The sequence below is a fragment of the Spermophilus citellus genome (assembly GCF_964194105.1).
Source record: "Spermophilus citellus genome assembly, contig: SCAFFOLD_384, whole genome shotgun sequence".
Taxonomy (NCBI): Eukaryota; Metazoa; Chordata; class Mammalia; order Rodentia; family Sciuridae; genus Spermophilus; species Spermophilus citellus.
This window is the reverse complement of record NW_027672874.1, coordinates 72,916-145,004: the sequence shown is the minus strand read 5'-3', so window position 1 is coordinate 145,004 and position 72,089 is coordinate 72,916. Positions and strand designations below refer to the sequence as shown.

Below are 72,089 nucleotides of genomic sequence, written 5' to 3'. Positions count from 1 at the left end.
ATATTAAAGACTATGTAAGCATTATTCTTTGTATTTATGAAAGTTACACAGTTAGCAACAGTATGCAGCTATTTCCTCAGTTACATTCTATAGTTGGAATGTGCAATGTTAAGAGCACCCTGCAGCTCTCAAGAAAGTCCATCCTTTAAAGTTATTTTAAAGCTTCCTTTAAAACAGTGGAACTGGTGAACCATGTGGTTGACTTAGCAAGGAACTTTGTGCCTGAGAATAAGGTCAAAGCTGAAAAGTCTCCCACAACAGAGTCTCGCCCATGGAGAGCATTACCATAGCAACCAGGCATCCTATACTTTTGCATAGAAACTTTTCCAGTCACCAAGCATGCCACTGCCATTACGTCATTAGAGACCTCCATCTCAGACACTTGTCTCCCAATCACTGTCACTGGTCTCAACAGGGGATTGAACTCATGGTTGCTTTATCACTGAGCTACATCCTCACCAAGGCTCCCCCTCTTTTCTCTTTCTTGAGACAGTGGTGGACTGTGTTGCCCAGGCTGACCTCACACTCATCTAAAAATGGAGCAATGTGGTCTCTGAACCTTTACCCCAATAGCCGTCACATTTGCTGAGAACTCAGCTGAAGTGGTTCAATTAAAGTAATAACTTTGGAATTCTATGGGATGGGACTACTGTTTCCAATCCATTCTACCAGGCCTGGTAGCAATTTGCAAGTCCATTTTTATGTCTCCAGATCATAAGAAAAAAATTTTTTTTCAAATTTTCACAGATGTACCAATGTCACACAGACCCTAAGTACTTGGTAATGAGGGCAGGAGTAATGGGAAACTTGTTGGAATTGTGTGGATCCATCCTGCCTTCTGATTTGTCTTCCTATTTTCTCTCTCACTCATTTTAGTACAAGGGGTTCTTAACCAATAAGCCACATCCCCAGACCCTCTTTGATCCCCATGACAGTAGAATGCACACACACACACACACACACACACACACACACATACATACATACACACACACACACACACTTTGGTATATCATACTTGGATGGGATATCATTTCTCATTTTTCTGAGTGTACATGTTGCAGAATCATATTAGTCATGTAGTCAAATATATATACATCCAGTAATGATGTCTGTTTCAATCTACTACTATCTTTCCTATTCCCACATCCCTCTCCCCTCCCTCCCATCACTTCCCTCAACCTAATGTAAGGTAAAGCGATTCTGCCCCAGTGCCCCCTCCCTCCTGAATTAGCATCAGCATAATAGAGAAAACATTTGTCTTTGATTTTGCGAGACTGGCTTATTTCACTTAGCATGATATTCTCCAACTCCAAGCATTTACTAGAAAATGCCATCATTTTAGCCTACTTTCAACCTGACTAATATTCCATTGGTTATATATACCACATTTTCTTTATCCATTCATCTTTCGAGAACCACCTAGGTTGGTCCATAGTCTAGCTATTGCAAATTGAGCTGCTATAAACATTCATGTGGCTACTGAGGAGGTCATACATGTGAAAATATTTTTAAAACAAGTTGCTGAGCAGGAGAAAATATTTTACATTACATATTTAATTATTTCATAGTATTAAGACTATAAAAGGAACTCTAGTGACTCCATAATAGAATGATCAACAAATTAAAAAATGAATTCCAAATTGTGAACCCTTCAGATATTTCTGCTACTCTTTATGGTGTTTTCTGAGAATGATCTTCAAAATGCTGATTGTTACTTTTTGCCATCATCTGGAAGTTTCAAGAGAAAGTTTCTAGTCATCTGCACTAGGCCTAAGTTCCAGTGGTTTTGCTAACTTCTGTTGCTGGAAGAATTGCTTCTCTCTCAACTCAATTATAGGTACCAAAGGGGAAAATTAAACAAAATACCGATAGACTCAATAATATTTCAGCACTTTCTGAGCCCTGACCTACCCTTGTTCACCCCAGTAATAATTCCAGGCCTTCCAGTTGTTTTCAGAAGTAGTTTCTCCATGTACTGAGCATCTAAAATTAGTGACTTCTGTTCCAGGGAGTATATCCTAAACATCCAATTTCTATAAGCAACAGAGACTGAGCATGTGCAAATATTCATACATTACAAATAGTTGGATTTGCATTGTTTGTAACTACTTCCAAAAACTAAAATTTGCAGCAGTAGTGTTAAAATTGTGTTAGAAATCACAGATTCCTGTTTCACCACAGAAAATACAGTACACTCTTCTTCTAGCTACTTGACAGCCTGGAATATAACACACTTGCCTCAGAAATTTAATGCATCAGTCAAATGAAAACTTTCCTTCACCCTAAGCAGTCTTGTCAGAATGCCTATGATAAAAATCTGAAAGATAGGGGCTGGGGTTCTGGCTCAGTTATAGAGTGCTTCCCTAGCACATGGGAGGCACTGTGTTCAAGCATCAGAACCACATAAAAACACATAAATAAAATAAAAGTTATTTGTCTATATGACTAGTAAATAAATAAGTAAAATATTTCGAAGTAAAAAATAAAAATCTGAAAGATAGTAGGTACTCCAGATCATATGATCATGGATATAAGATTCACTTGTAAAAATGCTGGTGAGAATATAAATTGAATAAAGCTATTTTTGAAAATGGTATTAAGGTTCTTCAATAAGTTAAAATTAAAATGTCATATGATTCAGTAGTAGTAATTCTGGGTATGTATCTAAAAAAATTGGAGTCATTAGATCATAGAAAATACTATATTTTCATTGTAGTATTTTTCACAGAACCTGGTAAAAGAACTGAAGTACCTTTAAGGTAAATGGTAGGTTGGGTATGGTGCCACATACCTGTATTCCCAGCAGCTTGGGAGGGTGAGACAGGAGAATCATGAATTTAGAGCCAGTCTCAGCAACGTATCAGCCAGCCACTAAGCAAATCAATGAGGTCATGTCTCTAAATAAAATATAAAAAAGGAGCTGGTGATGTAGCTCAGTGGTCAACTAGCTCTGATTTCAACACATAGCATAATAAATAAATAAATAGGCCCAACACATTGACCCTATGCTTTATTTTCCAATAAGCAATTTACTTGCATCCTTTCTGGATTAACTGGACAGGATGTGTTACATTCTTTAACAAACTATTGCCTGCAGGAGAAATGCAGTTTCAAAATAATATTTGTAAGAGGAACACAAGTTACACTAATGGGAAGACTTTTGTGATTTTGTTAAAGACCAGATTCTGGAACTCAGGGAAATAAAGATAATTCCTACTAACCATAAAATCTGCAAGAGTTTATGATTAAGAATTCAATTATAAATCATGAACATGAGTCTAATTAACCTAAAGTTTTCATGGCACTGGATCCTTGAGAGTTTGATATTATCCTGCTGTCAGTCCAAAGTCAAAAAGTGTACCTGGGCAGGATTCTTTAGAATCTTTTTTTAGATCTCTAATAAAAATGGAGAGAAAGGGAGCCATGCTCTTCTCTTTACAGAGAGGACACATTCTCTCTCTTTAAAGTGTCACATTTTTCTTCCTTCACATCACTTCTAATAATCTCATTGTGTCTGCTTTTATCTCATGTGAAATGCTCACAAAGAGAAAGCAAAATCTATAAACTGTCATCCAGTTCTTGGAGGAAAAATTAGAAATACTGCATCCATTTGAAATATAGCATAAAAGTAGTTGATAAGGCAAAGAGGGAATGCTGGCATTAAAATTGTAAACAGAGCTGAGTGCAGTGGTGCACTCCTGTAATCCCAGGGTCCTGGAAGGCTGAAGCAGAAGGATCATGAGTTCCATTCCAGCTTCAGCAATGGAGAAGTGCTAAGCACTTCTTTAAATAAAATACAAAATACTGCTGGGGATTTGGCTCAGGGGTCGAGTGAGCCAATAAGTTCTAGAATGACTGTTATCCAGTGACAATTAATTGACCCACCATAGGCTGGAACTCAAGATTCAATCACAAGTTCCACAGAAGTCATATGGAAAATAGCTGGTGTCTTACAGATAATGTGGTTAAGTTGTTCCTGCACCCTCTGTCTGACAGGGTTTCAGCATGGGGGATGCCATGGCAGAGCTACACCATTTGGAAACTGAAACCATAGCGAAGGTTAAATGTATTGTTTATGATACTCATGATATGGATAATAGAGTATACATCAATCAATAATAAAATTACATGTTGATGGAAATGGCAGGAAAATTCCCCAAATGAGACTAAAGATACATTTAAGACATGCCTGGAGATGTGTTTTAATATCTCTCAGGACACAAACAATAGCATTATTCATCAAAAATTTATGAAGAAAATCTTACAAATCTCAAGGTTCTTGAGAAAAACTTAACAATTGGTACTAAGCCCCACATTCTAAATCTACAATCTGTGCAACATACATTTCCCCTCACTAACAGGCCCTCCTTTGCCTTACACAGGAATTCATGATAAAAATGGGAAACACATTGTTAATATTAATGTAAATGGGCTGTATTGAAGAGCCTGCTCTTTTGTTAAAGATTACAAAAACATAAGAGTAGGTGCATTTTGAAAAAATATCAACGAAACTCTTAGAGAAAGCAGTTAAATAGGTCATATGAAAAAGAAAATTACCTTTGGAATTAAAAATAGAATAATATAAAATTAATATACATTCATTTTAGAAGCACTTCAGAAAAGTGCTTTTAAGTAATAGGCTTTAACTACTTTAAGTGTTTTATTGGGACTTTAGAAGTAAGAAATCTTACCAATAATCATAGGTATGCTTTAAAGTTAAAGGTTGATGATATAATTATACATGTGCTTTAAAGTTAAAAGTTAATAGGTCAAGATACATGTAGTCGAGTTGTGTAGTCTAGCACTTATTGATTGAGGTGAAAATATAAAAGCTTAATCGTGATTGGCAAAGGTTACAGGAAAATATTTTAAACAATGCACTCAATATCTTAGGTAATTAATATATATCTGAAAATATTGTAACTCTTAAAAATTATGTAAATCAAAGAAATATTGAGCTTTGAAGCTATCCATTAACTACATGAAAAAAACACTTGTAAAAAATGTTTAAAAATAAAGGCCCCTCTAGGGGCAGCGGGTAATTCTGAAGGCTGCTCATAACTTGCAACTATAGTCCTGTCTCCTCTTCTTTCACCTAAGCCACTCATCCTTCAGGATCCATCTATCTCTAGTAGCTAGGGCTTGACCTAAACAATGGAGATTTTTTTTTTTAATTTAATGTTGAGTTTGTTGATGGGCTGTTTTGAAATATATAAAAAAATCTGTGATTTGTGCTCATATTCTCATTGTACCCCATACCAATGGGGGGGTAGACATCATAATCCTACCACTATGCTCAAGGCAAAATTGCAAATAAGTCTGTTTTTAATTGCTTATATTCCGGAGTCTAGAGATCTGGCACCCTCCATCTCTTTTTCATTTTTATCGTTAATCCTAGAAACTTTAAATTTTATTTGTACTTTTCAAGTACAGCATAAGGTTGTAGAAATGGTGGGTATATTTTGGACTGGTTTCCTAAAATTGACAAAAGGCAGTTATGCAAGGGTAATGCCATGAATCCTGGAGGATTAGTTAGTAGCATCCTTACCTTCAGGGAAGGTGGCATTCAGAAAGATGTTTGGTGCTTAATTGCTGCCTCAGAATTCTTACATTTTACTGACAAAGCTTTACCAGACTTTGTAGGCAAGAATGGTAACAGAAAGGTTCTTGCTACGGCTTATGGGCCTGTGTTCAATCTCCTTTTGTTTTAATTACAGGAAACGTAATAGTTAAAAGGGAAGATGATAGATATCTTGTAACATATAGTAAATGTAATTTAACTAGTTGTACTACCAGAAATAATAGAGAAAAAGGAACGATGATGCTCCATCAGCCCTCCTTTGTCTTATTACCAGGAAATATTTCAGAGCCATGGTAGGCTGATGCTGCTTTTCAAGTCTTACAACAAATACACACCCAGCTAGCGAGACCTAAGTGTGCTCTTGGACTCATAACAGTGAGAGTTGTTCCCTTGTTTTCTTTTATTGATTCCATGGTGACAGCTTTGGTGGCCATATCTCAAATATTCAACATGCAAATTTTCTTAATTATCTGGCTCAGAATACTTCAGAGGCTCTTCACAATCAAATAAATGTTGATGAAAGCATTGAGACCACGCTAAATGCCTTAGAGACTGCTGTCATGAATATAGTTAATGAACTTTCCACTTTGAAATTCAAGGAAAGACCTAAATGTCATGCTAGCTATAAGTATGTGTGTGTTACTGCTGCCAAATGCAATGCTTCTTAATGGTATTGGAAGAAGCTTCAAAACCATTTGTTGGATATTTGGCAGAATAATGCTTGGATCTTTTGGAGCTGCATCATCAGATTCAAGATACAAAAATGTAAGATTCATTTTTCACATCCTACTTCTTTAGCTGATCAAATGCTTAAAGAATTGAACAGCTTTAACCCTGGAAACATTCTTAATCACTCTGCATGGTATATCCTTGTATTATTCTCATTGCTACTTATTCTCTCTTGTGTTGTAATTGTAGGATGTTGTGCCCCTAGAAGAAGAATTCAGAAACTCAAAATAATGACCCATCACCTGCTTTTTCAAAGAAAGGACAGATATGTGGAAAGCCCTTCTGAATGACCCATGCCTTCCAGTCCTGAAGCAGGAGGCTCTGACCAGTCACTACATTTGTGGTGACTTGGGTTTTTTCCCAGCTTAGATAGAGAGATGGGTCTTCAGATGTAAGCATTATTCATGAGGATTGACTTACCCTCATATATCCCTTGTAACTCTGCCCCCTCTGGCCTTTTTTGAATATAACTTTTTAAGAACAAGAGTACCCCAATAAAAGCTCTCTTCTGAATTTGGTCACTTTCTCACAAGCCTCTCATGATTTTCTCTTGCCCTCCCTTTTGGGGAGCCTGAGGCCAAGAGCAGGGAAGAAGTCCTGAAGCTTGTGTAAAGATAAAGTGTGTCTATGTTTTATTTGGTGTCCCTGGAAATTCACAGGAGTGCCCTTAAGTTCAGCTGACTTTGCAGGTCAGGGGCAGCAATTTGTAACTGTGTGGGCAGCAATTTTCCTGACCTGCATGGGCAGCAATTTGTAACTGGTGTTCAGAGGGATTACATACACACACACACACATACACACACACACACACACACACACACACACACAAACATAGTGCTTATATTTTTCAAGAGTGAAAGCTAAAGCAAAAATGCCCCTGAGATGACTAGATATCCACAAGAAGAAAAAATGTATTTGGATATGTACATCACATCATGTACAAAAATAAAATTTAAAAAGGATCAAAGTCCTTTGTGTAATAGCTAGAAGCATAAAAGTCATAAAAAACAGTTGAGGAAATTTTCATTACTTTGGATGTGGTTATGACTATATAATATTTGTATTTATTTTAATCACACGACTCAGATAGAATAATCCCTGTTTAAAAGTGGTATGATTTCATGTCAAAATAAACCTTAATGTTACGTGTAACTAAAATTCACTAATAAAAAAATAAGATGTAAAAATGAACAAAGGCACTGGAGATGTAGCTCAGGGGTAAAGCACCCCAGAGTTCAGTTTTCTGTACCAACAAATAATTATTAAAGGAACAAAGACATTTCTGAATGTAATAGGCTTAATCTTGACTCTGTTGATACTTCTGTGGGTTCAGTGAAAATGAGAACCATTTTCATGATAATTCATAACTTGCTAAAAATATGCCCACAAAATTATTATATTTCTCTTTTTTGTGACTCAACAATGCATTCATGACTACATGAAGAAGCGACAAGTATACAGATGTTATTTGGAGTCAGAAGTTAATTAGTTAATATTATTTCTTTTACAGCCCTTCAGCTAATATGATTCCACACAATGCTATGGATCATTTGGCTCCAGAGGAATAATCTTTACTCTTGAGAAATTTCAATTTTATTTAAGTCTATAGATTAAGAAAAATGGATGTGCAGGTTTGACTTATACAAGGTAAACGTGGTTGGAGTTTTTCAGATAGAAGTCCCCATTGGGGACAGTGAAATTTCAAATAGTATATACGGAAGCCTAGATGAAGTCTATAGTTTAAAAAAAACATATTGGCTAAATTATAAATATATTTTTCTTTACCCTTCACAAAATTTATTATGCCACATCATAAACATCATATCTAAAATCCTGTAGATACTTTCTAAATATGTGGCACTATAAGCAGTATCTTTTGGCACATGCGTATAATCCTAGCAGTTTGGGAGGCTGAGGCAGGAGGATCACAGGATCAAAGCCAGACTTAGCAATTGGTCTCTAAGTAAAATTTTTAAAAGGGCTGGGAATGTTGCTCAGTAATTAAGCTCCCCTGTGTTCAAAGAAAATTTGTCTTTTCTAAGAATCTATTGTTCAATGCAGGGTTATGAGAATTTTACATGTTTTCTGCCAAGAATCTTGTAGTCCCAATTCTCATATTTACACTTTTCTTCCATTTAAAATTAATTGTGTAACGTGTGAGATAGTGTTTGAGATCATGTTCCAAGTTTTATGTGGATTTGAGACACAAGGATCAAAATTTCAAGGCCAACCAAGGTAAAAAATGTAAAGTGGGAGTTCTCTTTCCAGTACTAATAAATGCATCTCAGAAAATAAGAAAAATAAAACATCCAAAACAGCTCTAAGTTGTAAAGACTCAAAGCATGTTTTAATCCAAGTTTTAAAACTTACAGAGAATATTCAGAGCATCGAAGAGAAAAAGTTGGGTCACCTAGAAATGTGTAACTACATAATTGTAAAATCCTTAGTCAAAACTTCACAACACAGAATGGAATTCAGGGCTATTTTCAAGGGATGGAAGGATAAAATTATCAACCAAAACATTATATTCACAGCTACTATCTTTCAAAAGAGAAGGAAAATAAAGACTTTAGAGATATAAATGCACACACTATTCATCAACACTAGATCTGTTCTCCAAAAAGTATGAAATGTAATCCTTCATACTGAAATGTAAGTGTGCACAGCAACACAAGTCATATGAAATTCTAAACATTTCTTGGCTCAAACAATTGATTTTATTGTAATAATGGGACACAAAAAAATTGAAATAGAATTTGAAAGAAAAGAAAAGCAAAACTGTTAATAGACATATATACCTGTAACAATAATATAGTTTTGAAAAGACACAAATATATTGAATTTTTTTTAAAAAGTGAAATCAAGTTGATCCTCATACAAAGTATGAGTAGGAGATTCTTCATTTTTAGATATTTTTATTAGCAAATTCAAGATTACAAAATTTTGATGAAAACAAACCTTGGCTATCTGAATTACCTCTAAAAATTACAACTCTAGGTAGTCCACAGTATACTCTAAATCTAAGGACACACACATACTGAAAGCAAAGGGATACAAGCATGACACATACAAAAGTGACCAAGAAAACCTGTGCATTCTAAATTATAGTACACAAAACATAGTTTAAGACAGTATTAAAACATAGAAATCATTTTAAATTTTAAAACGACTTTGAAAAGAAGCAAAGTAAAGAAAAGGAACATTTCCCTAGGTTCCAAATTAAGAGTAAATACATTTGCAACATATATCCTACTCCCCAAACACACATTGAGAGAGTTGAATGAAAACAAAGAATCACTGTCATCCTAGCAGACATCAATCCCCACTTACTGAAAAGGGAAATACAGTGAAGCAAAATGGTAATTGCAGAGTATAAGACTTTGAAAATATTTGAAACTATTGTAGACTTATAGAATCCCTATTCTTAATCACAAGTGGTATATTATGCTGGATAGACCAATTTTATGTATTAAAACAAAGGTTAATAAATATTTAAGTGATAGTTATTTTGTAAGCAACATGGAATAAAAATTTGAAGTCAAAAGTGATAGGAATATTCAAAAATCCCTAAATATGTGTCAGTTGATTAAACACCCTTGGGCATGCTGTTGTTCAAGAATTGAAAGATTAAATTCAAAGATGTTTATACTACTTAAAGTTAACTAGAGACTCCAGGTAATATGCATCAGACTCCCGTTGTTAAAAATATTTTTTTTTTGCAGAGAAATCTAACCTTTAAATTGTATGAATATCCCTCAAAGTACAAATAAGACTATTTTCCTGCTTCAAAATATAGTAAAATTTACAACATTCAATTGTAAATGCAGACATGGAGTTAGATAGACAGACTTCTTAGCGAGTGTGGCAATAACCTTCACATCAGTAGCAAATTAATAACATTGCACACCAGTGTTTTGACATTGTTATTCAACAGAGCCATCATGGGGGACATGAACCAAATATCCCTTGAAAAGATTGATGAGCCATATTGGAATATAGAAACTATAGAACTTTGAAGTCAAAGAATTTATTCTAATTATATATTTTATGAAATGTACATACACTAGGTTAACTGAAATTTCACAGAAAGAATACTGCAGAATTCTACAAGCATGACATCTCTAAACTAAAGTAGCAGCTTTCTGAAGAAAAGAGAATGGTATTGTGATGGGGAGACAGAAATGAGCCCTTGCTTCCTAGGCATAGTTTTTTTTTTGAGATCTAAACTTTTTAGAGATATATTGCATAACAATTTGAATTAATGTTACTGAACTGTATATTTAAATTCTTGGAGACAGTAAGTTTTATTTTGTAGTTTTGATCATAATGAAAATTATAAACAATACATAAAAGAGATTTGCAACATTTCTCAAAGCTTCATTTAAAATAATATGGTCTTTATCCTATAAATAAGAACAAACTCATCAATATACAAATGATGGGCATGCTTCTAATCCCGGCTACTAGGAAGTCTGAGGCAGTAGAATTGCAAATTCAAGACATCCTCAATAACTTAGTGAGAACCTCTCTCTAACTATGAATGAAAAGGAGCTTGGGGTGTAGTTCAGCATTAGAGTATCACTGCCATCAATCCACATTACATTTACATATAGAAAATTTCAATTTCTATGTACATGGGCAGATTAAAAGACAATCAAGATACAATATAAAAGTCATAGACAAAAAAGGCTTAATATTTATACAAACAAAAGCACATATAACATTATTGGAAATACAAACAAGAGTCATGCATATCTTAATTTGTGAAGCAATGAACTGATATGGGGAAACCCAGTCTGCAACATGGAATCTACTATACACAATAAAAAATAAGGAAAAATATTAACCAATCAAATTATAAATATACACAGATGTGTTATTTTACAAATCCTCTTATTCAAATACAACTTAAACCATCTCTCAAAAGAACAGTCTTTGTCCATCTTGACTTTCATTCCATAGCAGATAATTTCACAAAAACTCCATTACACATATCAGAAAGAACTGTGATAAGGAAATTTTAGTGAAAAAAATGTACAAATAAGTTTAGAGTAACTGACTTGTGATATTAATGTATTACAATGGGTTGACCTAGTGGTCTCCAGAAATGTACAAAAAATTCCTGCAAATAATGGAAGAGGGGCTGGAGTTATAGACTAGTGGTAGAGGGCTTGCTTACCATGTATGAGGCCCTCTGTTTGATCCTCAGCACCACATATGAATAAATGGGAATTTCATTAACAACTAAAAAATATCTTTAAAAATTATGGAAGAGTTGTCAGATAATATCGACACTCACAAGGCAAGGGGAGTGTTTTGTTGTTAATTTACATGTATGCAGACATTACTGGAGGAAAATCAGGAGACTAGATTATTTGAAATCACAAAACACAGGACAGATTCTTCTATGATCACAAGAGAAAGAAATTCAAGCTTCTCAAAAATCTTCTCCGCTGGATAACTTCTCAATCAAATTTTTGAATTTAGGTATCCTCCTCTACCTCAACTATGTCCTCTGCTATATGTGGGCCACAGTATTTGACATGACTGCATTTCTCTAAGTCAACCATATGTCAAGTGAAGGATGTACATCATGCCAACAAAGGAAAACATTAAGGATGAAAAGAAACTTAATATTTTCTTGTCAGCATCAAGAACTACCCCATCTTTTTTATTGAAAACACAAATCTGAATCATCCAATTTTTATGGTGAAGTTCCCAAAAGTTATACTTCAAGGGAAGAAAATTAAATAATAATAATTAGGAATTTTGAAGGAAAGTTATGCTCACCCACAAAGACCAGGTTGTTGTAGGTCTCCAACATCACTTCTCTATATAAATTCTGCTGAGTAGGATCCAGGCATTCCCATTCCTCCTCAGAGAAATCAATAGCTACAGCCCTGAATGTCAATGGCTCCTAAAATAAAAATTGGTAGATCAATAGCACACGGACAAAACCATTATTCAGTGTTTAGTTTGGATTAAGAGTTAGTAGAACTGACTGTCATGTACGAGAGTTACTTTAAGTATGTAATAAGATACGTATTTTCCTCTGAATTAGATAATGGAAAGTAAATCCTAAAACAGTATATATATTCCATATCAGAGTGAAGTCAAAGATATATACCACAATCCAAGAACTGAATAAAAGCCGAACTCCTAACTTTTCTTCCACCAGTGAATGAAATTTGGGGTACATTCCAGATGCAAATCAGACTTGTCAAAGATATACTCATAAGGTGATTGTGTCCAAGGGAGACAAAAAGTGGTAAAAAAGCTTTTGAAAAGAGTCCGGGAGTTATTCTTTTTGATTTGTATCCATGAGATAGATTGAGCTCCCCAAAACAATTAGTTTCAAGTATCATCCATGACACATTCACAATGTGTAAAATATTCATAAAGTATTAATGTTTGGAGACAAAAGACAGACTTGAAATATTAAGTTCTATAAGCAGTTCAACGAGTGAATAAATTTGGTAAAATAGAGGCCCAGACAGCAGCATGTATGTGTTCAAAAACTGAGACAAAGAAATGAATAATAAAAGAAAAAAGACCTTTTAATATAATTGTAATGGAAAAATAATGGTAACAATAAGTTACTTAAAACTCATACAACCAAGGATATATAACCAAGGAAAATGATGGCTTTGAGAAATACATACAAGCAAAAGCACATATAACATTATTGGCAATACAAACAAGAGTCATGCATATCTTAATTTGTGAAGCAATGAACTGATATGGGGAAACCCCATATCACAGGGCTGTCATCATCTCTGTGTGCAAAAAGAAGATGAGATCAGTAAGACACAGGGCTGTCATCATCTCTGTGTGCAAAAAGAAGATGAGATCAGTAAGACACACCAGAAGTGTCCACACGGGTTTTCCACGTGTGGATGGATCCTAATTACTTAAACACAGCTACTTTATTGGAAGAATTACCTTGACATCAGAGCATAATCACACCATCTACACAAATAACCAATTAAAAATCCTCAATAGCAAAATGTTTAAATACTTGAGCCAATTGGAATTGTATGGTATCAAGATTTTATGAAAGGAACAACAACAAGACAAATCAGGTTAGTAGATGATTATAGTCACTGTTCACAAAAAGCAAAAAATAAAATTCCTGACATGTTAGAATAAATATTTTTTCCAAACTGTGGAGAAAACTCTCTGTAACACTGTGGACTTCTGTGGCTCATTCCTAAGCAGAGAGTCAGGTAATTCTGGGCAGATAAGAAAATAATTCTGTAAAGTCCACACATTTCAGATCCCTTTTGCAAAGAAAGGAAATGGTTAGTCTTCCATAGTCACAATTCTCACCAGTTAACAGACTCATAGTTGGAGTCAGTTTAAAGTTCTCACCTACAATGTTCTTTAAAATTTATTTTTCTAGAAAAAAAAATGTGTGAATTTGCAGAAAATCAAATGGGGGTTGTGGCTCAGTTGCAGAGAACTTGCCTAGCATGTGTGAGGCACCAGGTCTAATCCTCAACAACACATATAAATAAAGGATAAAGGTTCATCAACAACTAAAAAATATTTTTTTTAAAAAAAAAGAACATGTTTTTGACACTGGTTGGCACAAGTGTCACTACTTCGGGTCTCAAAATTGCAGTCTTTCACCTAATTCTGATGTCACTTATAAGTCCCAGAATGTCATCTACACTGCTGATCTACTTCCTGTAAATTGGGTGACCCTACAACTACCAAACATACAAAGAAGCATTCAATATTAATATATAAGCTATATATAACTCTAGTAAATGAATTAAACACAACCATGATAAAATCGTAACAACCTATTGCACAAATATAAAAAAATGGCTTCTAAAGGCTATATGGAGAATGTAGGCATATAGAATGGTCAACAATTCTGTAGAATAAGTCTATGGGACTGAAATATCTGACACTGAGATTTACTATGAACTTACAGTACCCCAAAAGGTGAGATATGTGGCAAAGAGTATACAAACAAATTAGTGGAATAGAACTGAAAACCTAGAAATAAACTCAAAAAACACACAAGAGATGGCAGGATTTCCCTGGAGATGATATAATCTTTTTAATGAATTATGAACACCCTGGCATCTGTATGCAAAGAAATGAATTAGACACAGAACTTACAACTTTTAAAAAATTAAATCATTCATCTGAAAGAAAATGTTAAATTTGTAGCCTGTGTCAGACAACATAGCAGAAATTCTATATGGCTTTGTCCTTGACATGAACAAAGCCAGAAGCAAGATCTATAAATGAGAAAGTTAATAAACTTTTCCTCTGTTGAAAACCATTCTGTATTTTGAAGTATACTATTAAATGAATGAGAAGAAGCTGGATGAAATATTTGCCAAATATATGTATGATGAAGGTCTGGAATAAAAAGAAAATACATTGAGCTCTTAAAACTCGGCAAAAGAGATGGAGTTTTGGCTCAGTGTTAGGGCAATTTTCTACCTCGTATGAGGCACTGGGTTTGATCTTCAGCACCACATATATATTAAAAACAAATAAAGGTCCATTGATAACCAAATATATTTTTAAAATACTGAGCGAGATAATAAGCAATTTAAAAATGGGCACTATCACATATAATGGTATTAGAAACTTATAAGAAGCAATAATAAGAATGATATAATCTGAAACTATAATAAACATATACAGATCCATGGAGATTAGATTTGTGTATGTACATCTGTTTTTCTATAGATGTCTGTATATGTACATCGATTTATAATTATAGATATATAAAATACTGCAGAGTTACATAGTTTAAGCATATATCTTTAAAATCATTTATTATAATGAGTCATATTAATGAATAATTATGTGACATTAGGAATTATATTTCATTAATTATATGTAATTTATGCATAAATACAAAATAACCTGTAAGGTTTTCACCTACAGAGACATTTACATAATAATATTTTATGGAGCTATGGTTGTAGTTAAGTGGTGCAGAAATTGTTCAGCATGTGTAAGACCTTGGGTTTTATTACCAGCAGCACAAAAACAAATGCAATAGTTTCCACTAAGGCCTTGATAACATAGTGAGATTTGACAGATATTTCATAAATCTACTCTGTCATTTTCTTGGAAAAACCACAGAATTCAGTGGGTTTCTGTGTCTCCTATCTGTAGTAGAAACTTCAATGTCTCAAAAGTTCTACTTGAAATATTTTTTTTTTTACCAATCCCCATTAATTTCTAATGTCATTAAGTTAAAACAATCAATCATGACCCTAGTGTATCTTAAGAATAATATTTGTTTAAACTTTTATTTTTACTTTTCTTATGTTTCTGCTTAGTTCCCAGCCTTATTTACTTTGGAGTTCATAAAGTCCCCAAATTATTCCTCCAGTTCAATCACCATTTTTCCAAGAACTGTAGCTGAAATGTACAAACTTCCCCCTTAGGGAATCTACACTGACAGCCCTGCCCTGGATGAGCCCATGTATCAGTCCGCTCTTAAAAGTAAAAGCCATAAGGAACAAATTGTTATGCCATTTATCTTTCTAAAATATGTTGTCTAGTGAACAAAACAGTATTAAAATTTACACAAAATCTAAACAGTAGAACAGAATAGTATTAAAATTTACACAAAATCTAAAAATGAGAAAACATTAAAAATCACAAGGGATGCAAAAATTAATTCTTTGGGAGAATGTAAATGGGTGTTAGAAGGAACTGATTTTTTTTATGTATAAAAATATCAGAAATTAAACACTGGTGATTGTTTTACAACATTATGGCTACTGTGTAAGCTATGGGATTATAAACTTAAAAATGGTAAAAGAATTAAAGAAGACCTAGAAAATGGAAAGTTCTACCTTCTTCTTGAATAGGTAGAATTAGTATTGTCAAAATGACCATGCTACCAAAAGCACTATACAGATTTAATGCAACTCCAATCAATATTCCAATGGCATTCCTCATGGAAATAGAAAAATAAATAAAAATTAATCCTGGAAAAACAAAGAGAACCAGAAGAGGCAAAGCAATCCTTAGAAGAGGAAGGCAGGTGGCATCACTATACCAGACCTTAAACTATTCTTCAGAGGAATAGTAACAAATACAGCATGGTACTAGCACCAAAATAGACAAGTAGACCGACTGTATAGAAAAGAGAACACAGAGAATAACACACATAAATACAGTTATCTCATACTAGACAAAAGTACCAAAAACATATTGGAGAAAAAATAGCCTTTTCAATAAATGGTGCTAGGAAAACTGCAAATACATATGCAGCAAAATAAAATTAAGACCCTCTCTTTCATCAAGCACACAACTCAACTCAAAGTGGATCAAGGACCTAGGAATTAAATCAGAGACCCTGCACCTAAGGGAGGAAAATGTAGGTCCAAATCTTAATCATGTTGGATTAGGCCCCAACATCCTTAATATGACTATTATAGCATAAGAATTAAAACCAAGAATCAATAAGTAGACAGATCAAAACTAAACAGCTTCTCAGCAAAGAAACAATCAGTGAGGTGAAGAGACAGCCAACATCCTGGGAGCAAACTCTTACCACTCACACATCACATACAGCCCTCATCTCTAGGGTATATGAAGAACTCAATCTCGACACACACACACACACACACACACACACAAACACAAAAAAAAAACAACAAATAACTCAATTGATACATGGACCAAGGAACTGAACAAGCACTTCTCAGAATATGATATACAACTGAGCAACAAATATATATGAAAAGTTCAACATAGCAATTAGAGAAATGCAAATCAAAACTAAGATTTCATCTTACTCCAGTCAGAATGGAAGCTATTATGCATATAAGCAATGAGCGTTGGCAAGGATGTGGGAGAAAAGGCACAATCATACATTGCTGGTGGGGATTCAAATTGGTGCAGCCAATATGGACAGCAGTATGGAGATTCCTTGGAAACCTTGGAATGGAACCACCATTTGACCTAGCTATCCCACTCCTCAGTCTATCCCCAAAGGGCTTAAAAACAGCATACTACAGGGACACAGCCACATCAATGTTTACAGCATCACAATTCACAATAGCTAAACTGTGGAGCCAACATAGATGCCCTTCAGTGGATGAATGGATAAAGAAAATGGGATATATATACCCAATGGAATACTACTCAGCACTAAAAGAGAATAAAAACATTGTGCTTTTTAGTAAATGGATGGAGTTGGGGAATATTATGTTAAATGAAGTTAGCCAATACCCCAAAATACAAATTCCAAGTATTTTCTCTGATATATGCGGAGTGACTCACAGTGGGGTAGGGAGGGAGAGCATGGGAGGATTAGATTAATTCTAGATAGGGAAGAGAGGAGAGAGGAAAATGGAGGGGGAAGGGGATTAGCAAGGTGGTGGAATATGATCAACATCATTATTCAAAAACACATGTCTGAAGATTTGAATTTTGTACCAACATACCTTATATACAAACAGATATGAAAATTGTGTTCGATAAGAGTTGTAATGCAGAAAGGAATGAGTACATGTAGAATGGCATAAATTAGCATGAATATACTATATATACAGAGGAATGAAAAATTGTGCTCTGTGTGTAATAAGGATTGTAATGCATTCCACTGTTGTCATGTATTTAAAAAATAAATAAATTTTTAAAAAATAAAGTCATTGGAACCCATTGGGGGCACTATAAGCCTACAGGATAAAAATTGTAACACCTTGAAAACAGAGAGATGGAAGGGAAGATGCATGAAAAACATGAAAAAACAACAAGAATGTGCCCTAAACTAAGATGCTGCATTATTATACTCCATGGTCAGAACAGCAGGAGAAATAACAGAGAAGGAGTGGAGGAGGTACATAATTTTCTATGAATTAAAGGATGATATAAGAGCAAATACAGGCATCATGGGATCATTTTGATAAAGAGCTACATAAGCAAATACAGAAAGCAAAAGTTTCCTTCAATAAGGAGATAGAGATTCTGAAAAAAAAAAACAGAGATGCTTGAAATGAAGGAAACAGTAAACCAAATTAAGAACTCAATAGGAAGCATCTCCAACAGAATAGTTCACTTGGAAGACCGAACCTCTGACATTCAAGGCAAAATATATAATCTTGAAAAAATAAAGTTGACCCCAGTGAAGATGGTAACAAACCATGAGCAGAAGATTCAAGAATTGTGAGATAACATGAAAAGACCAAATTTAACAACTATTGGGATAGAGAAAGACATAGAGGTCCAAACTACACAAATGGACAATCTATTCAATGAAATAATATCGTAAAAATTTCCAAACATGTAGAGTGAATTGGAAAATCAAATACAAGGAGAGTACAGGACAACAAATGAACAAAATCACAACAGATCCACACCAATGCACACCATAATGAAAAACACGTAGCATACAGGAGAAACAGAGTATTTTAAAAGCCACAAGAGGAAAAAAAATCAGATTATATATGGGGGAAACAAATCAGGATCTCCGATTTCTCAACCGAGAACCTGAAAGCTACAAGATCCTACAACAATATATACCAAGCTCTGAAAGAAACAGATGCCAACCAAGAATCATACCCAGCAAAATTAAATCTTGATTAGCAATTGAATTTCGATTTAGATGCTATTTTATGATAAAATAAAAACCTTCCATGATACACAAAAGTTAAAAGAACTTACAACTAGAAGGCCTGAACTACAGCACATTCTTAGTAAAATATTCCATGAGGAGGAAATGAAAAACAATGAAAATTAGAAAACGGAAGTATCACTCTAAAGGAAAAACCCATCAAAGAGAAACCAAATCAAGTTAAATACCAAAAATAACTTGGAATACAAATCATGTCTCAATAATAACCCTGAATGTTAATTTCCAGAACTCAGCAATCAAAAGACTGGCAGATTGGATTTAAAAACAAGATCCTACAAAATGCTGCCTCCAAGAGACTCATCTCATAGGAAAAGACACCCACAGACTGAAGGTGACAGGTTGGAATAAAATATATCTCTTGGGCTGGGGCTGCAGCTCAGTGGTGGAATGCTCACCTAGCACCTGTGAGGACCTGTGTTCATTCCTCAGCACCACATAAACATCAATAAATAAAATAAATGTATTGTTTCAATCTACAAAAAATATTTTAAAAAACATACCACTCACATGGACTGTGGAAGCAAGCAGGGGTTTCCTCCCTTATATCAAATAATGTGGACTTCAAGTGAAAGTCAATCAGAAGGGATAAAGGAGGACCTTTCATACTGCTTAAGGGAAATATACACCAACACTACAGAACAATTATAAATATTTATGCCCCCAACAATGGATCATCTATGTTCAAACAGACTCTTCTCAAGTTCAAGGGCCAAGTAGACCACAAGACCATAATTCTGGGTGACTTTCACACACCTCTTTTACCACTGGATAGATCTTCCTAACAAAAGCCAAACAGAAAATACAGAACTCAATAATACAATCAATAACTTAGATTTAACTGACATACATAGACTATTTCATCCTTCAACAGGTGAAGGCACTTTCTTCTCAGCAGCAAATGGATTCTTTGGATTCTTCTCTAAAATAGACCATATGTCATGCCAAAAAGCAACTACAAGCAAATACAGAAAAGTAAAGAAACTACCCTGCATTCTATCAGATCATAATGGAATGAAATTAGAAATCAATGATAAAAATAGAAGCTACTCCAACACCTGGAGACTAAATAATATGCTAGTGAATGAACAATGGGTTGCAGAAAACATCAAAGAGGAGATTTAAAAATTCTTAGAGGTGAATGAGATCACAGATACAACATATCAAAATCTCCAGGACACTATGAAGACATTACTAAGAGGAAAGTTCATTGCATGGAGTTCATTCCTTAAAAAAAGGAAAAGTCAAATAAATGACCTAAAATTACATCTCAAAGCCCTAGGGAAAAAATGAATCAACACCAAAAGCAATAAAGAACAGAAATAATTAAAATCAGAGCTAAAATCAAAGAAATTGAAACAAAAGAAGCAATTAAAAATTGACAAAGTGACTGGGAATTGAACTGCCATTTGACTGAACTATCCCACTCCCTGGTCTATACCCAAAGGATTTAAAAACAGCACACTACAGGGACACAGCCACAATAATTTTAGCAGCACAATTCACAATAGCCAAACTGTGGAGCCAACCTAGATGCCCTTCAGTGGATGAATGGATGAAGAAAATGTGGCAACTGTACCCAATGGAATATTACTCAGCAAAAAAACAGAATAAAATCATGGCATCTGCAGGTAAATGGATGGCGTTGGAGAATATAATGCTAAATGAAGTTAGTCAAACCCCAAAAAACAAATGCTGAATGTTTTCTCTGATATAAGAAGGGTGACTATACTGGGGTAGGGAGGGGGAGCATGGGAGAAATAGATGAATTATATTTAGGTCAGAGGGATGGGAAGGGAGGGGGCGGGGATTAGCAAGGATGATGGAATATGATGGACATCATTATCCATCGTACATGTATGAAGACATGAATTGGTGTCAACCTACTTTACAGAGATATGAAAAATTGTGCTGTACATGTGTAGTAAGAATTATAATACATTTTGCTGCCATATATTTTTATACATTAATTTTTTAAAAATTTTCAAAATGAAAAGTTGGATAAATGAAAAAAATAAATACACTTGATAAACACTTATCCATACTAATGTAGAGAAAGAGAAAAACTCAAATTACTAAAATCCATGATGAGAAAAGAAATATCACCATGAACACTAGAGAAATACAGAAGATAATTAGAAATTATTTTGAAAATTTATACTCCAATAAAACAGAAAATACTGAAGACATCAACAAATGTCTACAATCATATAATTTAACCAAACTGAGTGAGAATGACATACACATGTTAAACTGATCATTTTAAAGCAATGAAATAGAAGATACCACCAAAAGCCTACCAACCAAAAAAAAAAAAAAAGCCCATGACTCAATGGATACAAGACCATTAACAGAAAAATGGACATTTTGTAAAGAAATTCTCAAATTTTCACTTTAAAAAATATCTTCTCTGTGCAGATGTTTGAATGGAAGTTTAACTCGGTGCTATGTTCATCTTTAGTTAACATACAGTGGGTGATGGGAGCAGGGGGAGGTTTAAGTACATGGAAAAGACAAAACAAATTATGCTCCTTTGATGCTGTTTATTATTATTATTATTATTATTATTATTATTATTATTATTATTATTACTATTAATTTTGGTACCAATGTTTGAACCTATGGGTGTTTAACCACTGAGCCACATCCCTATCTTTTAACATTTTATTTAGAGAGGGCTCTTGCTATAAGCCTTAGGTCCTCACAAAGTTGCTGAGGCTAGTCTCAAAAATGCAATTCTCTTGCCTCAGACTCCCAAGATTTGGGGATTACAGATGTGCACCACCATGCACAAACCATGTTACTTTCCCTGTGATTTATGTCCCCCTCTGTGGACTGTCCAGTATTTCTTAGGATGGTTTGCTTTCTCTTGTTTAAAATATATATATATATATATATATATATATATATATATATATATATATATATATATATATATATATATATATATTTTGCTTCAAACAGTATGTTTCCAAGTACCATCACCAAATTAAGAGCATTAGTTGAGGAGGCCCCTTGAGTGCACTGCAAGGGGGTAGGAAGTTCTCATCTTGTCCCTCAGCCTCTAGACTCTTCTGTGCTAGAAAAATGTGAGTGTCAAGATTCATGGCTGGGAGAGGACATGCTTGGTGATTTATTTTAGCTTGTATTTATATTAGCTTGTATTTATTTTAGGGCTCCTGTTCACCAGAATGTTTATAATATAAAGTAGACATTATCACAGACATAGCTGTATACTTACCTTTAGAATACTTACATATCTTATAATATTTAAGTGAATAAGGCATATGTGTCTGATGCATGTGATAAAGTAATATATCAGTATGTGATTTGAACTTTGGACAGAAGCCAGGCACAGTCATGCATGCCTATAATCCCAAAATAAAAAAAATAAAATTGTCATTTTACTGTTCACTACATTTAAAAAACCACTTTTTTCCTAATGGTTTATAGAATTTTCCTTTCAGTAAATTACTGCATGTTCTCACTAATGTAGGGATTATAAACATGTTGCCCACATAGAAGTGCAGCTCAGCAGAATCTGAGAATGGTCAGGGGAAGGAGCAGTCAGAGGAGGGGTGAGGGTCACCTGGGCACAGCTGCAGGGCTGGGGTCAGCAGTTCTCATGTCTATAGCTCACTGTGGTCACCAGAGTCTGCATCAGGTGATTACACACGACCAAATAAGAGTTTTGAGACTTTTCACACTTAGAAATTATACGATGTGAGAAAATCAAAATGTTAATTCCCCTGTGTGTTCAGCAAGCAATGTCAACATGTATTGACTTCTAATATGAGACTCACTAAGTCCAGATATTATGTCAGCTAAAGGTTAAAATTAAATAAATAAATAAATAAATAGATCTGCATTTCAATGTCTAAACAAAACCTGTACATTAAATTCTAAATTCTCATGTGGTGCCCAATGTTCACACATTTTTAACATGTCAGCTTTTCTTAGCACTTTTGGGTTTTGTACCAGGGATTGAACCCAGGGCACTTTACCAATGAGGTACATCCCTAGCCCAATTTTGATTTATTATTGTGAGACAGGGTCTCACTAATTTGCTAGCTGGCTTGGAACTTGACATCGTCCTGTCTCTGCCTCCTGAGTAGCTGGGATTTCCTTAGGGTCTTTTACATTCTGTAGGCTCATGAACTAATTTAGCCTTCAGACTTTGATTTCAGGTGTTATTATGGTTCAGTATGTGAAAACACAAATTAAATCTCAATTATTAGTTATATGAGATGCTTGTATTAAAGTAAATACATATGTTTTCCAGGAAAATATTGTGCCCGTAAGTCATTTCAAAATTCTCTAGAATCAGAGCTGGAGATGTAGTTCAGTAGTGGAAAATGTATCTGGTATGTGTGAGGCATCAATATAATAAACCCAAGTATCAATTTTATATCTGGACCCCTTGAGTCTGGAGAAATGTCATTGTATTCTTGAAGGAAGATGGAAAACTTGGTCACCAAAAAGACTCATATTTCAAAATTAAGTTGGATACTTACACTGCAATAAATTCCTCAAGTGGAGTGAATGTGTATCTATTTTCATTATGGTTCTGTTTACCACAATTATTCCACGTATTTAAGGTGTTTTTTTTTAATGTTATGTGGTTTTGTTTGTTGTTTGTTGTGTTTTTGATACTGGGGTTTGAACTCAGAGACAATGAACAAGCAAGCCCCATCCCCAGCCTTGTTTTGTGTTTTATTTATAGACAGGGTCTCACTGAGTTGCTGAGTTCATCACAGTTGCTGAGCCTGGCACTAAGCTCACAATCCTTTAACATCAGACTCCCAACTGCTGGGCTGCTGGGATTACAGGTATGCTCCATTGCACCCAGCTTTGTACATATTTAAGTAGAAAAAATATTGAAATGTGTTTCTGCTAGTATTTGATACTGAACTTGGATCACATAGGTCAAAGTGTGATGTGATAACAAAAATGATTAATGTAGGATGCTTTGTAGATAAATCAAATCATCCTAAAATTCACTCAATTTTCTCTGAACAGAGATTCCCAACAGATTGTAATTCTGGTAATTTTTTAGCCTCTCTGAGTTGGTTACAGAGATGGCCAACTATTAGGAGATTTCTATGAATGAGGACCTGCAGAAGTCTAAAAAATTGAACAATTCCACAGAGATATTACAGCACAGAAAGCTTTCCTGTATGGCAAACATGCTCCATCCTGTTTCATGCATGATATCTCATGTACAGACATGATGAGGTTTTGTTCAGCTTATAGATGAGATGAGCCAAGAGCCCAGGTTCATGGGCTTCTCAAAATTGAATACTTATCCTTTAAATGGAAGATTACATAGGTATGTTCAAGCCATCTGACTTCAGAGGTTGCAATACTTAGCATTGTCTCTGTGAATATATAAACAAAATTACATGTGTTTATGAACAAACCAGAGTAAAGGTAACAGGAAGCTAACGTAAATATGCATGGCCTAAGACATTGAGGCTCTTTGCTTAGGACAGGTTTATTTCTAATTAAACTGCAATAATTTCAATTGACCCAATAGTACATAGCCCTTACTACAGGAAGGACACATACTCCACCCTTGCAGTCAGATATCACCAAGAAAAAATCAAGGTTACATCAGGGAAAGATTTTCTATAACATCGGAGTTTGTGAATGAGAAATATATGACAGTTGTGATCATTTTTAATGCTCAGGAAATCCTTTTGTACATTGCAAAAATTGGAATCCAGCCATGATTGGGAAATGATGGGAAAAGAGAGAGGAAAGAATGGTTTTCAGGGTGTGCCAGCAAAACTTCAGTTAAAGGGGACAGGGAGCACTTGGATAGGCCAACAAATTTTCCTCCTGGCAACAGTGTTGTCTGAGAGGGATGCAATTTAATATTTGTGATAATGCATTTCCTTACTTTTCTCCCTAAGATATGTACTCCATGATTCCTTACCCCAAAAAGATGAGAAAAAAACACATGGTGCATGGTGTTATTAACCTAAGAAGCACCTTTTACTCTGAAGTGGGAATCGGGATCTTGGCCAACACCCTCCTCTTTCTGTTCCACGTCATCAAGTTCCTGTGTGACAAGAGGCTCAAGAACACAGGCTGGATCATTGGTCTCTTGGCCCTAACCCACCTGCTGATGCTGCTCAACATTGGGTTCTTAGCTGCAGACACTTTTACATCTCAGGCGGGGCTTTGGGGTGATATCACATGTAAATCAGTTGCCTACTTGTACAGGTTGATGAGGGCCCTGTCCATTTCTGCCACCTGCCTGCTGAGTGTCCTGCAGACCATCACCCTCATCCCCAGAAGCTCCTGCTTGGCAAAGTTCAAGCCTAAGTCCCCACAGGACAGCCTGAGGTTCCTTCTCTTCCTGTGGGTCTTCTATATGTCCTTCAGAGCCCACTTCTCAATCTCTGCTGTTGACAACTCCACTGTGACCTAACAGGGCCTTATATTCATCAGTGACTCCTGCACTATCTTACCCATGAGCTACTTCCTCAGGCATTTGTTTACCATCCTGGGTGCCTTACGGGATGTCTACCTTATAGGGCTCATCACCCTCTCCAGTGGGCATCAGAATCAAAACTTTATACATATACACACGGGGGGTGGAATCTTCAGTAGAATAATATGGAAAGACAGAATATTGCATTAAATACTAAACATAGCATTAAATACGAAGGTGATGCTGATATATAAGAAACCACAGATGAATCTTGAAATCATTCGGTCAAATGACTGTCACTCACAAAAGAATCAACATTTCTATAAAATCTACCTGTAAAAGATGGAAGTTTGGGTCGTATAATTTATAAATACAGAATGTATTAGTATGGCATTTTCCTGCAGCTGAGCAAGGGTGTGCCCTTGGGAATTTTTATTTAATGAATCTAGAGATATTTTAGGAATAAGAAAAACTGGGGAGACGGTAGAGAGAATCCATCCACTCACATTTGAATTTGCTTAAGGCCACTGACCCGTACTCTTAATCACAGATAAATGATAAATACTATCTTTTGTGTACTTAAATAATAATCAAATGTTTCGATTATCTTATAATCTAGGGTGAGGAAGATTTTCTCTGAAATTACAAAGAACTCTGCATGTAGCCCAGGGTGGTGGTGCCCACCTGGAATTCCCAACAGCTCAGAATCTCAGGCATCACAATGTGTGGAGTCAGGAATGGGCTAATTTGAACCTTGGATCAAAGTGACAGAATGTGACATGGTCCATATAATGAGGACACATATTATTTTTCCCAAGCTCCTGCTTGCAAAGTTCAAGCCTAAGTCCCCACTGGACAGCATGAGGTCCCTTCTTTCCTGTGGGTCCTCTATATGTCCTTTAGTCCCATTCTCAATCTCTGCTGTTGACAACTTCACTGTGACCTCACACACACTCTTATATTCCTCAGTGACTCCTGCACTGTCTTACCCATGAGCTAGTTCCTCAGGCATTTATTTATCGTACTGGGTGCATTACAGGACATCATCCTTATAGGGCTCATGGCCCTCTCCAGTGGGTACATGGTGACCCTCTTGCATAGACATAAGAGGCAGTGACAGCACTTTCATGGCACCAGCCTGTCTCCAAAAGCCTCCCCAGAACAGAGGGCCACTAGGACCATCCTGCTGCTCCTGGGTTTCTTTGTGCTCATGTACTGTTTGGACTGCATCTTCTCCTCCTCAAGAACCATGTAGAAACATGACCCTATTTGTCCTTGTATTCAGATGATGGTGGCCAATGGCTATGCCACAAGTAGCCCTTTGGTTTTCATCTGTACTGAAAAACACAGCCTTAACTTTTGGAAATTCTTATGGAGGAAGGAGAGTAAATGTTACATCATTGCCTGATGGATAGATTTTCATACTGAGCCACCACACGGCTGGGCAACCATTCATCATGGCATAGTATGTCTGCTTTCTGCGTTGAAGGAATTAGCAAAGGGTGGCTTTTATGTGATTACTTTGAAACTTGTGAATGAGAAATACTTGCTAGATTTTTTTTTCATATACCTCTGAGATAAACTAAAGTCATGATTTTTTTTGGTAGGGGGAGGTAGTTACTGAGGATTGAATCAGGAACACTCGAACACTGAGCCACATCCTCAGCCCTATCTTGTGTTTTATTTAGAGACAGGGTTTCACTTAGTTGCTTAGCACCTTGCTTTGGTTGATGCTGCCTAAACACATGATCCTCCTGATTATGTTTCCCAAGATGCCTGACCTCCCTCAAGTATGGAGGCTAAAAATGTTGCCCATATGGAATTTCAGCTCAGAAGAGGCTGGGAAGGGGCAGGGGAAGGGACAGTGAAAGGGGCAGTCAGAGGAGGGTGAGGGGCCCCTGGGCACAGCTGCAGGGCTGGGCTCAGCAGTTCCCAAGAGTAATAACCTCTGAAGGTCTCAGCTGACTCTAGCATAGATAGGAAAAAGGTCAACTTTGACCAACTTGGTCTCAGACACCTGTTGGGAGAGTTTAACCAAAAAACAGCCATACATGGACTTTTAAAAGATAAGACAATCGTTTTTTTTTTTTTTTTTTTTTTTTTTTTTTTTTTTTTTATTGTTACTGCAGATGGACATCATGTCCGTCCTTCCAACAGTCAAGTGAAACTGGTAGGTTATGAAGCAAGTGTTTTGATCTGGGAACACCTGATAAATATCACAAAAAGTTCCATCAGTCCCAAGTCTGTTCTGAGCCAATCTGAGACCTACAAACCTTCCTGACCTCCTGCCCGGGAAGACTTGATCTGTGTATGTTTTTGATTATGTGTCTGTTTGCTAAAATCATTATGATGAAACCCCAGGGTTTCCACAACTAACTGGAAGACACAGTGGCTGTTTTTCCTTAATGCTCTTATCTGATTCCTATTGTAAATGACTCTACAGGTCACACAAGATCCAAACGCAGACATATCCACTCTCTTTCCTAACAGAGAACAACAGTTTCTCCCATATCCTGAGGATGTTACAGATAATGGATTTAGTTGACAATGAACTGCTTGAGGGGACAGGAAAAGTCATAGCCTCAGCACTAATTTGACATTCTGTAATATTTGAGCTGGGCACCCCATTGTGCAGCTGCAGTTCCAGTGACTCGGGAGGCTGAGGCAGGAGGATCTCTTGAGCGCAGGAAGTTCAAGGCCAGTCCCTGCAATAGAGTGAGATTCCATCTCAGAAACAAAAAAATAACAATATTTGAATATTTTCTGCTACAAAGCATTAATAAATTACAGTGAGGAAGGCAAACAATGCACCCCATGCCTAACCTTCTTCCTCTGGTTCAAGTAGACTTTTCAAGAGTCAGGAGAGCAAGCAGCCTCTTACCTTTGCAACCAGTGCCTTTGGGAGACCCCCCCACTGCACCCCAGAAGTGCATTTGGATCCTCCACATGCTGCTCCAGAAAAAAGGTGATGGCTTGGGTTCCCTCCAGGGGTTGAAAATTCTGCCACTGGACAACTTTCACACTGGCCTCTTAGAGTTCAATCCAGCAGCCTGACTTGTTTGGTTCAGGCCACATTACCATAGGTCAAGCCATAGCCACCTGCCATCCAGCTGTATTTCTGGGCTGGAAGGATGCAGAACAGGGCTTGTTGGCCTTTTAGTCCCAGGTTGTCTGCATCATTGGCTGTGACCCCTGTGTGCCACTTCCCTATGGATGTCATTGGTCTAGCAAGAAAGACGGATGGTTGGTTAGGCTCAGGACCTGTAACCTGGGCTTGAGAGTTCAAATCCTGACTTTCCTCACCTATTTCCTCTGCAACCCACTGACTTAATTTATCTGGGTTTGGTTTTCTTTGCTGTAAAATGGGGGACCGTATACTACTGCATTCGGAGCATCACTATGGAAATTAAGAGTTAATATATGATGTCTATGTACACAGAGGTGAGCTGCTACTCTTGCTTTTTCAAAGTCACATGATTTATAAATTGCATGCCATCCTTGGTCAGAGACCGTGATAAAATCATAATGATTTTAGCAAACAGACAAATAATCAAAAACATACACAGGTCAAGTCTTCCCATGCAGGAGGTCAGGAAGTTTTGTAGGTCTCAGATTGTTTCAGAACATACTTGGGACTGGTAGAACATTTTGTGATATTTATCAGGCCCTCTCAGATCAAAAAAATAAAACTATTCTTCCAAAATTCATTTTTCCAGCAAAGGGTTCACAGTCATGGTCTACTTATGGACAGGGAAGGTATCTACTTTAGGTAAGCTCAGTAAGAAAACAGCCCATATATCATTTAACACTTTTTTTTTTACAACTTGGAATTGAACCGAGGTGCATGTGACCTCTGAGCCACATCTCCAAAACTTTTTTTTTTTATTTCAACACAGGGTCTCACTAAGATGCTCAGGGACTCACACAGTTGCTGAGGCTAGCCTTCAAATTGAGATCTTCCTGCCCCAGCCTCCTGAGCTGCTGGCATGACAGGTGTGCACCAGCTCACCTGGTTTGATAAAGATCTTACAAATAACAACTGAAGTTTCATCTCCCTCAACCTTATTTAGGTTTTTTTTTTTTTTTTCCCAACATCAACTAATTTTTGGAAACTCAGGAGAAAATAACGTGGGATGACACTGTGAGGGGTTATCTGACCCTGTGTAAACATGTCCTCGTCCTCCCTAGTGTGGATTGGAAGAACTGGATTATTCATTTTTTGGTACTAATGAGCATCACAGCACTGATGGTGCATAGCCATTGCCCACCAGCATCTGGACCACAAGGTGCACGGGATCCTTCTTCTGCATTTTACCATAAGAGGAGGAGATCACGCAGTCCACAGAGTACATGACTGCAAAGGATCCCATGAGGAGCAGGATGGTCCTAGTGGTCCTTTGCTCTGGGGAGGCTTGCGCAATCCTGCTGGTGCTGTGAAGGTGCTGGCACTGCCTCTTATGCCTCCACAGGAGAGCCACCATGTACCCACTGGAGAGAGCCATGAGCCCGAGAAGGAAGATGTCCCAGAGTATTCCTACCAGGGAAAATAAGATCCTGTAATACTAACCTGAGGGGGAAACCCTGAAGGACTCAGTGGAAATCCAAACATCTGATGTGTCATTGGAGTGACCTTCAATAGAGACAAAAATTCAAACATTAATGAACATGTTGAACACCCAGAGAAGGAGAAAGCACAACAGACTGTGCTGTGGGGACGTGAGCTTGAACTTGACCAGAAAGGAGCTTCTGGGGCTGAGGGTGGTGGCCTGCAGGACACTCAGCAGGCAGGTAGTGCTGACCGACAGGCTCCTTATCAGCCTGTACAGGTAGATGACTGTTTTACATGTGATGTCATTCCAAGTATCCTGAACCCCCAAAATGTCTATATCCAGGAACACCCTGATTATGAGCATCAGCAGATGAATCAGGGCCAGGCGAGCGATGGCCAGGTCCATGGGCCTGGTCCTGCACTGGACAAGGAACGTGAGGATGTGAAAGAGGAGGTGGAAGACGTTGGCTGTGATCCCAAGGACAATTTGGGAGGAAAAGACATTTCTTACAGCAAGAAAAATGGAAAAGGTGCTGCTCTTGTTCATTTTCTTTTTTTCTGGTGAAAGGTCATATAGAGTCCATGTCTGATGATCAAATAAAGATAAAATTCTCATCACCACAATGGTTACCAGCTTCAACCTCCCCACCCACCAAGTCGGCCCACCTCAAAATACGTGGGCACTTTTTTAATTCATCCTTTCCAAACTCTCAATACGCAAGCATAACATCTTTTCTGTGTATCTCCACTCATAGGGCCAGGATTAATTTTTCTCGGCATGTGCAGCAACCTGATAAAAAGCTCAGTAGGTAGCATCCAAAGTGAGTTCATGTGGTGCAGATGGCTGGAATGTCCACATAGATCTGGATGAAGCCGAATACAGTTCTATATTTTCAGAGTTCTCTGTTCTGGATTGCTCATCACCAGTTTAGAGATAAAATATTAAAAATGTTAGCTCTGAAAGCAAACTTCTTGAATTTGTTATATATATATATATATATATATATATTTGTACCAGATATCGAACCCAGGTTTACATAACCACTGATATTATTTTATATATATATATATATATATATATATATATATATATTTGATTATGCCAGAAAAAAACATATCTAAGTCGACAGAACCATCCATTTTTAGCAGGATTTAATTCCATAATTTCTTTTCTGTCCACGCTTTGGCATATGGAATAATGGGGGAAAGTAATCATGATTTTAGTGTGTGTGTGTGTGTGTGTGTGTGTGTGTGTGTGTGTGTGTTAATCAGGAATTAAACCCAAAGGTGCTTAACCACTGTGCCCCATCCCTAGCTGTTTTATTTTTTTAATATTTATTTTTAGTTGTAATTGGACACAGTATCTTTATTTTTTTATATGGTGCTAAGGATTGAACCCAGGATCTTGCACATGCTAGGCAAGCACTCTACCGCTTAGCCACAACCCCAGTCCCTTATTTTTATTTTGAGACAGGGTCTCACCAAGTTGATGAGGCTGGCCTTGAACTTGCAAACCTCCTGTATCAGCTTCCAAAGCTGATGGGGTAACAGCATTTAACACAATTCAGCAGCACACCAGGAAAATCTTAAGTACTTTTGGGGTCAGAGTTTTTAGTGTTTTAATTACGAGAAAGGAATCCAAATTCACTCTGATAATGGAATTTATATAGGAGAACAAGATTTCATATCTTCTTTTAGTAAGCAATGATATTTCTCCAGACAGAGAGAAAATAGTGTAATAGAAAAATTGCTGGTGAAAATCTCTTGGTATAGCTCCCTAAAGAATGAAGGTATTTTATTTATTTCCATCTTAATTCTGCTTTATAGCTATGAAGTGTGTAACATTTACAATGAGGAGAGCAACATATCCCCCCATTCTATCATCTAAAAAACAAGTGGTTAAGAATAGCAATCACTCCCACAGCTACGTAGAAAATTATAGTTTGATAGCATCAGTTATGAAGTGTGAGAAAGAACAGCAAAGATTCCAGGCAATTTAACTGTTTTAGCCTAGTTAAATGATTGCTTTGAAATCTTTGTGGAAGTGTCATTGTAAATAGTGGAAATTAATTCATGACATTAGAAAAATGTAATCTCTTCCAAATGATTCATTTGGTAAGAAGTTTTTTTTTTTCTTCACTCACATATTCAGCTAAAGAAGATTCCCTCCTTTTTCTGCTCAAGGAAAGCAAAAAGAAAAATGTTAATATAATGGTCTAGAAGTCTCCACATTTGAAAAATCACAGATGGTTATTAGTAGGAACAGCGCTACAGGTATTGCCTATACAGGTATTGCCTATTCCTGTGTGCACTTGAAGTGAGTTGTAAGATATACTCTCACATTTTGACCCCAAAATACCTTACAGCAACGTAAACTGGATATGTAACACTTGAAGAGGCCTTTAAAAAATTACAGAAAAAAAATAATGATGATTCCCTTCTATCATGTTGTGAAATACAGGTTTGTCTTCAATTTAGTTTAATGCAGATTACAAAATAAAATGGAGAGCATAAAAAAAAAAACAGGAGAAACAGGCTACCTGATATACCTGTGGATGGAGGGCACAGGACTCTGGTTTCATCCCTGCCAGGGGGGGGATAGCCACACTGCATGCATCGTTATGGGAGGGAGGGAAAGAGCCAGGAGGGGCCATGGACTTGCAAACACAGGTGGAGAACTGGGTTTTCCGGGGAGCATTGCCTGAAAACAACTGAAAAATCACTCTTTTTTCTATAGGATAAATTTCCTGGTTACAGCTGAAAAATCTTATCATTTTAGTAAAGTGCTGATCATGAGAAGTGGCAGAGTCAGATGCTCTCACGGGTCCCCCACAGGCATTAGCTCCCTGAAGCCCCAATACACAGCAGGCAGAGAACCAGCTGGCTGTCTGCACACTGTGTGGGTCACACACGTGTGTATCAGTGAGAGCCACAGTGCCCTCCGTGGTTCACAGGTAGATGTTTTATAAAGAATGCATATGTTGCTACTTCTGTGCTAATTGATCAGTTTTGTTAGAAAACATCCTGAAAATACGGACATTTCATAAAAGCAAGTTAAAAGGAATCTTCTGAGCCTGTCCCCTCCCAGCTGTGCCTCACCTCACTCACAGATGCCAGGACTAGTCAGTCCATGAGATCAGGGTGCAGGCAGAAGCCTGTCCAGCACCAGGATGATCCCAGACCCCCTCCTCAGCTCTGGGGAGAGAGGTGCTGCAGCAGCTCCTGGCAGCCCTGATGGGCCGAGCCCCAATTCATGACTTAAACCCTGGTGGAAACAAGCTCTCCTCAGACTGGAGTTTCTGAATACGATGACTAAGTCCAAAAAGAATAATGTGGAAAAGAAGTTCAGGGACAGGTCCCAGTGAGGGAGGACCCAGTGGGGAACAACAAGGAAAGTCTAAGTGGGCAGACTAGAGGAGAAACCTAAGTGGAGAACAAATGGGAATGGAAATCTCTTTCTTAAAAACGTATCCCCAGGGTCCTTAGAGCTAAGGGTGTGAGGTCCTTTCCAGGGAACTGTAACCCAGTACAGACGCCCTTTCCTGCCCTGACCAAGGAGCCATCACATAAATATTTCACATTCTGCACCCCAGTTGGTGCACTTCAGTCAGCAGTGAGGAAAGCAGACCCTCAGGACCTTGGGTTTCTAGGGCCTGGGTGTGGAGAGACACCGGCTGGAGGGAGGGAGGGGGACATAGCTGCTTTCTCAGGTACCCCATGGACACCGTCCTGTACATACTGTGATTTGCAACCTCACTTCCTGATGTGCATTTGATACATGAAAGGGCAAATGTCATTTGTTTATTGCACAAATCAAGTTCACCATCACCTCTCCACTAACATCTTCTTTCTCCTTGATGACCTGGAGGGAGGACACCATGGGACCTTTGGAAGCCAGGAAGGGGTGGTCACTACTGTCCCTTGGTTGTGATATTAAGCAACAGCACCCCTAGTCCCTGCTCTAGTTCAAAACCTTTGGGAAGCCAGAGCACCATTGGTTTACTTTTGTGATATCAAAATGGAGACAAAAATACATCATCATAAGAAAATGCTATTTGCTACTTCTCTAAAACGTGAGAATAAACTTTCTTTATAAGTATCATATTTGAAAAAAAATCATATAATTTCCTTCTGATCAATTAAAAGGTATTTTGTTATATATTATTATTTCTCAGTATCTAAGTATTAGAGGAAAATGCTTAAAGTATTTTGGACTGAGTTTTTTGAGACAAGAGAAGGAAAAAACCAAGTGTGTTTAATAAAATTCTGGGGTTAACATTTATCTCTTCCTGGGAGAATAGGAATATGGATTCATAATGCTGAAGCAGAAAATAACCAGGACCCTTATCAGTATGCACTTTGAAAACTAGTAGAGCAGCAAATCAAACTCCCTGTAGTCTGAGAACTGGATAGAAACCAAAATGATTTACTTAAAATATTTTTTTCTTGTTAAAAAATTAACAAATTTTTATGAGTCACCAAATTAACTGGCAAACTCTAGTAAGAACAAAACGTTCCTCTGAATTCTAAACAGTCCTCTGAGCTGTTGAGTGTGGGTAGGGCTGGATGCATAATTTATTGCTATGTTAGAACCTAACGTATCATTTGGTTATTTTGATACTTCATCACAATCACAGAAGCCCCCTCACACACTGGTGCTGCATCTCAGGAAGAGAAAGGCACTTACCTAGGCAGGTCGCATAGGGAATCTGGGATCCTGAGCAGATCCTGCACTGTTTTAAGGAAAAGACGTCTTTAACTCACCTCTCTGTAGGGCTTTAATTTTAGTTTCTGCAAGAAGCAACTGGAGATCATAGAACTGTGGCTTCCCCCAGTGGAACATGTCACCTGACTCTTACTTTTACTTTAGTCTCTGGTGGATAGGAGCAACCTGGGGAGAATCGAACTCACAACTTTTCTCTTAATTCCCTGGACACATCTGTGTGAGGGATCTGAAGGCTCCCAATCATGTAGCCCACAAGCACTCTCTCCTTTTTTAAAACCCATATTAAAGTTAGTTCAAACCCATGTCATATATTGTAACATTTTTACTCTGGGACGGGTGGTTCCTGGATCCTCCCATGGATTCCAAGTGGGCTCTGGGGGTCCTCTCTCTAAAATGGGACACCATCTTCTTGGTCCACTCTCACACTGACCATATGGTTGGGGTAATGTGTCTTCTGGGATTTTCAAGCTCAGCCCCAGGATTTCACTTCTGTTTCAGGTTTAAAAAAAAATAATAAAATATCCATTATTACCATAGCAAAAGAAACAAACAAACAAAAAACATTTGAAGTCAATTTCTTTTCATTCTTCAGGAATTCTCCAGGTCAACTCTTCAAAAAAAATATGGTGCTGGGAATACTGGTCATCCATATGTAGTACAATAAAATTTAACCTCTATGTCTCCTCACCCTGCATAAAACTCAACTCAAAAATGACCAAAGACCAAGGTATAAGACCAGAAACCCTGTGTCCAGTGTAAGAAAAATATAAGCCCATCTCAATATCATGTTGGTATAGGAACAGACTCTGTTAACAAGATCCCTAAAGAGCAAAAGGAAAATCAAAAATCAATAAATGGGAAACAAACAAGAATGTTGGGCTGGGGTTGTGTCTCAGTGGTAGAGCACTCGTCTAGCACATGTGAAGCACTGGGTTCGATCCTCAGCATCACATAAAAATAAATAAGCAAAATAAAGGTGTTTTGTACAACTAAAAAATAAATATTTTTTAAAAAACAAGAATGTAAAGAGAGACCCAACAGAATGGGAGAATGTTTTTGCCATCTGTCCCTCAAATAGACACATTCATCTCCAGGATATGCAAAGAACTCATCTATTTGACACCAAGCAAATGGGCAAGGTAACTGAACAGGCACTTCACAGGAGAAGAAATACCAATGGTCAGCAAACATGGAAAGATGATCAACATCTCTAGCAATTAGAGAAATGAACATTAGAACTACACGGAGATTCCAGCTCAATCCAGTCCGAATGGCAATTATCAACGTTAGCAAGAATGCAGGGGGAAATTTTCACTCATACATTGCTGGTGGGTTTTTAAATTTTTGCAACTCCTACAGAGAGCTATATGGAGATTCTTCAGAAAACATGGAATGGAACCATCATTTGAATCAGTTATCCCACTCCCCAGTATATACCCAAAGGACTAAAAATCCACATAGTATAGGAACCTGGGGTTGTGGCTCAGTGGTAGAGTGCTGGCCGAGCATATGCAAGGCGCTGGGTTCAAGACCTCAGCACCACATAAAAAATAAAAAATTAAGTTATTGTGTCCAACTACAATAAAAAATGTTTTTTTTTTTTTTAAATCCACTGCAATACAGTAAGGCAGCCACATCCATGTTTAGAGCAGCTCAATTCACAACATCTAAGCTATGGAACCAACCGAACTGCCCTCCAAAAGATGAATGGATAAAGAAAACATAGTATATATACACCATGGAATATTACTCAGTCAAAATAAAAAAGAAAATTATGGGGCTTGGGTTGTGGCTCAGTGGTAGAGCACTTGCCAAGCATGTGTAAGGCACTGGGTTCAATTCTCAGCACTGAGTATAAATAAATGTTTTAAAAAGGTCCGTAGACAACTAAAAATATTTTTACCTGATTTTTATTTTTTAAATATATGACAGTGGAATGCATTACAATTCTTATTACACATATAGAGCACAATTTTCCATAACTCTGCTTTTAAATAAAGACACGAATTCGTGTCTTCATACATGTACTTTGGATAATGATGTCCATCCCATTACTAACCCCCTGCCCCCTCCCTTCCCCTCCCACCCCTTTGCCCTATGTAGAGTTCCTCTATTCCTCCCATGCTCCCCGTCCCTACCCCACTATGAGTCAGTTACCTTATATCAGAAATAACATTTGGCATGTATTTTTGGGATTGGATAACTACACTTAGCATTATCTTCTCCAACGCCATCCATTTACCTGCAACATTACCTCCCTACAATGCTGAGCTCTGGCTTTGAACTTGGGATCCTCCTGCTTTAACCTCCCCCTCCAGCATGCCCAGCTTCTGTCCAAATTTTCTTTCACAGAGCAAGGATCATACCTGAGTCTAGACCCTGGTGCTTCCTATGCGAAACCTCACGTGCACTCAGCAGAACCTGGGGGACTACAGCTGCAGGCTTCACTCTTACTTTGGGGATGCAAACTGGCAGTAGAAGACAGGCAGGCTCCCACCAGCCTCATTTCTCATCTCTACCTGGTGACCTTGAGCAGGGGACTCCTCTCCAAGTTCCTTCTGGGGTGGAAGTGTCACTGAGAAGTCATTGAGAATCATTGTTGTCCACCTGTCAGGTTTAGCAAAAGGAGCTGGGCGGAGCCAAAGTGCTGGGCGGAGCGGTCCTGGGAGGCCAGCCCTTAGGAGCAGTGGGCGGGGCGGGGCCCAGAGAATGGGCAGAGCTGGGGGCAGAACCGAGCAGAGTGAGTGGAGCCCCACCCAGCAGGCGGAGCGGGACGGGGCCTAGGGAAGCAGATGGGGCGGAGCAGAGCGAGGGGAGCCCAGCAAATGGGTAGAGCTGGGGGCGGAGCCGAGCGGGGCTAAGCCGAGCCCGACTAGTGGCCAGGGCTGGGGGCGGAACCGAGGTGAGTGAGTGGAGCCCCACCCCTAGGACCAGCAGGCGGGGCGGGGCGGGGCCTAGGGAAGCAAATGGGGCGGAGCAGACCGAGGGGAGCCCAGCGAATGGGCAGAGCTGGGGGCGGAGCCAAGCGGGGCTGAGTGAAGCCCCACCCCTAAAAGCATAGGGGGCGGGGCCAGCGGAATTACGTGGGAGGCGCCCCCTGCCCTGGGCTCCCCAGGGGAGCACCGCGCGGGAACAAGGAGCCTCTATGGGAGCTGAGGGCGAGGCGGGCACATGCACACGAGGCTAAGGAACCCGAGAGGCGCGTGTGACTGGAAATCCCGTCAGGGGTCGCAGTGGACCAGCGGGGAGCTGGTCCTGGGGCTCCCGAGGCCCGAGATGTGACCCCAGAGTCTGCTCCGCTGGCCGCAGTTCCCCCCTCACATGGGAGACCGCGGAGGGAGGTTGAGGACCCGCTGCGCAGGCTCCTTTGTCCCTCCTCACGGACGCGGGGGACTCTCCGTGTGTCCAGTTGGGTTGGGGTCCGGGGGTCTCTGAGAGGGTCCTGAGACGTCGCCTTGGAGACTTGGTTTCTGGGCGCGACCGTGGTCCCGGCGTGTCGCGGAGACCCTCCTGGCGCCTGCGGTGTAGACGGCGTGACCTGGAGGCCCAGAGGGTGGCGTGTGGCGCAGCTGTCACCGCTGGTCCTGTCCAGGCCCCAGCGGTCCCCCGCACTGACCTGGCAGGACGTCCTGGCCCTGGGCAGGGGGAGAAGCGCGGACGAGAGCCGGCTCGACCCTGCCAGGGCGACCTTGGGGACTCACTGTAGCTGTGAGCAGGACACAGGCAATGCCACCTCTCATTCTGGGCAGAGGCCAGCACAGCTCCGGGGTCTCTAAGGGACGGTATGGCGTGGCGGGTGAGGAGGGAAGGGGGCAAGGGTGACAGCAATGTCGTGGAGACGGACGAGTGACAGTTTTGTCCCATATAAAACAGTCAACACTTCGTGTCGCAGGCTCCGCCCTGGACACAGGTGAAGACCCCTGGCCAGCAGTCCCTGTGTCCCCTGGGATCCACTGCTGTTCCTGGTCTGGCCTGAGAGTCCAGTCGCCGAGCAGGCCAGACACTAGATGGCACCAGAGCTGCGCAAGCGCCAAGCAGGCGTGGGCTCCTTTAGATCCCTGATGTCCTGAGACACCCTCAGTGGGGACGTTTCCGCTGCTGAGCTGTCACACTGTCACCTCTCATAGTGTCACTCAGCTGCCCCAAGACCCTCCTACTTGAGATAAAGGCCTCCTTCAGGAGCTGGCCCTCGCCGCCTTCTGCAGTTGCGTCCCCATGAGACCCCAAACTTCTAAGGACAGCTGTCAACCTATCCCACCTGGTGCTTGCTCCCTGTGCTTAGTGTCATTTCCGCCGTTAGACGTGCTGGGCTGCGCATTGGACACCAGGTGACGCCAGAGCTGCGCATAAACTCTCCCTGAAGCCACAGCCTTGGGCTCTGGGCTCATCAGCCTGGTTCCTGGAAAACCTTCAGGATTCATCTTAAGAGCAGCAACTAGTTTTAGTGTAACTCAGTGAAGTTGATGCATGGAATAAATTTTCCCGCCAGGAAAGGTAGGATTATTACACTCTGCCTGGAGTGTTTTGGGTCCATCTTCTTGGAAAGCAAAATACACAATTAGATTCCCCAAGTGAGAGGAGAGTCTGAATTCAGCCTTGACCTCTCCCTACAACTGTCATTACCGGGATGTTTCCGGAATCCCTGCCAATGTTGGGGGCATTTTTTTCTCTTTTTTGGGGTTCTTATTTTGATAAGCCATGACATATTTAATCAGAAGCATCCCCACCTGATGAGTCCCACTAGTGTTCTACTAAACTAATACAACATAAAGATCAAGTATTGTCATCTGGTTTCTAGAAAAGAGTTTCAATTCAAATGTGTGAGCCTGTGTATTGCTTGCTATCTGAGAAGAGATCATAAAATAAAATTGCATCCAAAATCATAATAGTGGATGACACCTTTTTTTTCTTTATTTCTTTTTGGGAGGTGGTTGGCATTGGAGATTATACCCATATATGCTTAGCCACTTGACCCACATATCCAGCCATTTGTCTGTATATTATTTTGAGACAGGGTCATCCTAAGTTGGTGAGACTGGGTTTGAACTTGCAATTCTCCTGCCTCAGCTTCCTGAGCTGCTGGGATTACAGGCTTGCAAGGTCCCATCTGGCTTACCTCTTTCAAAAAAAAAATACATTTTAAAGTATACATTTAAATATACATTTGTGACATGTAAGGTCAATCACTTGCTTCTATAAAGCCTTCGTTTTGCAAGATGCCTTTAGAGTTTCATAGGGCAAATGCCTATAAGTCTTGTTGGGTTTTTCCCCAAACCTTAGGCCCAAAGGAATTCTGTGGGACCTGAGAATTCCTTTTAGGAGTGTCCCCTGCAGGGTTTTGTCTTTTTCTGTGTCTCAGTCTCAGTTTTTTCATTTGTAAAATGGGGCTCTTGATCTCTGCTTCGTGGTGTTGGGAGAATTCAGCCAGATGTTAGTAGGGGACAGCTGCCTTAGAAGGCCCCTTAGGTGCTGAACCCATAGAACGTGTGCTGTCAATCCCTCATCCCTTCTTAGAGTCTGTGGCAGTGAGATTGAGTGGGACATTTATATGAAGAACATCATGGGGACTTTAATAGGAATTAAAGATCCTTGCATTGGATCTGTAGAGCGATTTCAGTAGTATGGTGTTTTTTAACAATATGAATTCTACTTCTCCAAGAATGTGGGAGGTCTTGCCCTCTTCTTTGGTCTTCTACAATTTAGGGTGGAGGTCAGAAAAATGAAAGACAGTGGGATGAACCTTACCTGACTTTCTCTGCACATATACGAATACACCACCGTAAATCTCCACATCATGTACAAATACAGGGCTGGAACCTAACTAGAATAAGACCTATTTCATGGTTGTATAAATATGTGAAAGTAGACGCTATTGTCATGTATAATTTAAAAGAACAAAAATAAAATAAGTATGAGCTGGGCACAGTGGCATACACGTGTATCTCAGCAGTTCAGGAGGCTGAGGCAGGAGGATGCTGAGTTCAAAGCCAGCCTCAGCAAGAGCGAGGCCCTAAGCAACTCAATGAAACCCTGTGTCTAAATAAAACACAAAATAGGGATGAGGCTCGGGGGTCGAGGTACCCCCAAAAATGATTAATTAATTAATAAGAAGTGTGCATAAGCTATAAACATTCAAATCTTTGCATAATTAGAGATCCAAAACTAAAATAAAAAAGGGAGTAAGAGGTAGAAGAAATAATGGACTAAGTTTTTTTTACAAGCTTTATGAAAGAATATTAACCAAAAAAACTGGAAGGAATCCTATATAAAAATATCATCAAAATGAATGGAAATCTTATTGCTGAGACCAGGTTAAGAATCACACAAAATCCCTTGTAAACTTAAAAAGTTGTAAGTATAACTTCTTTTTCAGAATATTGACATTACCAATATTTTAAAATAAGTCTCCAGCAGTTCTGGGAGAAGAGAGAATTTTTTTTTTTATTAAATAAATGGGGGACAGGCATAGTGGTGCATACCTGTAACCTCAGCAAAAATCCTGACATCCCAAAAATTTAAGATTAATGGGCATAAATATCATTTTCCCAAGTTTTAGGAACTTTTATTCCTGGGATGGGAAACCACCACCACCTTTTCTTTTTAAATATACTTGCAACCTCACTGTCATGCACCTAAGTGGTTGATTACAAGGTCAGGATTGACTCTATTCGCTTGTAATTGGTGAAATTAGTTTTGGACAAAAAATGCTTCATAAGAAAAATCCTAGCATATATTTTGCAGTAATGCAGGGTCACCCTGTGTAAGCTGAGGTTTTGATATAGAACCCAACTTCCTTCTAAGGTCTTTGAAACTTGGAAAAAGTATACAGAGTACACAGTCACTTATATCCATAGTATTTCTATTTGAGTCATGATATGGTCAAAATATACACAAATGACAATGACACTTTGCATTTAAACTGCCTGAAAGCAGGAGGTTGTCTTAAAAGCAGAGCACGTCCTCCAAAATCAGCACATCAGGTGCCCTAGAGCACAGTGAAAGCACATTGCTTCCTGAGACCCTGGGACCCAGAAGAGAAGGAGATCATATCTTTAAAAAAATTAAATTTGTTTTAATTAGCTTCACATGACAGTAGGATGCATTTATGCACTTTGATGTATCATACATAGGTGGGATACATTTTTCTCATTTTTTCTTAGTATACATGTTGCAGAATCTTATTGGTCATGCAATCACATATATACATATAGTAATAATGTCAGTTTCATTCTACTATCTTTCTACCCCCACATCCCCTCCATATCTTAAAAGTGTAAACAAAAACAAATAACTTTTTTCCCTCCAAATTTTATACGTGAAGACCGCATCATATTTCAATAATAGAGTTGAAAATTACATTTTCCAGATACGGAAACCTGAATGTATTCATCCACAGGGCATACACAAATAGAATATATCCAGGATCAGATAAATAAAAACAAAAGTTGTCCAGGACTCAGATAAATGAGAAATGATGAGAAACTGGACTTGCAGATCAAAAGGAAGAATCAAACGCATGATAAATGCCCAGGAGAACCCAAGACACTATGTTTGATCTGAGTGGCAAAGAATGGCAGCACATATGAGTCCATCCATCCCTTCTGCTCAGATCCCGTTCTTTATTGGACTTTGCTTACAAAACACAAGTACAACGGTGATATTTATCAGAATTTCTCGAGGGCAGCGACAGCCACCCAACCAGGCACAGGGCACCTTCCACAGTCATGGTGACCTTTCCTTTCACATCATGCCCTCCTGACTGCTGTGACAGGACCTCACCTCGTGGTGGCTCTGATTGGCATTTCCTTGAGAATTGATGGATGTTGAGCATCTTTTTTTTGCTCGTTGGCCACATATGTGTTTTTGCTTGGGTGGGATATCTATTCATACTTGTGCTGTTTTTAATGAGGTGTTTTTTTTTACTAAGTTCTGAGGTTTTAATAAAGGTTAATATTTTTGTGTGTGGTGCTGGGGACTGAACCCAGGGCCTTGTGTTTGCAAGGTTAACACTCTACCAACTGAGCTCCATCCCCAGCCCCAAACGTTGAAAATCAACCTCTTTCCTGATATATGATTAGAAAATGAAGTCTTCATCCTGTATGTTGTCTGTTGACAGCTGATTGTTCAACTTTCTGTATAGAAGATTTGTAGTTACATGTCATTATGTTGCTGACTTTGTTGCTTGTACTTTTGGTGTGATATCCCAGAAAACCATTTCCTATTTGAATGTTGTGAAGATTTCCAATTTTTTTTTGGGGGGGGAGGGGGGGTGGGCAGGTTCACAGATTCAGGCCTCACATCCACATCTTCAAAACATCTCAACTTGATCCTTGTGTGTGCTGTAGGATAAGGGTCCATCATTTTTTTTTTTGCATACAAATATCTGTTGACAAGACTATTCATACTACATTGGCTATATATGGCAGTGCTTTGAAAGATGTCTCCGTGACATTGTATGAGGACGTTTATCAAGACACCCCATTCTGTTCCACTAGTTTATAGGTTTATTATTATGTAACTATACCATAATGTTTTTTTTCTTTCTTCTTTTTTTATTTCTTTTGTATGTAGGTGTGATTTTCAAGTGTTGGTGATGAACCCCAGGACCTGTGCATACACACTAGGCAAGGGCTACATCTCCAAGGTCCATCTTCAGCCCTAACACACTGTTTTAATTAGTATATCTTAATGATATATTTAAAAATTGGGTGTGATTCCATCAGCTTTGTTGTTTATCAGGGTTGATTTACCTATTCAGGGTCTCGTATGATTGTATGTGGATTTTAGCTACCTCATTTCCTATTTCTGTAAAATATCCACCTGAGATTTGGATAAGGGATTGCATCTGATCTGTACATAACTCTGATACTATGAACATTTTGATATTGATTTCTCGCATCATGAATACGATACATGTTTCCTCTGATTTATTGATTGCTTTAATTTCTTGCATCATTATTGTTTTCTGGGTACAAGTGTTTTCTTTCCCTGGCCAAGTTCATGCCTCGGTATTTTGCTCTTTTTAATGGTTTATTTTGGGGATTGTTCTCTGAATTTTCTTTTCACATATTTTGTGGCAAATATAAAAAAAAAAAAACAGAATTTTTGGGATGTTGCCTTTGTGTTCTGCGAATGTCTGTCAGAATCCTGAAAGGAATTCTGTGGGATCTTTAGTGTTTATACATATGTGAACATGTCACTCGTGAGACAGTGTCTCTCCATCCTTGGAATTTGTATGTTATTGGGTGTCCCTATAATTGATCCATATGTACTGAGCCACCTGTGTCCCATGGATAAACCCCACACCTTCACCATGGATGATGCTTTCAACGTGTTGAATTTGGAGGAGATCAAGATGGTTCAGTGCGAATTGTTCAATGTGTAGCCCTCCATCATGAGCCCAGAGTCCCGTGTCTCTGGGCTCCTTTTTTGGAGGGGTGAGGTGTCTAGTGTTACTGGTTCACTCTCCTCCATCAACAATTGCTTTGTTCCAGATTTCAATCTCAGTGTTCCAAGGCTGTGTGTGTCTAGGGTTCTCTTTTTCAATCTGGTTGTGAATGGAGACGTGTTGCTTCACATCTCTGCCACATCCTCCTGATGCACCCCCCACGTTCTAGTAGGGGGTACTTTGATCCTCGTTTTTCTCAAGGAAATTTCTGATTCCACTTGTGAGTTCTCCATTTGTGACTGGTTAAAAAGGTGTTGTATCATTTCCACGTAGTTGGGATTGACAGTTTTCAGTCTTTAATTTTATCTTCACTCTATGGTGCTTGTTGATATACTTGATAGGATATCAGTGTCCTTAAGATCGAGGAGGCTTGTTTGTGACCTGGTGTGTGTCCTCTTGTGAGCGCTGCTCTGAGTACATCAGAGTAGTGTATTCTTCCCTTGCTGGGATGTTCTGCATGTCTCTTGGGTCCTTTTGTCCTGGTTTACAGCTACACCTTGATGTGCAGTCTTAAGATTGTGTTGCTGTTATTGTAATCTCAGCCGCCCAATATCAACTGATTGAGGAGTTTCATTGATTAAGACTTAACAACTATTCATAATAACTTAAATAGCCAATTTGTTCTGTCCTATAATAATTTGGTCCCCTTTTCTCCTCTTTTCTATGTTCCTTTTCTGATTTTTAAAATTTTTAGTTTCATATTCTTTGCTTCATTTATACTTACATTTTTTATAAAGACCTTTGATTTGAGAGTATTTTATATTTGAGTAACTTTTCTAATTAAATAGAATATGTGACAAGTGCATAATTTTCGCAGCACTGCTGTTATGATTGGTAAATTCCCACGTGTGACTTACTATAGAAACCTGGTGTTCTGACTGCATGCACCTCTCATCCAGGAAGCCTCAACATGGGAGATACCCACTGCGATGCTGAAAGTCTTTGGAAGGCTGAGCGGCCCAGAGTGGCACCTATCTGCATGGAGAATGCCTATCGCATGGAGAACACCTCTCCTGGGAGAGGCTGAGATCAGAAGTGAGCTTCTCAGAGCCAATCTTCACATCACTGTAACAAATCAGCTCTGATGTTTCAAAGCTCACCATATGACCCTGTGGCACGTTTAGAGTCTTATCCCTTACTTTATAGTTTCAGAAATAATGTTTTCCACAACTGAGTTGATAATTAAAAACATTTTTATGAGGATAAAGTATATATAACATAAACATTCTGAACATTTTTCAGCATACAGTCAAGTGGCCTGGAATTTATTAACATTATTGCACAACAGTCACCACACCCACGACAGCACTCACTTCCTAACTGAATAGAGGATCTCCACGTACCAAGAGACAGTGCCCTGCTGCCCCCTGTCTTATTCTCTGGACACCCTTCTGTTCCTGCTCTGTCACTCTGCCCACTCCAACTCCTACATTCTTTAAGTACATTTATACAATGTTTGTTCTTTTATGACTAAACAAGCTTCACTGAGTAGAGTAACTTGAGGACTCAGCTGTGCGGCCCAGTGTTCCAGAATATTCTTCCATTTTAAGGCCATTACATATTGTTTACATATTCTTCTGGTTGTAGGTGCTGAGATGTTTATGTGTTTGAATATTTAAAGCATGGTTTTAGGAGCAGTGATGTGGAGATGACTGTTTGACTTCTTGCTTGTAGAACATGTGTGCGTGCACCTATGAGTGTGTATTGTGTGTGTGCTGGATCATGTGATATTTCATGGTAGAATATGTTTACAAGTGTAGTTTGGAAAAATACAGATAATGGAGATGATGCAATATGTGATAAACATTGGAACTCTTGTATCTAAAAAGAGTTTGGAATAACCCAGGTTATGACAAGTGGCATCCAACTCAGAAGCCCCTATTTAGGATCCAGTTGGAAACATGACACCCCCGTAATATTTCACAGAGTCACATGGTTTGGCTTTTTTGGATGTAATTGTCATCCACGTATGTCCAAGTGTATGGTTTAAAGAGGAAGTGAGACTTTGCACTGCATTTAAACCAAAGACTCTACACACTCTGTCATGATAAATCACTCCAAATTCAGCACAGTTTCTCACCTTAACAGAATTTATCCACCACTGGCTACTGAAATGTTTACTGTCTTCTCCCACTATATCTGAAAATACTAATTATATGTTTTTCAGTACAAATAAACACCAAAGGGCTGAACGAGGCATAGCTATGGGTCACAATGATCTTGATACAGTAAAATATTGGATCATCCTTCAGTGTGATTCTTGCATAGGAGACAATGCTGTCCAACATGGACATGACCATGAAGCAACTCATGAGCAGGAAGATTGTCTGTGTGGCCCTCAGTTCTGGGGATGATAGTGGAGATGGGCTGGTGCTGTGGAGATGCTGGGATTGCCTCTTGTGCCTGCACAAGATAGTTATCATGTATCCACTGGAGAGGGCCATGATTCCTATAAAGGAGACTTCCCTGAAGGTCAGCAGGGTGGACAAGCTGTGCCGGAGGAAGAAGGTCATGGAAATGAAGGAGCAGGATTCAGTGACGTACATAAAGTTGTCTGAGGTCCAATTGGGGGTAGCAGCAATGGAGATGAAGAGGTGGCTACTGAAGGATGAGTAGATGACCCACAGGAAGAGAAGGAAACACACGTTGTGATGTGAGGATTTATGTTTGAACTTTGCCAACCAGGAGCCCATGTGGCTGAGGGTGATGGCTTGGAGGACACTCAGCAGGCAGGTGGCACAGATGGAGAAGCCCCTCATCAACCTGTACAGGTAGATGAGCAATTTACACGTCAGGTCATCCCACCTTCCCCCCTGAGGTATAAAAATGAAGCCATTGATGAGCAGAATTACCAGGTGGATTAGGGCCAGGAGACCAATGGGCAGGTCTGGAGGCTTAGGTCTGTGCCCAGTAATGTGCAAGGAGATGTGGACGAGAAGAAGAAGGGCGTTGGCCATGACCCCAATGCCAGTCACAGTGTACACCGTGTTTCTTATGTGAATATTACTGTACAGTCTGTTGGCTTTGTTTATCTTACAAGGGAAAGAAAAATATTGTGACCACAGAAACAAACAAAAATGTCTTTTTTTTTTTTTTTTTTTTTTTGCAAATCTGACCTCCTTTATCAATCTCAAATGAACACCACTACCATGAGGAAAAAAAGAAGGTTCATCCAACTATATTTTTATTCCACATGAAAACTCAGTTCTGGTGCTGGGCACAGTGATGTCTGCCTGAAATCCCAGTGACCCCAGACACTGAGGCAAGAGGATGACAATGGTGAAACCAGTCTGGGCATCTTAGTGAGACCCTGTTTCAAAATACAGAGTCAAAAGGACCAGGTGAAACTTGGCGCTGGTGCAGTTACCCACCAGGCAGCCTCCAGCACAAAATTAAAAAAAAAATACTATGTTCTATTCACACTCTGGAGAAGGCATCTCCACACACCGCCTTATCTCAGTATCTTCCAGTCTCACTGGGACATCCACAGCGGCATATAACAAGAAAATGTTGGTGTGAACTCTGATGTCGGACTGGTTGAAGTTGTGAGTCAGAGCTGCCATTTAACATAACTTCTTCTTAAGCACCCTGGGATGCTGAGGTCCAGTCATCTCAGCTGTCCACAAAAAGAGTCCTGTTATGTGGATCCTGCAGAGACTATGTGGGAAAAAATAAAGTGTGCCTACCAACCTTGGAAGTGTTTGTGGCACATAATGAGCTCCTCAGAAATGTTGGCTTCTAATCTTATTATCATACAGGTCTTCATGCACATGACTTGGGAGAATCAATGCAGTTCTTTTAATAACAGATAAGCTGTGTCCCTGCCTGAATAGAAAGACAAGAAAGAAATTACCACAGGGCGTGAGGGCGCACACCTGTAATCCCAGCAGGTCAGGAGCCTGAGGCAGGAGGATGTCAGTTCAAAGCCAGCCTCAGCAACTTACACAGGCTCTGAGCAACTCAGCGAGACCCTGTGTCTAAATAAAATATAAAAATAGGGTGGAGATGTGGCTCAGTGGTTAATTGCTCCTGTGTTCAAACTCCAGTAAAAAAAAAAAAATAGAAAAACCTACAAAGTAGAACATTTACACAATCCTATTCTGAGGACTCAAAACTTTATGTCTGTCCTTGGAATTCTCTGAGGTGGCTATACATGTCACATTTTGTTCATTCTCTGGCCAGAACAACTAGCCTATGTTAGAACATTCTGGAACTATTACCAAGAGCATAGTATTTTATTTCCTTTTCAAGACTTTATAATCAGTATTAAATAGAACTACAATTAAAACAGACTTGATACTTTAAGGTTTTAATTAAAGGACACGTGTCCAGCCTATTCCTGAAAGATGAGCTCTCCAAGATGTTATCTCTATTACAAGTTCAAGGTGACATTTTTCTGGAATCAAATGCCCAAGACTGAAATTTATGCTGGAAAATTTGTTGAATGATCTGCTGGAACAATATTTCTTGGGGAGTTGTGCAATGCTTTTTTAGGTTTCATACATGAGTAAGAACATGCAGTGTTTGTCTAAAAGAGAAATTCTCTCTACACCATCAGTTAAAAAAAAAAAAAGTTCTTCTTTTCCCAAATGTGGTGATCAGGAAAAATAAAATTTTATTCTTTCACTTATTCAGTATATTCAGGTTTGATACCATGACAAGCCCAGGAATGACACTAGGAAGATCTTCCACAAGGAACACATGATCACAGGCACAGATATTATTCCTTACATCTTTATACATAAAATTACATACATCGGTTTTTATAACAACTGTCTCATATTGGTAAAATATATATTGATGAAGCTTTAAAGAATAACTTAAACATCTATGTTTAAGTATAATCATTTATGTACAACATTTTAAAATAAAAATTTAACATTTTAGTTCTAAAATGGTGTTCTCTTATACCATTTGTGTGAAATGGAGACTTTGCTTTCATTGTGTTTAATTCATGTTAAAACATGTGCAACTCAAGCACACAGATTATAAAACCCTTTCAGTAACATGTTTAAATCCCCTCAAATCAGAGCAATCCAGGACATGATTTTCAGTCTTACTTCAAAAAATAAACCCCAATTCATTGTTGCTTGAAAATGATCAGAAAGACTTATTTGTCTGAAGAAAAAAATGCACAGTAGCAGCATGAAAATTGAGTCTCCTTTCTCCAGAGCATGAAAGAGAGTGAGCAAACACTTTCAACAACTAAAGTAGTGTAGACCCAGGAGCAATGACATATTTCTGAATCTATCCAGCTGTGAACAAAAGTTTATTTTTCCTACCAGGAATTGAAACCAGGAGTCCTCAACCACTGATACACAGCCTGAGGCCCCCCCCTTGTTTTCTTGTTTTTTTTATTTTCAGACAGGGTCTCACTAAGTTGCCCAGGGCCTTGCTAATGTCCTGAGGTTGGCTTTGAATTCACAACTCTCCTGCCTCAGCCTCCAAGACTGTGGGATTACCGTGCCCATCCTCCATCTAAATTTCAGATCACATCATAATGCAACAGCAAATCATACATCCAATACAGAAAACTGATTCACTTAAATATCAGACAATGTGTAAGTGAGTTTAAAAAGTATGTAGCTACACCTGTGTTAATGTCTCATTGACACTAGAATGAGTTCTGGTGAATATGAACACTTTATAAAAATGAGCTAAAAGAAATTGTCCAGCATGTCCTCTCCTAACCATCGCACCTGCCACTCCAACCTGTCTAGCACAGAAAAGCCCAGAGACTCAGGACCAAGATGAAACTTTCTGCTTCCCTTCAAGGTAATGAAGGGGCTTCCTAACCTGTGGCTCTTAGCAATGTGATAGTATTCAGTTAACACACTATTCAAAGCAAACTACATTAGAAAGACTGCACCTTTCATAGAGAGGGACATAAGTCACAGGGGAAGTAACATGGCCCAGGTGCAGTGGTGCACATCTGTAATCCCAGCAGTTTGGGAGACTGAGACAGAAAGATCACATGTTTTGAGGCCAGCCTCAGCAACTTAAAGAGGCCCGAAGCACCTTAGGGAGACCTTGTCTCTAAATAAAATGTGAAGGGTCAAGCACTCCTGGTTTTCCTCCCCGGTAACAAAATAATAATAATAATAATAATAATAATAATAATAATAATAATAATACCAGCAGCAGCAAAAGAGCACACATTGATTCACGGTTGCCACGTAGTTCAACTTCACCATGATTCCCATGGCTAAGGTAAGATGGACAAGTGAAAAATCTGGGAGGGGGACTCATCCTGCTTTAAGTGGGTTAGGATCTCAGGAAAAATTGGGCAGGAAGTTCTTCTCTGTGGCAGAGATGTAGCTGGGAAACATTGAAGAGCACTAGGGAGAAACAGCTTGCACATCAAGGAGGGCATAGCCACACACAGCCAGGTGCCATGCTGGGTGCAGAGCCACTGTGACATATATAAGCCACAGGGCCAAGGAGGAGAAAATCCTGGAGAATATTTGGGTGAACAAATGGCAGCTATTTCCAGAAAATAAGGCTGAAAATAACCCATTTTTTTGTAACTTGGAAGAATTTAAGTGCAGCTCAGGGTTCACACTTACAGATAGACCCTAAGAATATTTTAAAGTCTGTATTCAGAATAATTAAAAGGAAAATTAGTCTTCTAACAACAATAGGGAACAGCAAGTGAGATTCATCACAGACCCTACCTAAGCTGTCATCAGTGGGAAACCCAAACATACCCACAGAAGGATCCATTGCCCTGATGACGTGCGGCAAGTCCAGTTTGCTTTAGGAAGAAGAAAAGCAGATAGGTTCACTTTTTTTCTGGAAGTGCATTTGCATGAAATAGGACCTGAAAATACATACCAGGACCGAATGAGTTTAGGATGTGGGGAAAAGGCACACTCATACACTGCTGGTGGGCCTGCAAATTGGTGCAGCCAATCTGGAAAGCAGTATTGAGATTCCTTGGAAATCTGGGAATGGAACCTCCATTTCACCCAGATATTCCTCTCCTCTGTCTATACCCAAAGGACTTAAAAACAGCACACTACAGGGACACAGCAACATCCATGTTTACAGCAGCACATTTCACAATAGCTGAACTGTGGAGCCAACCTTGATGCCCTTCAGTGGATGAATGGATAAAATAAATGTGGCATATATAATCAAAGGCCTTTAAGACACCTTTATTATTAGAGAAAGGGCAAAGAGAATTTTTAAGTGAATAATGAAAAGAAAGAAGATTAATGGACACAAATAGTCTTCTTACCTAGCTATGGAGAATTTGTTACCTTGTCGTTGGGGAAGAAGAAGGACACCATAATCAGATTCACTGGTATTTTCCTGGGAAGGTGACACAGGACCACTGTCCTCTCACTTGAAATTTGCTCACGGGCAGAGAACCCACTATGAAGTGGCACCATTCACTTTTAAATTGTGAGATTAAATTTAGGACAACAAAGATTGCATGAGAAAGTTAAATAGATGCCTGTGGCAATGTGAGGTTTCCCTCATTGCCTTCTGGGCCTTATAAAATTATGTTTTTTAATTCCTCAGAGTCTAGTAGTCACAGATCAGTAATATTCTATTTGTTCATAAAGGTGAGAGAAGGAAACCTGAGTGTATTTAGTACAAAGCAGACAGGCGACTTATTACATCCCTGATTATTGGTTTAGGAGTAAATAGCATATCAAACAGGGAAATGCATATATAACATGAGCACTGCTGTAGTTGCTAGAAGAAAATTAAGTAGAAACCTGAGATAATTGGCACTTCCTATTGAAAATAGCACCTAACTTTCTGTGTCTCAAATGATGACACAACCTAGGAAGATCTCCTTCCTCACATTTTCACAGAGCACCTTAGTCTTCTTAAATAAAGGGGTGAGAGCTGGGTGTCTCAAGCTACCAAGAACCTCACTCCTAGACCCAGTTTGCCCTTTTCAACCTCCTCCTACAAGCCCCAGGTACTCACTCACTATCTCTGTGGAATGGAGAGGCAATTATGTGGATGGATGCAGGGCACTTGGTGCACCTGAGCATGACCTGCATGGGTCTAAGAGAAAGGGTGCTGTGAGTTCATTTCTCTGCAGCCTGCAATTTTAGTGTCTCTACTAAGGTGACAAGACCCCACTGGGAAGCACAGAACTATGGAGTCCCCAGTGGAACAATTCGCTTGTCCCCTTGATTTGATTCTGTTCTGGAAAACAACAATCTGGGGATAGGTGCTCAAAATTTCCTAGGAGTTTTCTTGACAAAAAAGTGCATCCCAATCTTGTAGACAACTCCAAGTTCTCTTACTTGAATTCAAAGTTCAAATTAACCCATATCCTTTCCACATGTTGTGATGCCTGAATTCTGGTGGTGAGAGATCCCTAGATCCTCCTGAGACTCTGTAGATCCTCTCCCTATAACTCCATTTTCACATGGACCACCTGGTTTCCTGACATTCCTGCTCACGTACTCTGTGATTTCCATACAGAAAATTCCAGAATTCACACTGCATCACATAAAAATGCTCTTGAAGCAAAACAGAAAAATAGAGGCAGATCTGGAGGCTTGGCTTGAGGGAGCAGCAGGCAGGTGGCAACTACTTGTAGGTGAGGCAGAGTCTGCGCTGGACTCCACTCTGTTGGGAACCTGAGTGATCATCCCTCAGGATCATCCTCATCAATGGAGACAGGAAAAAGACTTACTCTTCCTCTGGAAGGAACAATCAAAATGTTTGTTTGTTACTTATGTAATTTATTTTTTAACATTTTTTAAGTTGGACACAATATCATCTTTATTTTATTTATTTATTTTTATGTGGTGCTGAGGATCGAACCCAGGGCATTGCGCATGCTAAGCAAGCACTCTACCGTCAAGCCTCAACCGCAGCCCTGTTTCTTATGTAATTTATACAAAATTATATAATGATCTATGAGACCTGGAAAAAATGGAAGTCCATGACCTACAAACCTAAAATATACACAAGAATTTGAAGTATATCTTGCGATGTTCCGGGTATTGGAATTAGATGATAATGCTCTAAAAAGACCTGTAATCAATGTAATTATAGTTAATACTGGTACAATAGAGGAAAAGATTAGTTATTTTTCTAAGAAAAAATTGAAAATTAAAGGTATCAAATGAAACTGCAAAGAACTAAAAATATAGTATCTGCAATGTGCAATTTCACATTTAGCTGGGCATGGTGGTGCACACCCGTCATCCCAGCGGCTCAGGAGGCTGAGGCAGAAGGATTATGAATTCAAAGCCAGCCTCAGCAACAGCAAAGGCCTAAGCAACTCAGGGAGACCGTGTCTCTAAATACAATGCAAAACAGGGCTGGGGACAGGGCTGAGTGGTCGACTACCCCTGAGTCCCTGGTGTAAAAAAAAAAATCACATTTACTGGACTGGATAGATTGGAAACTGTAGAAGAAAGCTTCTGGGAACTGCAAAACAGGTTACTATGTATCCATAGTCAGAGTAAGAAATTCAAATGAAAGTCTTAGGACCGTGGATGTAGGTTGGTGGTAAAGTCTGGGCTTAACATGACCAGGCCCTGGGTTCAATCCCCAGCATCTAAAAATGTATATAAAACAAAAATATTTAGAACATGAAGTGATCTGAAGTATATTTTCCATAAGCATTCTTTTTTTAATCTTTTTTTATTGGTTGTTCACAACATTACTAAGCTCTTGACATATCATATTTCATACATTAGATTGAAGTGGGTTATGAACCCCCAATTCTACCCCAAATGCAGATTGCAGAATCATGTCATTTACACATCCACAATTTTACATAATGCCCTATTAGTAATTGTTGTATTCTGCTACCTTTCCTATCCCCTACTATCCCCCCTCCCCTCCCCTCCCATCTTCTCTCTCTACCCCATCTACTGTAATTCATTTCTCTCCTTGTTTATTTTCCCACTCCCCTCACAACCTCTTATATGTAATTTTGTATAGCAATGAGGGTCTCCCTTCATTTCCATGCAATTTCCCTTTTCTCTCCCTTTCCCTCCCATCTCATGTCTCTGTTTAATGTTAATCTTTTCTTCCTGCTCTTCCTCCCTGCTCTGTTCATAGTTGCTCTCATTATATCAAAGAAGACATTTGGTATTTGTTTTTTAGGGATTGGCTAGCTTCACTAAGCATAATCTGCTCTAGTGCCATCCATTTCCCTGCAAATTCTATGATTTTGTCATTTTTTATTGCTGCGTAGTACTCCATTGTGTATAGGTGCCACATTTTTTTTTATCCTTTCATCTATTGAAGGGCATCTGGGTTGGTTCCACAGTCTAGCCATTGTGAATTTTGCTGCTATGAACAACGATATGGCAGTATCCCTGTAGTATGCTCTTTTAAGGTCTTCAGGGAATAGTCTGAGAAGGGCAATAGCAGGGTCAAATGGTGGTTCCATTCCCATCTTTCCCACGAATCTCCAAACTGCTTTCCAAATTGGCTGCACCAATTTGCAGTCCCACCAGCAATGTACAAGTGTAGCCTTTTCTCCACATCCTCGCCAGCACTTGTTGTTGTTTGACTTCATAGTGGCTGCCAATCTTACTGGAGTGAGATGGTATCTTAGGGTGGTTTTGATTTGCATTTCTCTGACTTCTAGAGATGGTGAGCATTTCTTCATGTACTTGTTGATTGATTGTATGTCCTCCTCTGAGAAGTGTCTGTTTAGGTCCTTGGCCCATTTGTTGATTGGATTATTTGTTATCTTATTGTCTAATTTTTTGAGTTCTTTGTTTACTCTGGATATTAGGGCTCTATCTGAAGTGTGAGGAGTAAAAATTTGTTCCCATGATGTTGGCTCCCTATTTACCTCTCTTATTGTTTCTTTTGCTGAGAAAAAATTTTTAGTTTGAGCAAGTCCCATTTGTTGATTCTAGATATTAACTCTTGTGCTATGGGTGTCCTATTAAGGAATTTGGAGCCCGACCGCACAGTGTGTAGGTCATAGCCAACTTTTTCTTCTATCAGATGCCTTGTCTCTGGTTTGATATCAAGCTCCTTGATCCATTTTGAGTTAACTTTTGTGCATGGTGAGAGAAAGAGATTCAGTTTCATTTTGTTGCATATGGATTTCCAGTTTTCCCAGCACCATTTGTTGAAGATGCTATCCTTCCTCCATTGCATGCTTTTAGCCCTTTTATCAAATATAAGATAGTTGTAACTTTGTGGATTAGTCTCTGTGTCCTCTGTTCTGTACCATTGGTCCACCCGCCTGTTTTGGTACCAATACCATGCTGTTTTTGTTACTATTGCTCTGTAGTATAGTTTGAAGTCTGGTATCGCTATACCACCTGATTCACACTTCCTGTTTAGAATTGCTTTTGCTATTCTGGGTCTTTTATTTTTCTGTAATAATTTCATGATTGCTTTATCTATTTCTACAAGAAATGCCATTGGGATTTTGATTGGCATTGCATTAAACCTATAGAGAACTTTTGGTAATATCGCCATTTTGATGATGTTAGTTCTGCCTATCCATGAACAGGGTATATTTTTCCATCTTCTCAGATCTTCTTCTACTTTTCTCTTTAGGGTTCTGTAGTTTTCATTGTATAAATCTTTCACCTCTTTTGTTAGGTTGATTCCCAAGTATTTTATTTTTTTTTGAGGATATGGTGAATGGAGTGTTTTTCCTCATTTTCGTTTCAGAAGTTTTGTCGCTGATATACAGAAATGCCTTTGATTTATGCGTGTTGATTTTATATCCTGCCACTTTGCTGAATTCATTTATTTGTTCTAGTAGTTTCTTTGTAGACCCTTTTGGGTCTTCTAGGTATAGAATCATGTCATCTGCAAATAGTGATAATTTAAGTTCTTCTTTTCCTATTTTTATGCCTTAAATTTCTTTCGTCTGTCTAATTGCTCTGGCCAGTGTTTCGAGAACTATATTGAATAGAAGTGGTGATAGAGGGCATCCCTGTCTTGTTCCAGATTTTAGAGGGAATGCCTTTAACTTTTGTCCATTCAGAATGATGCTAGCCTGAAGCTTAGCATAGATAGCTTTTACAATGTCAAGGTAAGTTTCTGTTATCCCTAGTTTTTCTAATGTTTTGAACATAAAGGGATGCTGTACTTTGTCGAATGCTTTCTCTGCATCTATCGAGATGATCATATTGTTCTTATCTTTAAGTCTATTGATGTGGTGAATAACATTTATTGATTTCCGTATATTGAACCATCCTTGCATCCCAGGGATGAATCCTACTTGATCATGGTGCACAATTTTTTTGATGTGTTTTTGTATTCGATTCACCACAATTTTATTGAGGATTTTTGCATCTAGGTTCATTAGAGGTATTGGTCGGTAGTTTTCTTTCTTTGAGGTGTCTTTGTCTGGTTTCGGAATCATGGTGATGTTGGCCTCATAGAATGAATTTGGAAGAGCTCCCTCTTTTTCTATTTCCTGAAATAACATGAAAAGTATTGGTATTAATTCTTCTTTAAAGGTATTGTAAAACTCCGCTGTATAGCCATCCGGTCCTGGGCTTTTCTTGGTTGGTAGTCTTTTGATGGCTTCTTCAATTTCATCCATTGATATTGGTCTGTTCAATTTGTGTGTATCCTCCTGACTCGGTCTGGGCAAATCATATGACTTAAGAAATTTATCGATGTCTTCACTATCTTCTATTTTATTGGAATATAGGTTTTCAAAATAATTTCTAACATATTGTTCATTTTCCATGTGATGTAGGATTTTTCCTTCCTTCTTTTATCATTGATTTCCAGTTCCATTTCATTATGATCAGATAAAATGCAAGGTATTATCTCCACCCCTTTACATTTACTGAGGGTTGCCCTATGGCATAATATATGGTCTATTTTTGAGAAGGATCTATCTGCTGCTGAGAAAAAAGTTTATCCATTTGATGATGGTTGATATATTCTATATATGTCAGTTAAGTCTAGGTTATTGATTGTGATATTGAGTTCTATAGTTTCTTTACTCAACTTTTGTTTGGAGGATCTGTCCAATGGTGAGAGAGGTGTGTTGAAGTCACCCATAATTATTGTGTTGTGGTCTATTTCATTCTTGAACTTAAGGAGAATTTGTTTTATGAATGTCAGAGCACCATTATTTGGTGCATAAATATTGATAATTGTTATGTCTTGTTGGTGAATGGTTCTTTTTAACAGTATATAATGTCCTTCTTTATCCCTTTTGATTAACTTAGTCTTGAAGTCGATTTTATTCGATATGAGGATGGCCACCCCTGCTTGCTTACGAGGACCGTGTGCATGGTATATTTTTTCCAATCCTTTCACCTTCAGCCTGTGTACGTCTTTTCCAATCAGATGTGTCTCCTGGAGGCAACATATTGTTGGATTTGTTTTTTTAATCCATGATACCAGTCTATGTCGCTTTATTGGAGAGTTTAAGCCATTAACATTCAGAGTTACTATTGATATATGGTTTGTACTTCCATCCATGTTTGATTATGTATCCTTTTTTAAAAAAAAAAGTTTTTATCTCCATGATTATCTTTCCCCTCGCCCTCTGTCTTTACCGAGGTACTTCCTACTGATGGTTTTGGTTATTGTTTTTCATTTCTTCCTCATGTAATGTTTTGCTGAAAATGCTTTGCAATGCTGGTTTTCTGGCTGCAAATTCTTTTAACTTTTGTTTATCATGAAATATTTTTATTTCGTTGTCATACCTGAAGCTTAATTTTGCTGGATACAGAATTCATGTTTGGCATCCATTGTCTTTCAGTGTTTGAAATACATTGTTCCATGACCTTCTTGCTTTCAGTGTCTGTGATGAAAAATCCGTTGTTAACCTTATTGGTTTATCCCTGAATGTAGTCTGTCTCCTTTCTCTTGTAGCTTTTAATATTTTCTCTTTGTTCTGTAAATTGGATATCTTCATAACAATGTGTCTTGGTGTTGATCTACTGTGATTTTGTGTGCTCGGTGTCCTGTATGCATCTTCAATTTGTATATCTGTTTCCTTTTTCATTTCTGGAAAGTTTTCTGTAATTATTTCATTCAGCAAGTTACTCATTCCCTTGGCATGAATCTCTGTGCCTTCCTCTATCCCAATGACTCGTAAGTTTGGTTTTTTTAAGTTATCCCTAATCTCTTGGATGTTTTTCTCGTGATTTTTTACCAGCCTATCTGAGTTGGCTAGACTCTTTTCAAGATGATATATTTTGTCTTCATTATCTGACGTTCTGGCTTCTACTTGCTCCACTCTGTTAGTGATACTCTCAATTGAGTTTTTAATTTGGTTTATTGTTTCCTTCATTTCTAGAATTATTGTTTGATTATTTTTTATAATCTCTATCTCCTGATAAAGATGCTTAACTTCTTCTTTTATCTGTTTATGTAATTCATTCTCAATGTGTTCTTTCGCTGCTTGAATTTGCTGTCTTGTATCCTCTTTAAGGTTCCATTCCATCTCTCTAAGGTGTTCCTTGAGTTCTTTATATGACCATTTTTCTGATGACTTTAGGTCCTCCTGAATATTTAGGCTGTCCTGCATTGTTTGTACTCCTTTTCTTCCTTGCTTTTTGAAGCTGCTCATGTTACTTCTTGTTCTGTTTGACTGATGAGTTACTGTTTACTCCTATAAATTTATTAGATGCTTGGGAGGAAAGGTATTAGAAGGGAAGGGAAGAAGTCACTAAAGAGAATGAGAGTAAGCAGGTAGAATTCAAGGAAGGGGGGGATAAGATAATTGAAAAGAAATGAAAAGACAAAAGAAGAAAAAAATAGGAAATAAAAAAAAGAAAAAAAAATTAAAAAAATAATAAAAAATTAAAATTAAAATTAGAAGAAAAAAATTTTAAAAAATTGTAAAAAAAATTAAAAAAACAACAAGAAAGAAAAATGAAAATGAAAGAAAAACCCAAATCAAAAAAAAAGAGAAAAGAAAAAAAAAACTAATAAATGCAGTCTTAGAGTTTGATTAACTTCTCTTCCAGTAGGTGGCGCTGTGCCCACCAGGCCATGTTTCTCCTGTCAATACGCGAGAACCCAACACTGTGCAGTAGCTCCTCCCAGACTGGGCGAGTCTCCAATCCTGAGTGCCTAGGGCCTCCTCTTGTGTCTTGTCACTTCCCAATTTTCCTCTAGCCAGGCCACTCTCACGGATGCCGCTCACCACAATACTGGCTACACGCCAGGTCTGCTGCTCCCGGGATCCCTGTTTTCATGAACGACTGGGCACACTCTCCCAGTTTGCCATTCCCTCAGACCCTAAGTTTGTAGAGCTTGGGGCTGAGAATCCTCAGCGAATTTTACTTGCCCTCCGGTAGCCACTCCCCCAGTAGCTGGTGCAAGAGACCTCAGCTGTCAGCACTGGTGGGAGTGGTAGTTCTGCACCCCGGGTCCCGCACCACCTCTGATTCCCTCGGTCTGGCTATCATGCTCACGGGAGAGCTGGGAGGGGCCCTTAAGGTTTCCCCGATGTGTGGAGAGGGAAGGCTAGGGAATTACACACCTGTAGCCACAGGCTTCAATGAAGTTATCTCCTCCGCTGCAGTCTGATGACATCATTTCTCTGCCATGGTGGTATCTCTTGCAAATGGCGACAGTTTGTTTCCCTTTGCCGGACGACCAATGCAACGGGTGGGTCCTTACTGTCTGTCCCAAGCCCCGTTTCAAACCTGTGGCCACTACCTATGAAGGCTTGGTAGGCATTTACCTCCATAGGATCAGAAGGGCTGACCAGTTGTTTCAGCCGGATGGATTAGTGCTGAGTCACAGCTGTTTGTCTGTGGGAAGCAGGCGAACGGGAGCTTGAATTCAGCTGATCCGGGCTCAGAGTGTGTTCTGAGAGGCCCAGACTCTTCGCCCCAGATCCACGTCAACTCAGCATTGCCTAGTGATCCTGAGCAAACAGATTTAGGTTGTTTACGACTCCCTATGCCAGCACAGCTGAAGAGGTCAGAGACTTGATCTCTCTGCGCCCGTTGCCATGTTCCTGCACTTACTCTTTGTCCTCCATAAGCATTCTAACCTGTGGATATTTAGAAAGCTGAATTGAGGGCTGGGGTTGTGGCTCAGCAGTAGAGCGCTCACCTAGCATGTTCAAGGCCCTGGGTTCAATCCTCAGCACCATATAAAAACAAATAAATGAAATAAAGGTATGTTTCCAACTACAATTAAAAAAAATAAATATTATTTTTTTAATTTATATATGACAGCAGAATGCATTACAATTCTTAGTACACATATAGAGCACAATTTTTCATATCTCTGGTTGTATACAAAGTATATTCACAGCAAATTGTGTTTTCATACATGTACTTTGGAAAATGATGTCCATCACATTCCACCATCCTTGCTAACCCCCTGCCCCCTCCCTGCCCTCCTACCCCTCTGCCCTATCTAGAATTCATCTATTCCTCCCATGCCCCCCCTACCTACCCAACTATGAGTCAACCTCCTTATATCATAGAAAACATTCAGCATTTGTTTTGGGGGGATTGGCTAATTTCCCTTAGCATTATCTTCTGCAACACCATCCATTTACCTGCAAATGCCATGATTTTATTCTCTTTTATTGCTGAGTAATATTCCATTGTGTATATATGCCACATTTTTTTTATCCATTCATCCAGGGAAGGACATCTAGGTTAGCTCCACAGTTTAGCTATTGTGAATTGTGCTGCTGTAAACATTGATGTGTCTGTGTCCCTGTAGTATGCTGTTTTTAAGTCCTTTGAGTATGGACCGAGAAGAGGACTAGCTGGGTCAAATGGTGGTTCCATTCCCAGATTTCCAAGGAATCTCCACACTGCTTTCTATGTTGGCTGTACCAATTTGCAGTCCCACCAGGAGTGTATGTGTGTGCCTTTTCCCCACATCCTCACCAACACTTGTTTGTATTCATAGGAGCTGCTGTTCTGACTGGAGTGAGATGATATCTTAGAGTGGTTTCATTTGCATTTCTCTGATTGCTAGAGATGATGAGCATTTTTTCATATATTTGTTGATTGATTGTATGTCCTCTTCTGAGAAGTGTCTGTTCAGGTCCTTGGCCCATTTGTTGATTAGGTTATTTGTTTTTTTTTTTTTTTTTGGTGCTTAGCTTTTTGAGTTCTTTATAAACCCAGAGATTAGTGCTCTATCTCATGCGTGAAGGGTAAAAATTTGCTCCTAAGATGTAGGGTTTCTATTTACCTCACAGATTGTTTCTTTTGCTGAAAAAAAAAATATTAGTTTAAATTCATCCCATTTATTGATGCTTGGGTTTAATTATTGTGCTATAGGAGTCTTATTAAGGAAGTTGGAGCCTCATCCCACATGATGGAGATTAGGGCCTACTTTTTCTTTTATTAGGTGCAGGGTCCCTGGTTTTATTCCCAGGTCCTTGATCCATTAAAAGAAACCTGAAATGGAAAAAAAAAAAGTGGGGAGGGGGGATTTTGGTTGCAGGGTATTCATTCCAGTTGTTAGTTGGTTGGTTTTTTGTTGTTTTGTTTTTGGCATTAGTATGAAGGGTGTATTAGTAAGGGGTGCTTAACGTCTGAGACCCAGTCGCAGCCCTTTTCATTTTTACTTAGAGATAGGGCCTCACTGAGTTGCCTAGGGCCTCACTATGTTGCTGAGGCTGGCCTCCAACTTTTGATCCTCCTGCCTCAGTCTCCCAAGCTCCTGGAATAATAGTTATGCACCACCCAACCTGGAATCATTCAGGTATTTAATATAAAAGGGTTATTTAAAAATACTTTTATATTTACATAAAATTTACCAAAACAGCAGAGGAAATTCCTAAATATTATCCCCCTTGGAAAGAGAAATCAATCCTCCATTTTACAAATTTAGCAGTACTGTGTGTACTGGTTTGCTAGAGCTATCAGATCAGAATACCATAGACTGAGTGTTCAAACGGTTGGAAGATGAATGTGTTGTTAGTTTTGCTTCCTCCTGTGACCTCTCTTCTTGACTTGCAGATGGCCACCTGGGGTTGTGTTCTTTTCTTGTCTCCCCTCTGAGAATTGTCTGTATTCAACTCTCTTCTTACAAGGACATGAGTCACACCATTTTATTACAGAGCCATGTGAACTCGTGTGAACGTACCGTGACTATATTGATAAAGGTTCAGCCTTCCAATGTTACCTCAGTATCAAGGTCTGAGGGTTAGAACTTGAATGTAGGAAGTTTGAGAGTACATGAGCCAGACTGTGACACTGGGTGTCAAACCAAGAACTGACATCAAACACTACCCCTAACAAGTAAGTGTTATTTTTTGAATTTCACAATTTTTTTTTGTGTGAGACATTTATTCATGCACATAGGAAAGTAAAGTCCCATTCATTCTATTGTCTTCTATATTCAGATTGCCCCTCCCTTTTCTTCATTCCCCTTTGACGAATCCAATGTACTTCCATTCTTTCCTACCCAGCACTTATTGTGAGACAGCATCTGCATAATAGAGAAAGCATTGGGATTTTTAGTTTGGAGGACTGAATAACTTCAGTTAGCATGACAGTCTCCTGTTCCATCCATTGACTGGCAATGTGTATCATCCTATTTTTGGGGGGTATATTCCATGTGTGTATGTAGCACATCTTTTTCAACCATTCATCTGGTGAAGGACACCTGTGTTGGTTCCACAGTGAGCGATTGTGAATTGAGCTGGTGTGAACATTGATGTGACTACATCACTATAGTACGCTGATTTTAAGTCCTCTGGGTGTATACTGAGGAGAGGGGTAATTGTAACACATGGTGGTTCCATTCCCAGTTTCCTGAGGAATCTCCACCCTGCTTTCCACAGTGGTTGCACCACTTTACAGTCCCACAGCCATAGATGAGTGTAACTTCTTCCCCACATCCTCACTAACACTTATTATTACTTGTATTCTTCATAATTGCCACTCTGACTGGGGTGAGATGAAATATTAGTAGAGTTTTAGTTTGCATTTCTCTAATTGCTAGAAAAACCAAAAGAAAAAAACTCAAGAAATGTTGAACACTTTTTTAATATATTTGTTGAACATTGGTGTTTCTTCCTCTATGAAGTGTCTACACATTTTCTTTGCCCATTTATGGATTGGATTATTTGTTTTTGTGGTGTTCAGTTTTTTGAGTCATATCCTGGAGATTAGTGCTCTGAGATGTGGGTGGCAAAGATGTTCTCCCATTCTGTAAACCCTCTCTCCCCATTCTTGATCATTTCTCTTGCTGTAAGCAAGTGTTTGAGTTTGGTTTCATGCCATTTATTTACTCTTGATTGAACTTTTTGCACTTTAGGAGTTTTGTTGAGGAACTTGGTTCTTAAGCCAACATGAGGTAGATTTGGGTCTCTGGGTCTCTGGTCTAATGCCTAAGTTCTTGATCCACTTAGAGTTGGGTTTTGTGCAGGTTGAGAGAGAAGGGTTTAATTGCATGTGGCTACATGTGGATTTCCAGTTTTCCTCACTTAATTTTTGGAGAAGTTATCATTTCTCCAATGTGTGTTTTTAGCACCTTGTCTAGTATGAGGTTTCTGAATTTCTGTGGATTCTTCTCTGTGTCTTCTGTTCTTACCATTTGTCTACCTGTCTGCTTGGTGCCCATACACCATGCCGTTTTTGAGACTGTAGCTCTGTAGTGTAATTTAAGGTCTGGTATTGTTAGGTTTCCTGCTTCATTTTTCTTGCTCAGAATTGGTTTGGCTATTCTGGGTCTCTTGTTTTTCCAAATGAATTTCATGACTGATTATTTCTATTCCTGTGGAAAATATTACTGGGATTTTAATAGGAACTGCATTCAATTTGTGTAGCACTTGTGGTAGTGTGGCCATTTGGACAATGTTAATTCTGCCTATCCAATATCATGGAAGATCTTTCCGTCTCCTAAGGTCTTCTTCAATTTTATTCTTTAGGGTTCTGTGTTTTCATTATAGAAGTCTTTTATCTCTTTTGTTAGATTGATTCCCAATTTTTTTTTTTTTTTGAGGCTACTGTGAATGGGGTACTTTTCCTACTTTCTTTTTCAGCCAATTCATCACTAATGTATAGGAATGCAATTGATTTATATGTGTTGATTTTACATCCCACTGCTTTGCTAAATTCATTTGTTAGTTCTATAAGTTTTCTAGTGGAGATTTTTGGTATCTCTAAATATAGAATCATGTCATCAGCAAATAAGGATAGTTTGAGTCCTTCTTTCTCTCTTCATGTCCCTTTAATTTCTTTCTTCTATTTACTTGCCCTGGCTAGAGTTTCCAGATGATGTTGAATAAGAAGTGGTGACACAGGGCATCCTTATCTTGTATGAGAATTTCAAGAGAATATGCTTTCAATCATTCCATTTAGGATGATGTTGGCATTGGGTTTAGCATATATAGCTTTTACAATATATGTTCCTTATATCCCTGGTTCTTCTAGAATTTTGAACATGAATGCTTACTGTATTTTATCAAATTTTTTCTATATCTACTGAGATTATATGATTCTTGTCTCTATGTCTATTGATGTGATGTATTACATTTATTGATTTCCGTTACGTTGAACCAAACTTTCATCCTTTAGATGAACCCCTTTTGATCATAGTGCACTAGATTTTTAAAATGATTTTGTAGGCATTTTGCCAGAATTTTATTGAGAATTTTTGCACATAAGTTCATCAGGGATATTGGTCTGAGGATTCTTTTCTTGATGTGTCTTCATCTGGTTTTGGTATCAGGGTTATACCAGCTTTATAGATTGAGTTTGAAAAGGTTCCCTCCTCTTCTATTTCATGGAATAATTTGAGGAGTGTTGGTGTTAGTTCTTCTTTGAAAGTCTCATAGAATTGGCTAAGTCCTCTGAGAACTCAAAGATGTTGATAAGATATGATTTTATTTTCAGTCAGTTTGGTTTATTTTTGGCTTTTAATTTGAATTAGTTTGTTCTTCCCTTCCTTTTCTTGTTTTTCACTTACATTTTTTGTTTCTTCTTCATGAAATATTTTGAGTATATTTTGTAATGCAGTCTTTCTAGTCTTGTGAGTTTTTTTTACCTTATGTTTGTCATGAAAGGTTTTTATTTAAGCATCAATTCTGAGAGTTTATTATGCTGGGTATTGTATTCTTGGCTAGCATCCCTTTTCTTTCAGAGCTCAGCATATATTATTCCAAGACATACTAGTTTTCAAGGTCTTGGTTGAAAAAATGGCTGAGATCCAGATTGATTTCCTTCTAAATGTGACACGTCATTTTTCTCTGAAAGCCTTTAAAATTCTATACTTATTTTGTATGTTAGGCATTTTCATAATAATATGCCTTAGTGTGCAAATGTTTTAGTTTTGCATATTTGAGGTCTTATAAGCCTCCTGTATTGATTTTCCACTTAATTAGTTAAGTTTGGGAAATTTTCTGATATTATTTCATGGAAAAATTGTGCATTCCTTTGGTTTAAATCTCTCTACCTTCATTTATCCTGATAAATCTTGAATTTGGTCTTTTTGTGTTATCGCATATTTCTTGGAAATTCTACTCACATATCTTATAACATTTTCTCTGCAATGGTCAGATTTATTTTCAAATTTATATATTTTGTCTTCATCACCAGAATGGATATTTTAATATCTTAATATCTTTCTTAACCTGAAACAGAAATGCCAACCTGAAACTGAGTTTGGAAACCTTAGGAGACATAATACCCCAAACCACATGGTCATTATGAGAGTGGACCAGGGTTGACAGCCTCACATTTTAGGGAGATCACCCTCAGAGCCACTAGGAATGCGTGGGAGATGTCATTAACCACTCACCCCAAGGGAGAGACATTGCAAAATATGTGGAATAGGATTGAGCTGATTTGAACATGGTTTTTTAAAAAAATGAGAATATGGGTATAGTCCACATGACGGGGAGCTGTGAGATCCTCACATGAGTGTGTCCAGGGACTTGAGAAAAGTTTTGAGTTCAACTCTCCCCCAGTTTCTATTATCCAGCAAAGACTAAAGTAAAAGTAAGAGACATGTTCCACTGGGGAAGCCACAGTTCTGCCTTCCCAAGTGGCATCTTGTCACCTTCTTCAGATGCTAAAATTAAAGGCCTACACAGAGGTGAATTAAAGACGTGCTTTCCTTAAAATGGTGCAGGATCCGCTCATGTCTCCTGACTCCCCACTCTACCTGCCAAGGTAAGTGCTTTTCTATTCCTAAGATGCAGCACGAGTGTGTGAGTGGGCTTCTGTGATTGTGATGAAGAATTAAAATAGTCAAATTGTATGTTAGGTTATTTGGCAGATCTGAATTATGTCCCCAGCTCTACCCACACTCAACATCTCAGAGGACTGTTTTCTCTAGACTGCAAAGGGAAATTCTCTTCTTACTACGGTTAGCCCTTTACTTTGGTGACTCATGGATTTTGTTAATTTTTAATAAGAAATGACTATCTCAAGTAATTCATTTCAGGTTCTCATCTATTTCTCAGGTGCAGTGAGTTTAATGAATGTCTCTATCAGATCTCAAAGTTCATGTTACTAAGTTGTCTTGCTATCTTCTTCTACAATCTTACTAGTTCATATTAATATTCACCAAGGAAGAGAATTTTATTTTACAGGCTTGATTTTCATTCTCTTGTCTCCATAAATCAGTTCAAAATATTTTTTTCAGCATTTAGTTTTACTACCTGAGATAATGAGAGAGAAAGTTATACACACTGAAGTGCTTTTCAATTAATCAGAATGAAATGATATTCTCTGTTTGGATCATTGACTTATACAGGGAGTTGAGCCTCACATTCCTACAAAACATCAAATAGCATTGTCTTATGCTGAAGTATTTTGTCTCAGTTTTGACCTCACAAAAGTAAACCCATCATGCTCTAGGAAACATCAAAGAAATATTTTGAACTGATTTATGGAGACAGGAGAACTAAAAATCAAGCCTGTCAAATAAAATTCTCTTCCTTGGTAATATTACTATGAACTAGTAAGGCTGAAGCAGAAAATAGCAAGACAACTTAGTAATATGAACTTTGAGATCTGATAGAGCCACACATTGAACTCACTGCCATCTGAGAAATAGATGGGAACCTGAAGTGATTTACTTGAGATAATCATTTCTTATTAAAATACTAACAATATTCATGAGTCACAAGAGTAAAGGGCTAAATCAAGTGCCAGGGGGTTCAAGCTGGAGCAGAGACCAAGGGCTCCAGTTCCTTACTATTAAAACCAAGTGGTAAGAGTAGCAATTGCCCCTTCCTGGCTTCCAAAGGTCCCACGGTGTCCCCTCAACAGTACATCAGGGAGAACAGAGATGTTAGTGCAGAAGTCATTATTAACTTGATCTGAGTGAAACAAAAACCAAATATGCACTTTTTGTAGCTAATGCACATCACTAAATGAAAACATGCATCCCACTGGTTACAGGACACATGAGACTGTGTTCACCTTGCACCCGAGAAAACAGATATGTTCCTCCTCCCTGCAGCCTGTGTCTCTCCACACACAGCTGTGGCAGCCCCAGCTGGTGTGGGGCTCTGCTGAGAGCCTCCTCCTTATCCACTGCTGTCCTTGCCAATGGCCAGGCTGCTCCGACTTTGTTATTGATCACTAGTGTCTGGCCCATTTGTTAAGATAGATCAATAGATGATAGATAGAGAGATAGATAGACAGACAAATAGATAGATAGTCAGACAGACAGATATCAGTGTTGTCCATGATTTAGACAGTGGCAGGATGCAAAATGTTTAAGTGACATCTTCCCTGGTCAGGGCAGGAGAGGAGTCCCCACTGTGCTACGTCTCTCTCAAAGGGACCTCACTCCATCAGCTCTAAGGGACCCTAGGGATGATTTCTTAAAGAAACAAACCTCTGTTTACACTTTTTTCTCCACTTAGGTTTCATCCTCTAATCTGCCCACTAAGTTTTTCTTGTTCCTACCATGGTGAGCTCTTCAGATGAGACCTGTTTCTCAAATTCTTTTCCACATTATCTTTCTCTGATGTCTGTCACTTGTTCAGAACCTCCAGTCTGAGGATGCCTTGTTTCCTCCAGGGTTCAAGTCATGACCTGGGGCTCAGCACATCAGGGAAGCCAGGAGCTGCTGCAGCCCCTCTCTCCCTAGAGCTCTGTTTGAGGAGAGCATCCTGGGCCATCCTGATGTGGGACAGGCCCTGTGTCTGCATCCCGATTTCCCAGACTATGTGGTCCTGGCAGATGTGAAGAAACCTAAACATCTGTCTATGTCTTCTTACCTTTGTCCACTTTTAAATATCATTGTTAATGGTGGTTTTTAAAATCCTAAAATGTTATACATAAACCTCATGAAGATAGTCTATTTTATCTAAGTAAATAAAAATATCAACCTTCTATTCCTTTTTTTATTTTTGGATACTCCATCGTTCGTTCTTTTATCATAGGAATGAATGAATGAATGAATGAATAAAGAAATAAATAAATAATACTTGTTGACAACTAATTTTTTTTAAAAAAAGCAATTCTTGGGCTGGGGCTGGGGCTCAGGTTAGAGCACTTGCTTGGCACATGTGAGCACTGGGTTCAATCCTCAGCACCACACAAAGATAAGTAAAACAAAATAAAGGTTTATAGAAAAAAAGAGTTATTTTCTTTCAGAATTTGAAAACTGTTGTGCATGTTTACTCCATCTCCATGATCTCTGAGGAGAAACCCACTGTAATTTCAGGGAAATAAGGTTTCCAGCTCTAACTAGGAAGTTTCTCCTATAGAAAAAAGTCTTCCACTGGCTTTCAGGTAACGCTGCTCTGAAAACACACCTCCCTTCCCTCCTCAATCCGTCCCTCCCTCCCACAAAGGTGCCAGCAGGGCTGCATCCCCTGGGCCATGCTGAAACCCAGTCCTGAGTCCTCCATACACAGATGACTCCAATACGCTATTCCTCCAGGTTTTCTGATGCTGTACATTTTATTTTCTTGAACCAAATTAAAGAAAATTTATATTTCATAACATGACAGAAGGGAATCCTAGTTATTTCATTTTCTATGATTTTTAAAAGACATCTTCAAATGTTATATATCCAGTTTATGTTGTTTTAAGGAAGTTTGGGAATCAAAATGTGTATTTCTTCAAATACACATCCAGAAATAGGCATTTCTATAATTAGCTACACAGAAGTCAGACAAACCATGTAGCACTGTGCCTACTAATAGCCATCTGTGACTTTTAAAATGTGGAGACTCCTAGACCACTATATTAGCATTTTTCTTTTGTTCTCTTGAGCACACCAAGGGAGCAAATCTCATTTTGCTGAAGATGTGAATGGAGAAATATAAATACTTTTTTAATAATTTAATCATTGGGAAGAGCTGTAATTTTCCTAATATGACAACTTAATTTTAATTTTAGACAATGGCACTTCCTCAAAGATTTCAAAGCAATTATTTAACTAGGCTTGAAAGACTTAAGTTGTCTGGACCCTTTGACATTTTTGCTCACCCTTAAACTGATTTTTATCCAAATATAACTTTCTAGGTAGCTGTGAAAATAACATATACTCTTGCCCTCTTCTTTTTCAGATGATAAAATGTGGCAAGATGTTATGAGTCTCAGTGTAAACATTAAAACTGAAATAAAGTCAATACCTTTTCTCTATAGGAAAATATTTCATAGGGATGTCATTACCAAATTGTCTGGTATAATTTTTCCTCTCCCTTCTTTGGATAAATATCATTCCTAACTAAGAGAAGATATGAAAACTTGCTCTCTATAGAAACTCCTCTCTCAGCATGAGATTGGATTCCCATCTTCTAATTAAAACACTGAAAATTATGACCCCCAAACATACTGACATTGTACAGGAGATAGTGGCACAAACCTGTAATCCCAGCATTTTGGGAAGTTGAGGCAGGAGGATAACTGATTCGAGGCCAGCCTCAGCACCACAGCAAAGCCCTAAGCAATTTAGTGAGACCCTGACTCAAAATAACAAAGAAAAAAGGACTGGAATATGGCTCAGTGGATAAGCACCCTTGGGTGCAATCCCCGGTACAAAAAGAAAGTATTTAAATTGTGATTACTTTGTACCCTTTTTCCATGTACTAAAGAATGGACAGAAAAGAAATTTTAGAATATGATCCTGCTATTCACTGATGGTTCTGCTCACTTAGATGTGTTTTTTCTGGTATAATTAAATATATGTAAAATAATATAAGTGGTTAAGCAACCTTGGGTTTAGTCTCTGGTACCAACACATATATATCAATCAATAAATGCAAGAAGTCGGATTGCAGAGCCAACATTTTGAAATCTGGTCTGTAAGCTGGTGACCAACAACCCAAACACTGGAGGGACAGAGCCGTACGAGTCTGTCCCCTTGACACCCTTTCCTTGAGAATTCTCTGTGAACATCCCTGCAATCTGCCGCACTGGAGTCCCCTTCAAATGCCACATACTCAGATTGGGTCAGCTCACTCCACGTGCCCAGGCAGATCCATGGTGGCCCTGGCCATGAAAGCACAGAGACCCAGGGGAGATGCTGTGCCTGAGTGCTGAGAGGACTGGGGAGGGTGTGTAGGGACCCCCATGTTTTAAAGTGGGCAGTTTAAGGGGTCGGGATTTTGAGGCTGGTGATGGTTCTGAGGAGGAGTTGACCTTCCTTTTATTCTAAGGTGTTGACCATCTGCTTCTTCTCCCCAGAAAAAAAGATGACCCAAAGCAGCACACTTTACATTTTTCTTGCTGTAAGAAATGTCTTTTGTTTCCAAATTGTCATCGGGATCACAGCCAACGTCTTCCTGCTTCTCTTCCACGTCCTCACGTTCCTTGTCCAGTGCAGGACCAGGCCTATGGACGTGGCCATCGCTCACCTGGCCCTGATTCACCTGCTGATGCTCATACTCAGGGCGCACCTGGACCTAGGCATTTTGGGGGTTCAGGACTTTTGGAACGACATCACATGTAAAGCCATCATCTACCTGCACAGGATGATGAGGAGCCTGTCGGTCAGCACCACCTGCCTGCTGAGTGTCCTGCAGGCCACCACCCTCAGCCTCATAAGCTCCTATATGGCCAAGTCCAAGCACACATCCCCACAGTGCAGTGCGTGGACCTTGGTTACTTTCTGGGTGTTCAACGTGTTCTTCAATGTCTGCCTCTTGGTCTCCATGGGAGGCCCCTCCGATGACACAGCAGCTTTCAGGTTTGTCTCTGAGTCCTGCACTGTTGGCCCCACGGGTCACTACTTCAGGACCTTCTTCTCCCTGATGGGAATACTCCGGGACATCTTCCTCATGGGGCTCATGGCCACCTCCAGTGGGTATATGGTGACCCTCCTGTGCAGGCATAAGAGGCAGTGCCAGCACCTCCACAGCACCAGCCTGTCCACAAGAGCCTCCCCAGAACTGAGAGCCACCAGGACCATCCTGCTGCTCATGGGACTCTTTGTGCTCATGTACTTTGTGGACTGTGTGTTCTCCTCCTCTTCGGGAGAGATGCACAGGGAGGATCCCACTCGCCTGTGGGTCCAGATGCTGGTGGGCAATGGCTATGCTACCCTCAGTGCCTTGATACTCATCTGTGCTGAGAAATGAATCATCAATTTCTTCCAATCCACACGGGGGAAGGAGAGGAAATGTTTACACAGTGCCAGATAACCACTTCTTTTCTCACCTCCCACTTTACTTCTGAATTTCCACAAATGTGTTTGAGAGGCTGAGGCAGGAGGATTGCAAGTTGGAGGCCAGCCTCAGTAACTTAGCAAGGCCCAAAGCAACTCAGTGAGACCCTGTATCTAAATAAAATAGAAAAAGGGATGGGGAAAGGTTTCCGTGGTAAAGTGGCCCTGGATTCAATCCCTGGTATGAAAATATTTTTTTTAAAAAAAGACTAATTCACCAATTTAGTATGCATGACCTTACTAAGCATCACCAAAATAGATACCATTCACTGTCCATGGATTACAAAGTGTGCTCACTCTTTCCTGGAAAAATTCATGTTGGAAGAACTATTTTGCTTTATCATAGAAAGAGAAAAAATATGCATAAGTACAACTCTGTGTACCTTTATATAATTAGTGTTTTGATTCTTTCTTTCATTAGAGCAACAAATATCAACTAAGATCATCAATTCCCTCAATGTTAACTTCACAAGTTTTTCAAATCA

The 72,089-nt window shown here is 38.8% G+C and overlaps 2 protein-coding genes across 2 annotated transcripts; one reads left to right on the top strand and one right to left on the bottom strand.

Annotated features, from left to right (window-relative positions):
• Window positions 1–46,217: 46,217 nt before the first annotated feature.
• On the bottom strand, window positions 46,218–47,057 carry LOC308640499 (vomeronasal type-1 receptor 45-like; the record flags this gene model as incomplete). The annotated part of the gene is made up of 1 exon (XM_081312385.1): window positions 46,218–47,057. The coding sequence occupies one exon, from the start codon at window positions 47,055–47,057 to the stop codon at window positions 46,218–46,220; it is 840 nt and encodes a 279-aa protein (XP_081168511.1).
• A 23,576-nt stretch (window positions 47,058–70,633) lies between these two features.
• Window positions 70,634–71,518, top strand: LOC308640498 (vomeronasal type-1 receptor 90-like; the record flags this gene model as incomplete). The annotated part of the gene is made up of 1 exon (XM_081312384.1): window positions 70,634–71,518. The coding sequence occupies one exon, from the start codon at window positions 70,634–70,636 to the stop codon at window positions 71,516–71,518; it is 885 nt and encodes a 294-aa protein (XP_081168510.1).
• Window positions 71,519–72,089: the final 571 nt, after the last annotated feature.